A 72,089-nucleotide genomic window follows, 5' to 3' on the forward strand; every position below is an offset into this window, starting at 1 on the left:
ACGAAGCAGCTATAACCAACATCTTTCTCCAGCTTTTTCTATGTTCTTATATAGCAGCCTTTATTCTATATTTGTTGTTTTGATCCAGAATATCCTAACAATTGCTCCAATCACATTTCACCTTTTTTCCTCCCTAAGGTACTTAAAAACGTCTGTCCAAAGTGGCCTCTATTCCAAGGCTTTAGCCAGACCTCCAGATTACTAAGATGGAATCAAAGCTCCAGAGCCGGTATGTTTCTTTTCCTGTGTGAGGTGGAGGGGGAAAGAGGTTAAGTTTGTGCAGGCTTGGTGAGTGCAGTGAGGGGGGTTTTCTCACACAACACGGAGGATGAAGGGACAAAGGTGGCATTCATTGGCCCAGGAATGGAAAACATTTTCTGCTGAAAACAGAGAAGCTACAACCGGCAGAGGTAGCACAGAGGGACCATGGGTTAGCATATACTTCTTTGGAGAACTGATATGGCTGGAAATGCGAAGGAAAAGGCCATTCCTAGCAAGGCCTTGTTTATTTGGTAATAAAGATAATATCTTGTCCCTTTAGTCTACAATTAAAGTGTTACTGCACAGTTTGAAAGCGTGAGAAAGACTGTATTTCAATGATTTGATTGCCTTAATAATAAATAGATAAATATGAATAGATAAAAATAGAAAATATACATATTTTGATGTGATGTCTGCAATTCAGAAGAATCCTCCACTACGATGAGAAATAGTTTTACTAAGGAGTAAAAGTTTTGGTGATACTCTTCAGTGAACATCTCACATAGCAGCTGAGATCAAAGACAGGAAGCCAAGTCCAAAACTCAAAAAATAAGAAGGGATCTTTTTAAAGTGTCTTTGAAGCACCAGGAAACATGCTGAGAAAACCCTCTGGAGAGGAAAGATCTCACTGTGATGTGTACTCATTAAACTACAGAGTTAGAGAGGGGAAACTAACCTGAGTAGAAGGTCCTGGAGTGAGTACGCCACCTAGCGGACAGGACCGTAAGATTTCAGTCGATGAGCGTGGGAAACTCACCAGGTGGTGTCACTATGTCACAACACTAGAAAATACCGTAGCGACAACCTGACTGCAACCTTACAGGAAGTATGCAACAGACAAACACAACACAGTTGGTCATTTACATCAGTCCATATTTTCATGTCATGACTAATAGAAGAACCAGTTGTCCTACTGACGCATTTATAATGAAACATTGCCTATATTCTTCATATAAAATGTGGAAAACGCTGTTATTATTATTATTGTTGTTGTTGTTAAACACTATCATCACCAACATCATTATTAGTAATAATAAAAACAAAAATAACAGTTTAATAGGAGAAATATATGTAAGATTTTGCATAAACAATCAAATATGAATTCAATATTGGGCATTGGATATTGGATGTGTTATTCATGCAGTAAGAAACAAACCATTTTAGATTGTTTTCTTTAAGTTATATATATATATATATATATATATATATATATATATATATATATATATATATATATATATATATATATATATATATATATATGAAAGCAAAGCTTGTTTATGAGCTCATTCCAGGTTTTAACTCAATTTAATCTCAATTGATAAATATTTTTGGATGGTCACTGGAGGGGGAAAATATAAATCCCTGAAAGGTATAGAGAATATAACTTTTTCTCTTTTTTTTCTTTTGTTTAAATGAAAGTGATTTAACTTTGGCCGAAATTACATCAGTTTCATGTCGGTAGGTGCTGGTTGTTGACCCCACCATGCTGTCGGTGTCACAGCCCCGCCCCGGAGCAACAGCCTCTACTTGATCCCGTCTGTAAGACAGCTGCTGCTATTAAAGCTCCGAGGACCAGGGAGCGCAGGTCACAGATATCTCTCAAGATCAGCTACTGGAGGAAAGAAAAAAACTACTTTGAATTATTAAACGCTGAGCCCTACTTATCACAATGCATTGCCTGAAAAGTCTGAGGACAGCTAACCCGGGAATCCTGCAGCTATTTAAAAATGCAGGGATCTCTGCTAGAGTTGGAGCTGACAGCATGGTTTTGTCCAGGACTCAGCAACCTGTTCTTCTCCCCTGCTGGGCAGCAGCATCACCCCACACCCACAGAGCCTATTATCACCAGGAGGGCCCTGATGTGGACCAAGGACACACAAAGTAGGTCACAGAAGACTGTCATCATTAATTAGCCAAAAAAAATCATTCAGTACTTTTATTTTTACTACAGTACTCTCACAACAAGAGTAATAATTCTACTAGCATTAGCTGCTTAAGTTCCCCTCATTATTCAAGCTTGTAGTAACAGGTGGCCACACTAACTAAGTAAGTAAAATTTGTCAGAAAAGTTTCTTATTTTGTGGTAAATGGTCTTACCTTTTATGTAAAGCTGGGAAGATTCACCAATGAAAGCAAACTTTGACAAAACAGTTGTAATACTAACAATATGGCAGTGTGCCAGGTCAAGAAACAATATAACAGCTGCTTCCCACAAAACTACACTGAAGGCTATTTTGAAACTTTTGTCGGTGTGGTTACATAAGGAGAATTTAATGCAGGCTAACCGAGACTGGGGTTCCTATTTGACATGACCCGTGTCAAAATTATACATTTTAAACAATAAAAGCTAAACTGAAATGAGCAAACCCAATACATTTAAAAAAAAAAAATGTAAAAAAAAAATACATATAAAGCTAGGCTACTATAACACATATTGTGTTTAATTAGCAGGCCATCACTCCTTTATTGGCAAAGGAGTACTGCCTGGTCCCCTTTTCCCTCTTTATGCTGTTCACATTTTCACTGTTTCAAATTTTTAAATATGTTGATTTGATGCTTTTCACTTACCTTCAGTGATTTAAGTAAGAAATGTATAGCGAGTAACTAAATATCTCTAATTTGGGCTGCTGGTCAAACAAAACAAGAATCTCTGTGTCTTTGTGTATACAAAAAAGTAATTTGTAGATTTGGTAAGTATTTGCTAGTGATAAAAGTTACTCAATTGAGAAATATGGCATAATTGAGGCAGTCAATTCATATTATTTGATATAACAGCATTTTTTATTTAATTGGCACCGAATTACTTGCCAGACTTAAAGCAGTTAATTTCCTTCTTTATTCTGCTAATTACCTAAACACAGACACATTAAAAGTGCAGTGATTAACACTATATAAAAGTGCATATTCTGTAAATCTCAAGTGATCATTATTATGTATATAATTACAGCAGGAAAGATGCGAAAATTGCTGTAAAAAGGAGAGTGACACCATTATCAATCTTAAAATGACTATGGTGCTGTTACTTTGGGTGCCAGTATTTACACTAGCTTTATGTTGACATAAACTTTGACTCATTGCTCAAGTTCTGACATTGAAGCTTGTCCATATTTAAACATCAAAACCTATTGCGTGTGTGTTTTTTGTTTTTATAGAAACAGGTTGATGTCCAGCATGGAGGACCTGCTTTTCTACACCATCACTGATGGCAAAGAGATGATCCCTCTCTCCCAGTTCATCTCTGTACGTCAGCAGCACATTTACACTTCCTCTGTCACACTGAGCACTGTTTTGGCTTTTCATGGCCCATGTGAACATACACAAACACACTCGACTACACCGTTGACTTTAATCAAATCACCCTTGGCAGTGGCAGGAATCCAGAGCATCTCCACCTGACTGAGGAGTCCGGTTTTAAAAGTGTCTAGGGACTTTCTTATGCAATAGGACTATATATAGTAGCTGTGGCACTAAGGACCAAAGTAATTAGAATCAGAGAGCAATATTAATTGTTCACATTAATTTTTAATTATTATTTTGCCTTTAATTACAACAGGACTTTACAGTTGAGATGTTGTACTGGTAGATTTAATAATATTAGTAGATTAAAGGAATTTAATTTAGGAACCAGCATCTACTATTTCCTTACTTAATCTTAGGAGCATTATGAGGTTCCTGTCAGATACATGAGGTCCCACTGAGCTCACACATTCAAAAAAGTCATGCTTCTATGAACAGATATGAACCTTTTCATATCTTAAAAGTCTCACAAGAGCTCAGGTTACTGAGAAGTAGAACATAGACTTAGAACATAGAACATAAACTCTTTTTCTATTTTCCCCTGTGATGGGACATGTTATACAGACAGCTGGTGACTGTGGTGTCTATGACGACTCAGTCTTTTTAAAACGGAACGTACATTAAGAAGGAGAGACGTGTGTCAACACAGGTGACAGCACAAATGACTTGGTGTGTTTGTAGAGGTTACTGGAGCGGAGATGGAACGGGAAAGTGGTACTCGGTGTCCCTGCAATGGAAATAACAACTGCAGAACACATTGACCCTCAGGGTGTCATAAAACACTGGAAACCTAAAGCAGGTGATCTAAAAAAGGCAGAGTCAGGACTGTGAGTGCAGTCAAATAGTTACATTTGCTTAGAAAGGTTTCTAAGTGAGTAAAGTGACCCAGAAGTATATGCATGGCAGCCATAATTAGAGATGTTTGAAATTTCTAAATACTAAAAAAACTACTTTGGTTCTTCCTTTACTTCCTTCTTTAGCAAAGGATACACTGGGCCATCATTTGTGAATGAAAAGGAGATAATTGTGTGTGATGATGAACAGCTTGTAAAAATTATAAGTGTGTTTTCCACTGACCCAATTTTTTCTTCTTCTTTTTTTTAAGAAAAAAAGAAGAAGTTAAATGTTAAATGTACAACTGAACGTCATGTTGCTGTTAAAAAAACAATCTGCTTCATTTAAAAGCTGTTGCCTTTCGCTAACATATATTTATAAAAACTCTTTATATCAAAAATCAAAAAGTGTTTAGGGTTTGCTGCGTTTCAGTTTAAATGAGTTCTGTCTGTTGTGCTCACAAACCCAACCCTCAAACAGTCAACTGAAGGGCTCAACTCTAAAATAGACTCAGGAACACTACAACAGTCTAATTTCAGCACTTCCTGCAAGAGCATGTTTGGAGCCACGTGCTTGCTTACAGAATCACTTACCAGTCAAAAGGTGTCTCACTGGTCAGGAGGGTTGTACACATGGTGTCCCCAAAATAGACCCACATGGTACATACAGTGGCTGTCACTGTGACTTGCGAGAGGGATTCCAGTGATCTGGTCTATGCCTGTATTTCCGCCTCTCTCCCTTGTGGCAACGCCTGAAGCTTTGCTGCTCTTTCATTGTACATGTCCTTGACACATGTTTAATATTCTTACATAAAAAGCTTTTTCAGTGTGTGAAAGAGTATGTCAGTAGGTCACTCCCTTCTTTTCTCCCTTGTGCTTCTTATTTCCCTTCTCTGCAGGCTTTAAGAAAAACAGGCTTGTTAACATCTGACCCTCGGCTACGCAATTGTGTCCATCAGATGCGAAAATCCACCCGTGACTCCACTGGGATAGTCATAATGGATAAGAAACTTTTCAGAAGGTGAAAAACATTGTGTATGGTGATGTAATAATAATGGTTTGCATTTATATAGTGCTTTTCGAGACCCTCGAAGCACTTTACAATTCCACTATTCATTCACTCACTGGTGGCAAGCTACAGTTGTAGCCACAGCTGCCCTGGGGCAGACTGACCGAAGCGAGGCTGCCATCGGCCCCTCTGGCCGTCACCAGTAGGCGGTAGGTGAAGTGTCTTGCCCAAGGACACAACGACCGAGACTGTCCAAGCTGGGGCTCTAACTGGCAACCTTCTGATTACAAGATGAGCTGCCAACTCTTGCGCAACGATCGCCAAACTGATTTCGTTTGGGGACACAGTTGCTCAATACTTGAAAACTAGTCAGAAGACCTTGAGTGAAATATATTTAATTATAATCTTTCAAATAAAGATTGAGTAAATGGGAGGAAATGATGAAGGTTGGTTGAGTTTTCACATGAGTGTTTGTTAGTGATCTGTGATCAGTGCTATTTGAGTCCAAGGGCCTGACAGAGACGGGCGTTTTATGGCCGACAGCTGCAGCTAACAAAATTCACATGCATGCATGCCAGCCAAAGCAGTGGAGTGTGCTGGAAGACAGGGGGTCTCTGGGGCTGTTAATGAAAGGGCATCATTCTGGTTTGGCTCCAGACTGTGGCAATTACATTAGCAGGCCCAACAGATCCGTAAGTGCTATGCAGGCTGCTGACCAGACATATCATTTCATAACAGACTTGTGTAATTCACTTGCTCTCTTCCTTTGGCCTGGAACAGCACAGGGTTAAATAGTCTGACTATCTCTGTTAAAATGAAGTGGTCATTTCCGATTGTGTGCTTGTTTTCTAAAATTTGTGAGGTCATCTGTTCCTGAAGAACACTCAAGAGCATACTATAAATATGCTACTAGAAACAGAGAGAGCTAGCTTTTATTTTTTTAAAGAGATGACCCGTATGAATAATGGAAGCTCTCTCCACTCTCTTTTCCTGGTGTCCCAAACCTCACGTTAGCATCATCTTGGATTAGTGAGGCCTCTGGGCCCAGATATTTTAGTTCACAGCTGTGACAGAATGTGCATACCTTTCCTTGAGAGCATACTGCATAGGTGAGCAGTTAACACACCCAGCAATGGAAGTCTATAATAACTACTGGATGAGTTGGTATGGGCAGGTTTGTTTACTCTTTTAGCTAAATGTCAGTTAGCCTGAAACAGGTTACTTTGAAGCCTGCGTGTTGAAGATTTCAATTATTGATTGATGTTTTAGTTATATAAACAATTTTTCAGGCACCACCTTTCTCAATAACTTCAGAATTTTCCGCTTGAATCAAAGAAGCTAAAGAAAATGTCTGGACTCCTCTTCTTTGAAAAAAGCCAAAGATTAATCTTGTAAAGCAAAGTGTATCATATTGTGAGTTTTTGAGACTTTTACATCATCAATGAGTTTTCCTTTTCTGCAATAAAACAAAATTGCAAAAAAAGCCAAACGTAACAAATATTATACTCATTTGATGAATTCAAATATATGCAAATTAATGTTATTTAATGTTCAATAAATGCTTTATTTCATTGTTCAGGTTTTTAAGGGTCTAAGCTTGGACACTGATATTACAGAGGCGTGTTTTGACTAATTCTCAAAAACGGTTATGTAGTAATACAATTAGAGCTACATATAACTCAGAGTAAACTACTTAATATAACTTTTAGCTTATCACAAAGGTGCAATCAGCCATTCTGATGTATAAGCCATTCAGTTTATACAGTACTGTGCAAAAGTCTTGAGTCAGTCCAATTGTTAACCTTTTTCAGAGGAATTGTTTCTTTGCCATTTGACTTATGAATCATGCAAGGCTCAAGTAATGAACTAGTGTTGAATCTACACATAACAACCCATAATAAATAAAGATTTTACTGTTACTAGCAGCAAAAGCTAATCGTTTCTTCGTATTTCTTTAGATTAATCCTTGAAAAATGCTAATGATAACAGTTTGATTGGCCTAAGATAGTGTCTTTGCACCAACAAGGTGATTCCCAAAGACTTTTTGTAGAAAATGTAAGCATGTACAGTGCATAGTGTGCTCAGCTTCATAACAACATACACCATCAGTGCAGTAAAAGCATACCTGGATATAAAACACAATAAAATTTCTTCCAGACCTCTCCACAAAGTTCCTCACCAGCTTCCTGCACTCCAACTACTGCTTAATACACGCAAGGTGCTGATCTCAAATATTGGCTTTCAAGCTTATTTAGAATTGCAGAAACTGTTTTTTGCCTTACATGCTGTACCTTGATTTGTTTGAGTTTCAGTAAAATCCTGCACATAGTTTTCCCTTTTTTTCTTTTTCTTTTTTTTTTTTTTTTTAAGCAAAATGCCAAGACATGAGTGAAAGCTCAATACCTTTGCACAGTATTATATGGATCCATTAGAGGACCTGCTAGCTGTACAGCTCTTTGTTTGATTAATCGTCCTGGGAGTCACTCTGAGACAATATCCTAGACCAAGACCGCAGTCATCAAAAACCTCACAAAGCTCCACCTCTCCACCAAATTTCATTAAATTTAACTTAGTACTTTAATCACGTAGCTCTGTCTCGACTTGGCTTAGTGAAGTACCCAAGAGGCACTGTAATTGTTAATTGTTTATGATTGGTGTTTGCTGTTCAGCGTTTTCTGTTGTTTTATGTGTGAAGCTGAGGTGTAGTTGCTTGCCTATCTCACATCACAAAGAATACGTCTGATATTAATTATCCAAGTAAGCCAATATTTCCCACAATTTCTGCTGTAACTTAACACAGCAGAGGCAAAGGGATTTTATTTGTTTATGAAAACATCTCAGTCTCCATTACACTTTATTACATTTATAAAAGTCCTGTTTTATCACACAGGTGTGAATAATAAAATTTATTAAATCCATTTGTCTGGTTCAGTTGTGGGAATTGTACATGCTGCATTTCTGTCACATTGACATGGCTCCCTGGCACAAAACCATCTTTGCATTAATATATATAATGTCTTTTATACTGTAAAGGGTCAAAATGTCTGCCATGAAAACGCTGATCGGTACCTGGATTTACTCACTGAACGGCTTTTATTTGGCTCCTCCTATTGAAGGGTGGTTTTATGGGGAGTGTTTTTGCTACAAAGTAGCTTCAGTGACAGTTAGGAATATAAAAATTTACTAATTAAAGCATGCTTTTTAAGGGTTTCTTGACCTCATTGTAATTGTGTCCTTTCGTAGGTGTGTGGGCAACAACATCATGCTGCTGACGAAGGCTTTCAGAAAAAAATTTATCATCCCAGACTTTGAAAAGTTTGTCCACCAAATTGATACGATGTACGACTGTGCGCATCGACAGGAGGGAGGACAGGTAAGCGCCAGACCAACACGCGTATTGATTTTAGCGTGTGCGTCATCATTTTTTAGCTCACTCACATGTTTCTTGTCTTTATGCAGGTGGCTGACTACATTCCACAGCTGGCTAAGTTCAGCCCTGACCTGTGGGGTGTATCTCTGTGCACAATCGACGGACAGAGGTGCAGTATCAGTTCCACTTGTTCTACATCTTTCCATTCTCTAAACCTCCACCGTGTGTACTGCCTCACTAACACGCCTCCATTTTTATTTTATTTTTTATTTTATTTTATTTTCTCTCCATTACATCCTCATGTCATGCAGACACTCTGTGGGTGACACCAAGGTTCCCTTCTGTCTGCAGTCATGTGTGAAGCCTCTGGAATACGCCATTGCTGTACACGAGTTTGGCAGTGAGCACATTCATCAGTTTGTGGGCAAAGAGCCAAGTGGTCTCAAATTCAACAAACTGTCACTAAATGAGGAAGGCAAGTGATTTGCGTAAAGAACCCCATTTATGCTCCCTGCGGTAATAACATATGAGTCAGAGTTTACAAAAACATCTGTCCCTCCATTTTTCAAATGTCCAGACACTGCTGCACATATTGTTCTGTCCGACCCAGCGATCAGCACGTGCGTGGTCTCTGTGAGGACATTATGTGGATAGGAACAACATTACTACGCAATTTCAGAATTGAAAACAAACAGTTATCTGTGTATTGAGCTGCAGTTAGAGGGTTTGATGGTTATTCCCACCTATTTCCAGTTAAGAACCACAGTTAACCTAATGTCCCAACAGAGTACCCAGAGACAACCCACACAGGCTGTGTATTTTTTTTGTTTTTATTTTGCTTATTATCGTTTTTTTTTCATCATATTAAAGGAATGCCAAAAACATCCTGAAAATATTCTCTGAATGCAGAGAATATTTGCATTTTTAATGTTTCCATGTAATATTATAAATGAACATTTTCAAAGCATTATATTTGGCAAATGGACTGATTCTTATATAGCGCTGTTCTACTCTCCCAGAGTACTCAAAGCACTCTATACAACATGCCTCATTCACCCAATCACACCCATTCTCACAAGCACTTTATCTATACGTAGTGCTTTCTAAGTACATTCACACTCCGATGGATGCATCAGGGAGCAAGTTTGGGTTAGTATCTTGCCCAAGGATACTTGACATGCAGACTGGAGGAGCCAGGGATCGAACCACCAACCTTCCGATCAATAGATGACCAGCTCTACCTCCTGAGCTACAGCCACCTCGTATGTACATTGCAGTCAGAAATGCATTAAACTTCTATCCTAGAAATATTCCTTGAACATCCAATCAGAAACATCATTAGAGCTTGTAGGTATAACATTTACAAATGTTGTATGAAATTTTCCTGCCAGCTGGGTTACAATTAAAGTACCTGCTCATCTCTAAAGCAAATTGGATTTTACTGCATGTCTTCAGTTCATTAGCCGTCGCTGCATCCTAAGCCCCCAAGATGAAATTTATTCTCCAGTCTCAGCAGTCTCAGTTTATTATTCTTGTGGTTAGGGGCAAATCAGTGATAACTTGCTCTCATCTCTTGTGCAGATAAACCACACAACCCCATGGTGAATGCTGGAGCTATTGTCATCAGTTCTTTAATTAAGGTAAAATCTAAGCCCTGAATACATTGATGTGATAATAGATGCTTACTGAATGCACATGTCTGTGTTTAAGAATATGCACATAAAATAACTTTACGTAGTTGTCGGTCATTAAATGAGGTTGTTGGGGAAAAACAGAGTCTCTCAGGAGGCAGCTGGACATAACCAAAAATAGGCTTTCCATTTTTAAACCGAGTCCTTATTAAATGTTTTCCCTTCAATTAGTACAGTGCAGCATAGTGTTCTGTAGCCTCTCCAGAGATTCACATTTCAAAGGGGTAATCAGTTGTTTAAAAGTCTGTACAAAGCAGGAGCGAAATAGGTTTTGCAAAATATGTTTTCTATCATGTAAGGTTTCATTTCGGTTTTAGCTGCTGGCTCAACACGAGCTTGAAGTTGCCAAAAAAATAACTCTCTTTCAAAAAATGTACAAACTCTCTTTTTATTCCTGTAGCCAGTGCATGAGTAGGGACGAGCCCTGTATGGTTTGCAATCTTATAAAAATTGCAGTCATTATGAAACCTGATTGTGCCACAGTTTGCAATCTGTGTGTGACCTAAGCAAGCAAATCCCTTTAGTGGTACTTTGCACGGTAGAATATTCAATATAAAGACAATTGTGAGCTAAATGTTGTGAGCTAGTTTAGAAAATTGCTTTTTCATGGGTATGAAGCGCTAAAGAAATACACAGCTGAAAGCCACAGATTGCTGGTTTCTTAAGGGTCAAACTATTGGTGATGTAATGTTATTTACAATGCAAAGTTCTAGAAAGCAACACTTAGTTGCTTAGTTTACTGAACAAACTCCCTCCTGATGGATAACGTCAGCAACAGCCATGACATCCTCATCTATTGGCTGAGATTATATCCCCCCATAGTGACTTATCTGTGATCTTTGCCTTTACTCCAAAACATACAGTCATATCTGGTCATGGAGGCTTGGCTTGTGTTGGTTTTTGAAGTCTGGCAGCTGACTCTTATCATATGTGGGCGAAGTGCAGCTGCAAGGGAGGGGAATCGGTCTGGGGCTGACAACAGGGCGTGTGCATGCTTGTGGCCAATTATGGCCCCCAGAACTGAAGGTGTGTTAGCCAGCCTCACAGCTCCATGAGTTTAGAGGGGGCAATACTTGTGTCAACATAGTTTATTCAGTGTATTTGCATATAGTTTATATTTACACTGAGGAGATTATATACTTAAAAAGCATTTATTTTAGACACAGAAAAGGAAATTAAAGGCTAAAAGTACAAAGTATATAGAAGATGCAATATTTGTGCACATTTGTGAGTGCATAAATATTGCAAAGGTTTACATATCAAAGTTTAACATATCAAACATTTGTATGTTTTGGTCAAAAAGTAGTTTTCACACCAGAGATGAATTCCCTTGAGAGACATAAAGCCTACTCTTTTAGTGGTCATGAGATTTAGTCCTCAGGTCTTTCCTTGAACTCAGTGATGTCTGCTATCATCCTTAACCTTTTGAGATAAGGCCATTAAATATGAATGTAGCCCCATCCCCTTTTGGTGCCTCTACAACACGGTAATGATCATCTGCTGGTCCATGAAATTCAAGCACAACCATAAGCAGCCCTCACGCCACAGCGAGCACATTGCCACGTGGGCTGACACGCTCAAACACACCATGTGCACGTCAGATATTGACACACACCCAAGATTAAAAGTATGCTTCAGTGTCAAAGCACTCAAACACTGCCATCTGTAGGGACTTACTGACTCTATTGAGCTGGCAACAGAAAGTTATTTTCCCTCTTCTCTTCTTACAGCCTCATTCAAATAAGGCTGAGAGGTTTGACTATGTAAGTAAATGTTTTATTTTTAGAAAATTTTATATCTAGTCCCTTTTTGGTATTTGTTCTTCCTGCTCAATGGTCTCTAAAAGTGATGTTACTGCAGGTGATGGAGTTCTTGAAAAGCATGGCTGGTACAGAGTATGTGGGCTTCAGCAATGCAACGTGAGTGGCCTGCTGCAAGAAATGTAAAAACTATTGTCATTTTGTGCCCTGAATGATGGTTTTCATATCGCTGTGTGCCTGCAGTTTCCAGTCAGAGAGGGAGACTGGTGACAGGAATTTTGCCATTGGGTATTACCTCAAAGAGAAAAAGGTGTGTTTATTATTTTTGGTGTTTTGCATACAATATTAATTACTTCAGGGGTTATTGAATTGAGGTTTTAAATTTAATTGAATAGTATATGCTGACTCTAATGTTATTCCTTGCAGTGCTTTCCTGAAAATGCAGATATGATTGCAGCTCTTGACTTTTACTTTCAGGTGAGATTGTCCTTTAAAGTTGTTGGAATCAATATTTTAGCATGTGTATGGTAGCAGAGCGGCTCCCTGTCAGTTGGTCCAACAGTTTGATCCAGATTAAACACAACTGGATGGCGGCACCAGTCATGATGTCCACATAATGAATCTTTTTACCCCTTGTTCAAGTTTCCAATTGTCCAATAATCTATGACACTTTGCAAGTATTTAAATAAGTATCACTCTCACTAACCTCAGCTTTAATATTAATGTTTAGCTAAGTAAGCAGTGTAATTAGAAATCTCAAGATTATTATAGGTCAATAATTTGCTGGACAGTGAAACTTCTTTTTCTTGGGCAAATCTACACTCTGCTACAGTTCACTGCCTCTGTTCATCACATCACAGTGAATTTTAAATAAAACAATTAATATGTGATTGAAGTACATACTTCCAGCTTTACTTCAAGGGGTTTTACAACACTTTTCCGTTAACTGTTAAGGTACTACAGACATTTATATCAAAGCATGCTCTGTAGCGTTGAGATGATTGACTTGGCTACTGAAGATTATCCCATTTCTGTACGTTAAGAAACGTTTTGCTTGATTATGTAGCATTTTTGGGGGTCATTATTGATTTGCTCTATGTAGTGCTGTCCTGCTGTTTTGCAGCATTTGGCTGAATCAGAGCATAGCCCTCTACGGTTTTGCAGAATTTTGCAGGCTTGAGTGTTTTGGGGTTTGTTTGTTTTTTGGCAAAGTTTAGCCTTCCTGTTCTTGAGTGTCTCTTGGTTATAGACCTTGATTATGATATTCCTACCTCCTGCAAAATGTTTTTCTCCTGGTTAGATATTGTTAAGCTGCTTTTCTATAATTCGGTTAGTTGTCAATGTCATGCTTTGCCTCTCCGAAGCATGAAATGGGCATGCATGCAGAAGTTGCATTACCAGCAGGGGCAGATAATATATTTAAAGCCAAGAAGTCTGTAGTGAACAAAAAACCTATGAAGTACATTTCAGGGTCTGTAATTGTCAGAAACGATTAAGCTAGTTCCTCCTTTCTTCCTTCCTTCTGTCAGATTTTTTTATTTGGCCACTTCTAAAGTTTTTGCCATCTCTGTGATAGGTTTTTTGCTTTTTCAGCCAAATGATGGCCTCCCTCACTTGACAAGTCTGCAGCTCTCATATTTAAAATAACAGTAAAAAGCCATGAAATACCCATTCAACACTCTCAAACTTTTCATTTGTCCTGAAATAACAGGGAAACATACCTCACCCGACCCTGAAACTTGTCAGTGAATTCAAAGGAGCTTGCAAAGAAAAGCGTCTGGACTTCTTTAAGTTACTTGAAGACGTTTCACCTCTCATCCGAGAAGCTTCTTCAGTTCTAAGGTCAAATGATGGAGAGTCCCAGATATAAACCTAGTGGGAGTGTCCCCCCCACAGAGGGACAAAAGGACCCCCTGATGATCCTCTAATCGCCTGAGCTAAGGTGTGGAACTGGGTGTGGGTCCCAATCAGCCAGAGAGGCGGTGGTTTACGACACCAACTCTCTGCCATCTATAATCCAGTTTTGAGATCCCTTCCCAGACGCCTTAACGCCCACTCACACCCTGGGCCATCTGACCTCAGGAATTCGCATGATAAGGTGGGGCCAGGTTTCACAATGAACTCACCCGAAACTCTGGCTGATTGGGACCCACACCCAGTTCCACACCTTAGCTCAGGCGATTAGAGGATCATCAGGGGGTCCTTTTGTCCCTCTGTGGGGGGACACTCCCACTAGGTTTATATCTGGGACTCTCCATCATTTGACCTTAGAACTGAAGAAGCTTCTCGGATGAGAGGTGAAACGTCTTCAAGTAACTTAAAGAAGTCCAGATGCTTTTCTTTGCAAGCTCCTTTGACTACGATGACCTGGATGACTGAGAACCTTCACAGACATCTTGTCAGTGAATTCTTCAATTGCTTTTAAGCTATTGAAAATCAGAGCCTATGTATAAAAAAAAAAAAAAATTGTATTTACTATAGAGTTATTGCAAGATTCTTGTAAAAAGCCTTGAATTAAAGCTGAAGTTTGGTTTAAAATCCACTGTGGTGGTACACAGAGGCAAAACTACAGAAAATTGCATTTTTGACCAACAAATGTTGGTAGATTGGTTATAATAAGATCAAATTTTAATGTGCACCATGAAAAGTCAATCATGGCGACCAGAATTAACACCTGAAATTTACATGATTTAATTGATCTTTTTCTGTTATAGTTTACGGACTCATCTCTTAGCAGTCTTTACACACAATCTTTTCTGCATCAAGAAACTGACATAGTTGGCGACCAGCTGATCAAGAAAGTGAATGGTTAAACACTAAAACTACTATAGAGCAAAATATTTCCCTCACAAGTATCCACGTTGCAAAAAAAATCTGTAATGTCAGAATAATACAGTAAGAACAATATAGTCCAATTCTGTGAGTTTTTAATCTTTTTTTTTTCTTAAACTCCAGCTGTGCTCCATAGAGGTAACCTGCGAGTCAGGAAGCGTCATGGCTGCCACGCTGGCAAATGGGGGTATTTGTCCAATCACAGGCGACCGCGTGCTGAGTGCCGAGGCAGTGCGCAACACCCTAAGTCTCATGCATTCGTGCGGCATGTATGACTTTTCTGGACAGTTTGCCTTCCATGTGAGTCCCTGTACTGGAGGAAGAAAATAGATTTTTTTTTTTTTAAACCATAGAGTACTAATCATGAGATGTTTGCATCGAGATTTCAGATGTTTTGTTGGTTGTCCTTGTCTAGGTGGGCTTGCCAGCTAAATCTGGCGTTTCAGGTGCTGTACTGCTGGTGGTCCCCAATGTCATGGGTATGATGTGTTGGTCCCCACCATTAGATCGTCTTGGAAACAGTGTTCGTGGCATTCACTTCTGTCAGGTATGCTTCTTAAACATAATGACAGTTTTTTTTTAAGTCTTAAATATTTACATTTTGTAACAGAAGCTAAATGTTCATGTCTTTTGTGTTTTTATGATAAAAAGTTAAAGATCAAATACACCACATGTTATGTATGTCATATTAATTTATGTCTTTTATTTGTTGATTCATCAGGATCTCGTGTCTTATTTTAACTTCCACAATTACGACAACCTGAGGCATTTCACTAAGAAACACGACCCGAGGAGACGATTAGATGACGATGATGATCCAGTGAGTTTAGTGCAACAAGTGTAGCCAGTGCTTTCTTTTCAGGTGACTGACTAACTAAGGGCGTTCTCACACTGATAATTTGCTTCCTCTGGTCTGGAGTAAGTGGACGAGTTTGTAAACGTTCCCATTTGGTTACTTCACAAAACTCACAGCGAACAAGCCAAATATGGACTTTCAGTCCTCTTATATTAGCCTAATGTATCTGTGGAAGGCGCAACAAAAGTAAATACAGGAAAGAGCTGACAAAAGTGGTTATCTGACCAAATATAAATAAAGCATCACACATCATCACACATTTGGAAGCAGTCAGTTGCCAACTTCTTAGTTGTTTTGGTCTGCACCATGTTCACATCTGCACAAACAAACCGCAGCAAAGAGAGAGAGAGGGAGAGAGAGAGAGAACCAGAGTTCAATGTAAGCAGTCTAAACAGCAGAGGGCAAGGCAAGTTTATTTATATAGCACAATTCAACAACAAGGTGATTCAAAGTGCTTTACAGAGACATTAAAAAACAAAAACAATAAAAAGCATGATTTAAAATTGATTTAAAAAACAGTAGATAAAATCAGAACAGTAGATAAAATCAGTAGTTAAAATATAAGTTTTGAAATTTAAGCTTAAAAGTGTGGATTTGGTGCTTTATTCAAATGCAGCTGAAAACAGGTGAATCTTCAACCTGGATTTAAATAAACTGAGCATTTCAGTTGATCTGAGGCTTTCTGGGAGTTTGTTCCAGATATATGGAGCATAAAAGCTGAATGCAGCTTCTGTGTCTGGTTCTGACTCTGATAAAAAACACTGATAAAAAAACGGATCCAGATGACCTGAGGGATCGGGAAGGTTCATACTGGGTCAGGAGGTCACTGATGTATTTTGGTCCTAAACCATTCAGAGCTTTATAGACCAGCATCAGAACTTTAAAGTCTATCCTCTGACGGACAGGCAGCCAGTGTAAAGACCTCAGAGCTAGACTGATGTGGTCCACTTTTTTTGGTCTTAGTGAGGACTCGAGCAGCAGAGTTCTGAATGAGCTGTAGATGTCTGACTGATTTTTTTAGGTAGACCTGTAAAGATGCTGTTACAGTAATCAAGCCTACTAAAGATTAATGCATGGACTAGTTTTTCCAGGTCCTGTTGAGACATCAGATCTTTTATCCTTGATATATTCTTAAGGTGATAGTAAGCTGATTTTGTAATTGTCTTAATGTGTTTTTCTAAGTTTAGGTCACTACACCCAAATTTCTCGCCTGGTTTGTGGTTTTTAGATGTATAGATTGAGGTTCTCTGGTGACCTGTAATCGTTTTTCTTTGGCACCAAAGACTATTACTTCAGTTTTGTTTTTGTTTAGCTGGAGAAAATTGTGGCACAACCAGTCATTAATTTCCTCAATGCATTTACCAAGAGCCTGTACAGGGCCTTGGTCTCCTGGTGACATTGTGATATATATTTGTGTCATCTGCATAGCTATGATAGTTTATTTTGTTGTTCTTTATAATCTGTGCCAGTGGGAGCATGTAAATGTTAAACAGAAGGGGTCCCAAGATGGAACCTTGGGGAACTCCACATGTGATACTTGTCTGCTCAGATGTGAAGTTACCTATTGATACAAAGTATTTCCTGTTTTCTAAGTATGTTTTGAACCAGTTTAGTACAGTTCCTGAAAGACCTGCCCAGTTCTCCAGTCGTTTGAGTAATATGTTGTGGTCAACTGTATCAAATACTGCACTGACATCCAGCAAAACTAAGACTGACATTTTTCCACTCTCTGTGTTCAGACGTATGTCATTAAACACTTTGGTCAGAGCGGTTTCAGTGCTGTGGTTCTGTCTAAAACCTGACTGGAAGGCATCATAGCAGTTATTCAGGTCTGACTCCAAAGTCTTTGAGACCTTTTTGAAAAAACTTGTTGGCAGGACATCTAAACAGCAAGAGGAGGAGTTCAGTTGACCTAAGATGTCCTCCAGGTCTTTGCTGTTAATAGGGTGAAACTGTTTGATGGTGTTTAAACAGTTTTTCAGTGGACACAGTACATATCCTGAATCTGCTGTTGATGTACCAATTGCTTGTCTAATCTTTTGGATTTTGTCTGTGAAGAATTTGGCAAAGTCATTACAGGCCATGGTCGAATGAAGTTAAGCTGCCACTGACACAGGAGGGTTTGTTAGCCTGTCAACTGTAGAAAATAAGACCCGAGCATTATGACTGTTTTTGGGGATGATGTCAGAGAAGTAGGAAAACACCCTGAATTACTAACAATATACTGGAGCCCTGTTATGCTCATTATCAAGGTTCATATTTTGTAACCTTGGTCTCAAATAGAGTCCAAGGTTACAAGGATAAGGACATAGTCCTTATTTATCCACTCCATTAAACAAACAGATTTATCTCCCTTACCTGTCTCTTTAAACAAGCTTTCTTCTGATTGGCTGCTCTCAAAAACAGAAGGTTTGGACAGCAGGATCTCTGATTGTTTAAAGCAGGGGTGGGCAACTCCAGGCCTCGAGTGCCGGTGTCCTGGAGGTTTTAGATGTGTCCATGATTCATCACAGCTGATTTAAAGGGCTAAATGACTCCTCAGCATTTCTTGAAGTTCTTCAGAGGCCTGGTAATGAACTAATCATTTGATTCAGGTGTGTTAACCCAGGGTGCGATCTAAAACCTGCAGGACACCGGCACTCGAGGCCTGGAGTTGCCTACCCCTGGTTTAAAGGTTTGATTGTTTAAAGGTGTTTAGAATGTACTTGTTTAACACTGTTAAAGCTGTGAGGTTTCTAACTACAACTCACTGCATGAAATACTAATTTGTGTAAACACTTTATACCACACATAGGATGTGGTATTTGCGTAATCACACTCTTTCTGTATCGCTTCGCATCACCTACAATGGACCGGTTTAAGTATTTAGCTGCCCGAGTTTTTCTCCTGTCTCCATTATTGTTGCAACCTTGTACACTTTTGATGAGTTGCATGATCTTGACTGTGACTGACTGTAACTGTTCTCAACCATCTGTGTTTGAGATGACATAATTAAGGGCTCCCTTTCTTTGAGCCTAAAGGAGACAAAATGCATCTGAAACTAAGATTCTAGAGCATAGGTGTCAAACTCTGGCCCGTGGGCCAAATTTGGCCCACAGCCTAATTACATTTGGCCCGCGAAGCCATACCAAATTACTATTAGAGCTGGCCTACTGGTATCATACAGCTAATATGTATATTGTTTAGTATTAAGCTTTGCTTGTTCCATATTCAGTTTTTCAGCAAAACTTGTTTGAGTCCATAAGAAAAGATTCATTCTTATATCTGGAGGAAGATTTTTTTTTTTTTCAATAAATATTAACGTTAGCCCGCGACTTTGTTCCAGTTTTGAATTTTGGCCCACTGTGTATTTGAGTTTGACACCCCTGTTCTAGAGCGATCTGAAGGCTGAGCTTTAACATTATACAGATTGCCTTAATATGCAATACTTTGGTCATGTTTAGTATGAGCATCCAAAACAAAGCAGATACAACCACTCTCACAGTGTTTGTTGTTCAATCCATTAGAACAAGTCAGTGGTCAACCTGATGTTCGCAGCATACAATGGTGACGTCTCTGCTCTAAGAAGGTAAGTAAAACCTGGATATAATTGTTTTTTAGTTTTTACCAGTAACACATACACAACACAAACTGTTGTATGATGTATTCTTACATGAGCAGATTTTTAGGGTGTCAATGCAAATGCATTTTCCTTATAATGTGGCACCATAAAAAGGAAACAACAGTGTCACATTGTTACAACAAAGAAATAATCACTTTTTGTGCTAAGTTTGCTTGTTGTCATACTAAATAAATACATTTTAACATACTGAATGTTAACAGTCTTTATGTCCAGCTAGCTTGTCTGCTGGCTTTAACAGACCTTTATGAGGCGGTATCAGTCTTCTTACCGAATTCTCCATAAAGAAAGGGAAAAAACATTAAAGAGCATGTTAGCTGCCATATAAATGTGATTTCATCATGTAACTGTTTCTCACATACCATGGTTTCTGACAATTGTCCTTCACTGGAGTTACAATAACCTTTTCGTGTGCGTCTTATCTCCCATCCCGTGTCCTTGTTATCCCCCCAGGTTTGCCCTTTCGGCTGTGAACATGGAGCAGAGGGACTACGACTCTCGCACAGTGCTCCACGTCGCTGCTGCAGAAGGTGACACTTTACATTATTATTTCTTTCATTGTTGGAAAATCCTGGCTTCAACATTCAAAGAAGTCTAAATTGACTACAGCATGTTTGGTCTTCTGTTCTTTGGGCTCTGACGTTGGGCTTGCTGCATTTTGTTTTTCCTCTCTTTTCAGGTCAAGTGGAAGCTATAATCTTTCTAACCGAGATATGTAAAGTGAATCCTCACATGAAGGACAGGTAGGAATTTAAATTGTCCTCTCCTTCATTTGAAAGCGATAACACTAACTTTAAAAAAAACATTCATGTCCATTTTGTGCTCTGTTACCTGTTAGATGGGGGAATACACCTCTAGATGACGCCATGCAGTTTGGCCATGGAGTTGTTGTTTCGCTCCTGCAAGAGTACCAGCGTGTGTACGATGACATCGACTCACTGAGCAACACAGATAAGCAGAAAGCTGCATTTGATACACTGAAGAGCATTGTTTAAATGTACTAGGGATCATGAGAGCTTGCAATGAAAATTAGTCTTTTTTTTATTATGTAGCTGAGAGGAATGAAAGAGAAGTGAGACTGAGAGCAGTGATGAATGAATTAGTTCAACTTAAATGTGGTAGAAATGTTACATGAGCATCATCTCATAGACTGTGAAAAGCTGTATCTCTTTGCAGACAGAAGGTTTGTATCAGAAAAGCACTATACAAACAAGCAATGTCAGGCTTGTGTGGAGAAAAATTACGTTGATTTATTTTGTGATTTGGACTGCGTTGAAACTTTAATGCTTTTTTTATGCTCAGCTTCCGATAGATAAATGAGATGTAAATATCTAAAGCGCTTATTTATTTTTAACACAGTGAGTTGTTGTATCATCTGCCTTATTAGTGAATAATTTAATCATAATAATAGGTTTATGCTTCTACTGAAATGACTGTAAATATGCCTAAAGCTGCTCTAATAATTATTCTACCTTGACAGGATATGATTCATAGTCATGGCAAAAAGAAGGGACATCCTCTTTAAATTATAAGATTTTAATATCTTGTAGATCATTTCTGGAGTAGGACCACACCTCTATACACACCCCTTCTAGTTCTGTCTTTATATGACCCCTACACTAAACTACACTACCTAAACTGTTCTTGATTTTGTCTCCCAGCTTTCCTCTCTTTTTCAGTTCATGCCCTCCTCATTTTTACCTTGGCATCTGCCCTGGTGCCAGTCCCATCTGAGGCCTTACCCAAACCACAGTTTCAATTCATATTCACACCATCTGCCATCATCTACTCGAAATGCTGTAAAACCTAAATGTGATGTAGTTTCAGCTAGTGAAAGGACGTTATAAAAAAAACTAAACAAAAAATCCAAAAGCTATGTGTGGAAAAACTAAGTAGAGCCTCTCTGCATCCATAGGAATTAAGGGGGTAAATAGCAGCCAAGTGCTGCTAAGTGCACTTAATTAACTGATGATCAGCAAGTTTGACCACCTTTGTAAAAGCAGATGTTTACACAGTTTGCAGGTCTGAAGCATTCAGGTGTGTTAACACAGTGCCAAGACTCTACAGGCCTCAGTTAGTACAATTAGAAAATGACAGAAAATGTCTTGGGAAGGTTTCTAGGAGAAAGCCTCTTCTCCCTAAAAAGACCTTGTCAGCACAACTTCAGTTTGCAAAATTTAATCTGAACAACCCACAAATGTCCTTTGAGCACAAGAGTAAAATGGAGATATTCGGTCTATAAGCAAAGAGCTGTGTTTGGCAAAAAACTAAACACAGCATACCAACACAAACCTCACACTAGCGTTTAAGCTGGATAATGTAGGGGTGATGATTTGTTAGTTTTGTAGTCAGAGGATCTGGGCATCCTGCAGTCATTGAGTCGACCATAAACTCCTCTGTATACCAAAGTGTTCCGATTCAAGTGTAAGGCCGTCAGTCTGACTGCTAAATGTCAGCTCACAAAACTGAAACAGAAAAGAATGATGTTACAATGATCCAAAGTCCACAACTTAACACTGGTGTTTCAGCAGTTTCCAGTTCATGGCAGACTTGAATCTTGGTGGTTCCTGCATTCTTCCTGATCATCCTAACTAATTTCTATTTATTTAAATGTGACAGTTTGGTTCTTCTTCCTGACGTGACACGTGATGTGACACATCCAAATAACCTGTACTTGTGTACAGTTTGAACTTATGATCTTAGAAACTGCAGTTGTTTAGAAATGGCTCCAAGATACCTTCCCAGTTTCTGTAAATCTGTATTTCTCCTTCTTACATCTTCACTGGGCTCTTTGGACTTTACCATTGTTCTGAGTATTGGTCAGTTCAATAAGTGCTGTCAAATAGACTGTATATCAATGCCCAATCATGATCACTAAGGAGAAGTTAATAGGCCTTATCAGGTCAAGACACTGTAGTACATTAAGCAGTATATTTGACCCTGTGTGGATTAGAAATAATCCAAAATAACTTCAACTCATGAATCCAGTTTTTGGATTTTAAAGTCATTAAAGATTTGTGCTGTATAATAATTCCACCCTGAAAAAGAACAGTTGGAAGAAATCATTCATGCTCACAATGAGTGTTATGTAAACATCTGACCATAACTGTTCAAAAAAACCTTACAACTGACAGGGGCTGTAATTTCTTTTTACCATGACTGTTGTTAATGAACTGAAACACTAAAAGGACCGTTTCAGTCAGTTTCATATCAGACTCCTGTATGTCCAAATTAGCCTTTTTAGGAAACATGAGTAACCCATTTTTTTCCCCCCTATTTTCCCGTGTACATGATCATGCAGTAATTTCTGATCATCTCTGTGCAGTTGTCTTGATTTCTTTCTCAGCCACAAGATGTTCAGAAAAGGTTTTGACATGCCACACTGTTCAAGTTTCTGCTGAAGTACGTCAAGCGGATTGTCCACGTTTCTCAAAACCAGGATGTTGATTATATGTGAAACATATAAAATGGGTATTAATGCCCATGAGAAACACTCTTCTTTGTCAAGGCTTCAGTTTACTCTGCTGTGATGTGATCTGGTTTTTCTTTTTTGCAGTTCGAAAAACACTTATTGGATATTCTTGTCAAACAAATATCTGAATGTGTCGGGTGCTGGGAACAGTGTACATTTGGGCTGACACAATATGTGAATGTGAATATAAGCTGTGCACATAAATGAACGCAAACTTGCATTTTATCAGTATGCAGACCTGTGACGATTTCACTGCGCTTCATTTGCAACATGAACTGTTTTCACACACATGAAGTCTGGAAAATGTTGGGATGATGTCCAGTTTCCTTTCTCAAATGCAGCATTCAACAGGAGACAGTTCATGTCCTGACAGTTCTCACTTCTGGAAATATTCTGGTTCAAGTGAGGGTGCTTCCTGCACAGTCTCCTCATTCTAAAGAGGGATTGAATGACGAGCGTGACTGTGTTGTTGCTGAAATGTTCATGTGTGAAAACGGCTTTACCTGCAATGAAAAAGCAGTTTCCTGATTTGTATTAAAGCCTTAGGCTCACTGTAAATGACAAACTGTTGTAAATAAAAGAAGGTAGAGGCAGCATCAGTGAAGTTATTTTATTAAATTTGAGTGTGAACATTAGCTTGAAAAATGCTTTGTGTTGACTTAAGTTTGCAAAGGTGGGTAATGCAGCACATTCAATGTAAAAAAAAAAAAAATTAACAAAAACAACTTGGCAGCTGATGTTCCTCTCAGAGGTAGCACATGAGGTACACTTATAATTGCCTGAGGCTTGATGACATACAGAGTACTGGATGGTTAGAAAACATCTGGACCACACACACACACACACACACACACACACACACACACACACACACACACACACACACACACACACACACACACACACAAATGTAATTAAGGTAGACATGATGCATAAAGATATTGCTTTCTTTTCTCCACTTATTAAAGATACTGTTCTCATAAGTACTGCCATGGTAACAAGCCTAGCCTGCTACTTTTCCCGACCTTTACAACGATCACGCCATCCAGCTTCACATCAGGCCTTCGGGCTCCTCCAGACCCGAGTGTGTGAGCAGCTCCCCATCCCAAAGGCCAAACGCCGGGCACAGAGGGGCCTTGAACTGACCCCTAACAGTGTGAATGATCCTGGGCTGCTCCACGTCAACCAGCCCCAGGAAACCCCCTTCATAGTCAAGAAGGATCCCAACACGGTCCGGCTTGCCCACCAGTGTCACGGGAACTATCTTATTGCTGGTCATGGCAAACCACTTCCGCTGAGCATAACCAAACACCCAGGAGGAGCTGTTGGTGCCCACGCAGTCGTCTCTGGACATCGCCGCCTCGGCCACGCCCAGACGAAATTCTTGAGACTTTTTCACCGTCACCTCCCAGTAGTGTCGTCCGCTGCTGATCTTCTTGTCGCCGAACACGACAGCCCAGTCCCGGAAACGCTCGGGGTCATCTTGGACCTGGCTGGGGTCAAGGCCCATCATGCGATAGATGACGCCTGTGTCTTTCTTGAAGAGGTCCAGACTGCTGTGGGCTGTTCGCTCGTCGAGCCTGAACTGCAGACCTAGAGATAAAGACACAACAGGAATGTATCTTTACATGACTCAAGTTTGATATCAGTTTAGTGGAAGAAAAAAATATCTCTTCCATCTGTGATTTGCCTGCCTGTGAAAAAAGAAAGCAAAAGAGCATGGGCTACAAGAAAAGTTCAAACTAAGCAAGAGAGACTTGTATCCTTTAAAAGGTTGACCTTCTTCTCCTTTCATTCATATCAATAAAGAAACTTGGACGCTTTGCATACCAGCTTTTCTAATACTGTTGAATTCGATTCTCAGAAGATGCTGTGATCCGGGCTATTAGTTATCACTTTATTGTGGTTACACTGAGATTTGAAGGGGGGGGGGGGGGCGCAGATGTGCAAGCAGTCCCAACTCATAAATAATATTTAAATCAATTCTGGGACACCGATAGCGCAGGCCAACAGTATTTGAATACTAACACACACACTCCACTGAGAAGTGATTAAATAAGTTGACAGCTTTAAAAATATATGGCCTCAGTTACTAGGTGCTGTTCGTCTCTTTTGCAAATGCATGTGAATCATTGAAGGCAGGCCAGTTCATTACCCGGGATCTTCTATCATAAAGCCATGCTGTTTTAATAGATGCAGAATGTGGCTTAACATTATCTTGCTGAAATATACGAGAGCCTTCTAAGAAGAGACGTCACCGGATTGGAACATACTTGGCTCTAAAAACCTGTATATACCTATGGTGGCATTCCAGCTGTGTAAGTTGTCAGATCCATATACACTTAAAGCAGCTTAATACCATCGGAGTTGCAGGCATTTGAACTGAGCATTGATGAAAAGTCAGACGGTCCCTCTTCTCCTCAGATCAAAGGATGTTGTGTCCATGTTTTCCAAAACGAACTTCAAATTTCAATTCAGGTGATCACAGAACAGTTTACGGAGCCCCGCAGGGGACATGGGAGAAAAAAAAATTAAGACGGACTTTTGCGAAATCTCGCAAAACAAACTCAGGATCTTGCAAAAGTTTTGCGAGATCTCGCAAAAGTTGAATTCCAACAATGCAACAAGCACAACAGCACAACAGCTACTTAGTTGTAATATTACTCTTTCTGGGTCACAAAATACACTTTTAAGATATTTTGAGGCGTGAATGTAGTTGTGTAAATGTCAGATATCTGCTCGGTTTACAAGACATCACATATTTGCAAAATTGCTCCGACGTTTTTCGGAGATGCATGAAACTTTTGCGAGATCCCGAGTTTGTTTTGCGAGATCTCGCAAAAGTCCGTCTTAATTTTCTTTTCTCCCATGTCCCCTGCGGGGCTCCGTAGTTTTCCACTTTGACTCAGTCCATTTTAAAGTAGCTTTCAGAGAAAACATCAGCATTCCTGGCGCACGTTCACATATAGCTTTTTCTTTACAGACCTCTAACCTGAATTTGTGATGGCACAGTAAACTGTGTTCACAGTGATTTTCATGCCTGTTTTTGTTTTTTGTTTTTTTGGCTGCCTTAGAGCCTGAAGATCACAGGCACCCAATACAGAATTTGAGCTTTGTCCCTTGCACACAAAGATTTCACCAGTTTCTTTAAATCTTTTGATATTATACACTGTAGATGATGAGATATTCAAAGTCTTTGCAATTTTATGTCGAATAACATTATCCTGAATTGTTCCACAACGTGTAGATTAATTTGTTTTGCAGACTGGTGAACCTCTACACATTTTTACTCCTGAGAAACTCTGCCCTCTCCAAGATGCCCTTAATGAACACTTACTTTCCTAGTCTTTTCTTATGTGTTCACCTACTCACCCACTGAGCCAAAGTGGCACCCCTTGTGCCAACTTTTTTGAGATACGTTGCTACATTTGATATGTTTTCTCTTTTCTATTAGGAATAAAATACAGGTTTATGAGATTTGCAAATCATGCATTCTGCTTTTAGACAGCTTCTAAACTTGCCAACAATTTTCAAATTATCAGTGCATTACTTGGCAACTCAAAATGTTAAAAACCCTGATTTTTCTCCCAGGTTTAAGCCCATTGGTCTGTTGTACATTACTGTACAATGACTAAACTGACTACAGTAGATCTTAGTATGCAACAGGTGCTCAAGTGTTTTCTGAATGCAATATGAACATTAGAAAAGTAACAAAACTGCTCATTTAAAAGTACATTTACTAAGAAAAACAGGAGCAGCAGCACATTAACACTACACACATTTGAAGGCAGGAGCTTAATGCACCTATTTTCGGACAGTACTTGTTTCGCTGCTTTTTATTTCAGTTTAAACTTCTATTACTTCAACACCGTGCACACATACTATAGTCTATGTTTATGAAAATTTTAGTACCAATGGGCGTGAATTTCAGGGTACAAAGACAGCTACGGCTCCGTGTGAAAACATCAGTCAGGCGTATCCGCACAGCTTTCTTTGTTTCTTGTTTTTGCTTTAAATATGAATTTATTCGGATTTTATGACCACTTACAGCCCTTACTACTGCAGAAAGGGTAGGCCATGACGGAGAATCCAACCACACTAACAAACATAAGCCGTTAGCCGTCAGGTTACGCTTTTTGAGACACTGACCTCTGAGGGGGCGGGCTCAAAAGCTAACCTTTCTTTAACCACTACATTAACTCACTGCTGGCCGTGGATGTGGAGATGAAGCAAGTCCTCACTGGCAGGTTGACAGCCCGCCTGTGTCCGGCTGACAGGGAGGAAACAGTGCGTCCTGCCAGGCGACAGACACGAGCCGCACTCACGGGTATTGCCATGTTTTCGCTGCGGCTGCTGCTGTTCACGTTTTAGCTCCTTTTGCTCATCAAATGTAGCAGCTGCGCGCTCTGCCGCCCCCTGCAGGCCTGGAGAGTAGCACCGACACCCGCGTGGCCAAAACAAACATTGATCAGTACCACGGACAGCAGCCTGCCTATTATCAGTGTTCATCAATTATCCTTATATAATTGATGCATTATATATTATTTATTATATCCATAATAAATAATACATACAGTAATATAAACATCATGCAATAAAGCATTTAACAGAAGGGAGCAACACTTTTGGAATATTTTAGTAATATTAGATTCACAACAATACATTTTCAATATTAATTATTAGTTTAACCTTTAAACAGCCTATTAGGTAATTTATGGCCCTAGCTGTATTTTTCTATGTGCAGTTGTGATATTTTTAAGAGCAAACATGTTTTCTTCCATGCATTTTTCAATCTACTTTTACAGGATTTAGCCCACTGCGTGACATGGATAATACATGTATGTATTTCAGTATTACTGAATTATTATTAGTATTATTGAATGTGCGCATGAATGGTTGTTGGTCACTCTGGGAGTGGCTCAACAACAGCCTAGCTGGGACAGGATACAGCCTTTGCAACGACATGGATGGATGGATGGGTGTTTCTATATACCGACCACAAGGTCTATTAAACCTGACACGACTTCAGTGAAGAGCTAGTACAAAATACATTTTATGCAAACAGTATTACAATACAGCACACAAATTGACACATAGGGACAGTGTGCATCTGATTGTTGGGGTTTCTCTGTATTATTGTAGGGTCTTTACCTTACAATATTAAGTGCCATGAGGCAAATTTGGTTGTGATTTGGTGCTATATAAATGCAACTGAATTTAATTGAATTGCACTAAAAGAGAGGTGAAGCCAGGGTGGAGCAGGTAGAGATGTGTGTCGGGGGTGATTTGTGGCAGAAGGATAGCAACGAGAGGAAAAGGGAAGGTTTACAAGATGGTAGTGAGACCTGCTAGGAATTATGTTTTGGAGACAGTGTCACTAATAAAAAGACAGGAGGTGGATACAGCATAAATAATATGACATTGTATTGTGAAATATAACGTCTCTCAAATGCCAACTTCAGTTTCTGGTGGCAGCTGAATTTGTTTAAAGAATAGTAAATGGAGGAAAAATATCCTCTGTACAACATCAGCTTCAAACCAGGCAGTGAATCATTCAGTACATGAAATATTCAGATCCTTTATGTAAGTAAAAAGACCACTACAAGAGTGTAAACTATGCTACTCAAAAAAATAAAATAAAAATAAGGCAACACTTGACCATCACAGTGTAACACAAGGCCAGATAAACTTCAGGGAAGTATAAAGCACTGTGCATCAATTTCAGCTACATTGCTGCAAATGGAAGTGACAACGGGTGCACTGCAGAGGCAACAAAAGGCAATCCCCCCGAAAGGGAATGCTTTTGAACAGAACATTGGTCTCTTCTTATCCCTCCTGACTGATTTTTCTTTAGCATTGCCTTTTGCTGGTTCCCTTGTCACTTCAGGTTGCATTAGACCTGCAGCTCAGTCAGTTTTCACAGCTCCTCCAGAGTGGCACAATCCATATGTGTTGCTGCAATAAGGTTTGCTGTGTCTCTCAGCACAGTCTCAAGAGTGTGGAGGAGATACCAGAAGACAGGCTGCTACATGAGTGAGTGGAAGAGAGCCATAGAAGGGCTTCAGCCCAGGAGTGGGACCTGTATCTGCTCCACTGCACGAGGAAGAAGAGGGGGAACACTGCCAGAGCAGTAGAATCAGACTCAGTGAGCATGACATGAGAGTCCAATGTCCTTTGATGGGACTTGTGCTCATAAACCAGTGGCATGCAGCTCAGTCAGCAGGTCTGCCACTGGCACTGCACTGTTCTCTTCAGAAATGACAGCAGGTTCACACTGAGCACATGTGACAGAAATGAAAGAGTCTGGAGATGCTGTGGTGAACAATATGCTGCCAACAGCATCATTTTTGTGATATACTGTGTGGAACAACCTTCCTATAGCTATCCGTGCGTCAGACTCCGTTTTATCTTTTAAATCCCATTTAAAAACTCATTTATTCAACATAGCTTTTCCATTTAGTTAGTGTCCCTATTTTATATTTGGTTCAATTTCTTATTTATGTACTTTATCTTTTAGCTATATCTGTTCTTAGTAACTTTGTTCTTATATTCCCTTTTATTGCTGTATAATTAGTGCCCTTAACCTGATGACATATGTGGTACTTTGTTAATAGTCTTTTATTTATTGTCTTAATTTTCCTGTTTTTATTGTAAAGCACTTTGGTGTACCACTGGTCTTTTAAATGTGCTATACAAATAAAGTTGTATTGTATACTGTGACGAGTTCCTTTCATGTTTTTGAGCATTGAGCTTGTTTAGAAGTGAAGGTCCTTCATGACTTTTACTAATGAATTTTTTTAAATGATTTTTTTTTTCAAAATATAGCTATGAGTTGAAAATTTATTCCTTTCTCTTATTTAAATTATTTTCTAAAGCCATCCAGTGGGCCAAATTGAAGCCTTTAGTGGGCCTTTCCTAGCCCCTGGGCCACATGTTTGACACTCCCTGTAGTAGGAAGCTAAGCTAGTTCATCTATAGTTTTATGAGGCACCAGATGAGAGTTTAATTTACAAAAGAGGAGACAAAATTCAGAAGTAACAATCACTAAAGCAAATAAACCTTATAATTAAATATATTTGATTAGAAAAAAATATGGATATAGAGCAGAAAATTGGAAATACTCAAGTACCCATTTAAAGTAAAATACTTGCAGTTCTTATTCAGTACTTGAGTAGTACAGTACAGTCCATGAATAAATCATTCAGCTTCTTTCCACCATATGATTGTACGTAAGAGAGACATCATGCAGTCATGACTGTAAACATGTGGGAAAGGCTTTGCTTGAATGACATAAATATATACACATATATACACACACACATATATATATATATATATATATATATATATATATATATATATATATATATATAGGGCGTACGTGTTGATGGCCCGGATCTTGTTCTTACCGTTCAACTGACACCTCAGGACTTGCCTGACCCTCTGCAGGTACTTGGTGGTTGCAGCTTTTCTAGCGGCCTCTTCATGGTTCCCATTCGCCTGCGGGATCCCCAAGTACTTGTAACTGTCCTCTATGTCTGCAATGTTGCCTTCTGGTAGTTCAATCCCCTCAGTTCTGACTACCTTTCCTCTCTTTGTTACCATCAGACTACACTTCTCCAGCCCGAACGACATTCCAATGTCATTGCTGTATAGCCTGGTAGTGTGGATCAGTGAATCGATGTCTCGTTCACTCTTGGCATACAGCTTGATGTCATCCATGTACAGGAGGTGGCTGACAACTGCTGCGTTCTGTAGTCGGTATCCGTAGCCAGTCTTGTTAATGATCTCACTGAGGGGGTTCAGGCCTATGCAGAACAGCAGTGGGGACAGAGCATCTCCTTGGTAGATCCCACACTTGATGGTGACTTGTGCTATGGGCTTGGAGTTGGCCTCTAGTGTTGTACGCCACATCCCCATTGAGTTCCTGATGAAGGCTCATAGGGTCCCATTGATCTTGTATAATTCTAGGCATTCCAGTATCCAGCTGTGGGGCATTGAGTCATAGGCCTTCTTATAATCAATCCAGGCAGTGCACAGGTTGGTCAGTCTGGTCTTGCAGTCTCGGCTGACTGTTCTGTCTACCAGTAGCTGGTGTTTTGCACCTCTGGTATTCTTGCCAATTCCTTTCTGTGTCCCGCTCATGTATTGACCCATGTGCCTGTTCATCTTAGCCGATATGATGCCTGACAGGAGCTTCCATGTAGTACTGAGGCAGGTTATTGGTCGGTAGTTGGAGGGGACTGGTCCCTTCTTGGGGTCCTTGGGGATCAGTACCATCCGACCTTCGGTTAGCCATTCCGGGTGTCCCTCGTTAACTAGCAGCTGGTTCATTTGTGCTGCCAGACGCTCGTGGAGTGCAGTCAGCTTCTTTAGCCAGTAGGCGTGAACCATGTCGGGCCCTGGTGCTGTCCAACTTTTCATAGTGGAGACCCTTTGTTGGATATCTGCCACTGTGATGGTTACTGGACCCTGTTCAGGGAGGTCGCTATGGAGGGTTTCACCCCAAGTCCAGCACCCTGAGGCTGTACGCTAAGCGGAAGGAAGGGGGCCGGGGACTGGTGAGTGTCAGCACCACAATCCAGGATGAGACAATGAACATCCAAGAATACATCACGAAGATGGCCCCAACTGACAGCGTGCTCAGTGAATACCTCAGGCAGCAGAAACCCAAGAAAGAGGAGGGAGACGAGGAACCATCATGGAAGGACAGGCCCCTGCACGGTATGTACCACCGGCAGATAGAGGAGGTGGCTGATATCCAGAAATCCTACCAGTGGCTGGACAAAGCTGGACTAAAAGACAGCACAGAGGTACTAATCATGGCAGCACAAGAACAAGCTCTGAGTACAAGATCCATAGAGGCTGGGGTCTATCACACCAGGCAAGACCCCAGGTGCAGGCTGTGTAAAGATGCCCCAGAGACAATCCAGCACATAACAGCAGGGTGCAAGATGCTAGCAGGCAAGGCATACATGGAACGCCATAACCAAGTGGTTATGGCGTATATATATATATATATATATATATATATATATATATATATATATATATATATATTTAATTCAATACACATTCTGCAACACATAAAACTGTTTATGTAGCATTTGAGATAAGAACTGCCCCAAGGCACAGTGCTGAATGTCACAGGACATTTAATGTCAGAGATGAGGACTTTTTCTTCTCATGCTGAGGTATTTAGGGAGCGCAATGCATCTTTCATGACATGTGATAAATATTTTGTGATATTAACAAAGCTTGATTCAGCCGTGTTGCACAGCCGGATCTATTTTTCACGCCAACATCCAGCTGAGGATAAAATGTCATTGTTTATTCATGGGTCCAATCTAAACGTGGCACATATCATTATTTTTCCTTCCTGTGTAGCTCATAATGATCCTGTTTTGGGGAGAGTCTCCTTGGGCCAGCTCTGTACCCTTCCACATCTTTAGACTGTCTAATAAAAGATGCTTTTGAGTTTCATCTTAATTTCACCTCTGTTTTGTTTTTATTTTTTAATGTTGCATCTTTGGAGATCACCAGTATTATTATGAAAGTAGAATATTAAATTGCTGGAGTATTTATTTAATGTATTGCACTTTATTGTATTGTTTTGTATGGTCTGTTTAGTTCCAAATACCACTGAAATTGACTTTCTTTATTGCGTTTTTGGCCTCGAAACTCAGCAATCTTTCTAAATCTTTATGTCTGTATTTCAGTCCTTGTAATGTACCCCACTATATCCTTATCCCCTACAGGAATAACAGGCTCTTTTCTCTCTGAGGCTGCAGTCAAACAAAAGAACTGCTCATGTTTTTTATAATTCATATGAGGAGTAATATGACTTTAATCCTGGTGTTGGGATTGTCTGTGTAAGGAATGAACCTGTGGAAAATTTAGTTTTCTCCTTTGGGTGCTGAAATTATTTTCTTTGAATTTGACTTTAAATTACAGAGGGTGAGTGAAGTCATCTGCGATGTGAGAGTCTGTCCTCTTTAAAAATGCAATAACGTACATGGCGTTAACCATCACCTTCTAGGTTGATATTATAAAGGTGGAAATCTGAATATCTTTGCAGATTCAAATCACTTTGTTCCTTTAACTTCAAAGATTCACTGATTATGCAGTTCCCTCCCCTTTTTTCTCCCAAACTTTTTCTTCTTTTAGAGTTCAAAGGAACTTCAGTACACATAAGGAATCTCTTCCCTTAAGCTGGAAGATGTAGCTCCTATAACAAAAAACAGTCAAAGCACCCAAATAGTTTCTGTTTAACAGGAAATAATGTTCTCTGAAAACCTTCTGCCAAATTGGCTTTTCACTATTCTCTCATTCATTTGGATTTTGCCTGACAAATATAGGTCCGGTATTTACTTTCTTTCAGCTCAGCTTGAATACGTAAATGAGTTAGTCTTGCTCTTTTGATCTGACATTTGATTCTAAACAATTACAGTGGGAAGTTTACAACTTTTTCTTTTGACTCCCATTCTGTGGGAAAAGTTAGGTTGTACTGTATTGTGTAGACTCACAGCTTAGAGCAGGGGTGTCAAACTCAAATACACAGTGGGCCAAAATTCAAAACTGGAGCAAAGTTGTGGGCTAACATTAATATTTATTGAAATATATTTATTCCTCCAGATACAAGAATGAAACACGTTTTGCTGAAAAACTGAATATGGAACAAGCAAAGCTTAATACTAAACAATATATACATTAGCTGTATAATACCAGTAGGCCAGCTCTAATAGTAATTTGGTATGGCTTCGCTGGCCAAATGTAATTAGGCTGTGGGCCAAATTTGGCCCACGGGCCAGAGTTTGACACCTATGGCTTAGAGCATCCCTTTTAGCTAGCAGATGATCAGTTCTTAATACAACGCAACTGTCACAAAGCTAGAAGAAAACAAAAAACACAGACAGACAGACAGATGGATGCTGCCATAATATCTCAATAGAATTTTTTTCATCCAAATGACAGAATGAAGACTCATTTTGTCAGTTTTACTATTATACACCTTTCAAGTTTTCCAAATGGGCTTATTGTGTAAGAAGCTAATTATTCCAAATTGTCTTCACCAATCAGGCAAAATGTTACAATCCCTGACAGGTGCTAATAATAACTCTGATTATCTCTCTGCAGTGGCACCTGCCATGGAGAGTCATGTATTTAGTAGCAAGTGAACACTCAGTTCTTGAAGTTAATGCTCTGCAAAAAGGTAAAATGAGCAAATGCAAGAATCTGTGAAGTGCTGACAAACAAGGGACAAACTGTGACAGCTGGATGACTCGGCCAGAGAGTTTCTAAAAAAAAGCATGTTTTGGGGATTTTGAGTGTTCTCGCATGTATGCACCAGTTCGAACCAAAGTCCTTCAAAAAGGACTTTTAATAATGTGTCTGGTGGGAGGCATGCAAGTGGTCCGAGGAGACAGTGAGTGAACCAGTGGCATGGGAGTTTTAATTAGGAGTCATGCCACTCCTGAGTTAGCTTGTTCTAGAAAAAGTGAGAAAATAAGGATTTGTTTTGGTTCTTAGCAAAATAGAGTCATTCGGGTGATACTAGCAGTACAACATAATACTTTTGTTTCAAACACATTCATGGATAGAGCCTGATCAGCGCTCTGTGTATAGCTTATTTAGTGAGTCAATACAGTTGCAGTACACATTTAAAAATTTACAGTTTTACAACTGTTTATTTCGGTCCTGCTATCTTGGATTGCTAACTTGGGGTACTTTGGTCTGCTGCAACTTTCTGATTTGCAAGTCCAAGTTGAGGGGGCGTTCCACATAAAAAGGATTCTGCGTAGAAACTCTGAATTGAATTGACAACTTATTCAGGAAGAAACTATTATTAAATCCCTCATTTATACAGGTAATCTTATGTGAACGAAAAAACATACAAAAATTGAGTCAGCCACATAAACCAACACATATTACAACGCACTTACTGCATCTCCCTTAGATAAAACAAAGGGGGTTGAAAAAAGTTGATTTTTTTCGGTTACTCAAGCTGGTTGTTAAGTATTTAGAAACGTGTTAGTTTAACTCAGCAACGTAAAGTAAAATAAAATTCCTAGACACAAAAACAAGTTTTGTCCGTTACTTTGTTTGTCTAAGAGCCAGGACAAAATAAAAATGAAAACGCACAGTTCTTTTTGGTGACACAGTCACTGACTTAAATATATGCCAAGTAGCTGTTCTTATATGCCCAGTGAATCACCAAAGCCTCATTTAAGCCCCGAGGCAAGTTTGAAAATGTCCGGGGTTGTATATTTTAAGGATGGTGATATCCTTTGATCATTTTAGACCAAAGTTAACAATCTGTATAGATGACTTGCTCAATATTCTATTGAATCCCTGAAATATCGACTGGGTGTAAATCACTGATTAAATTATATTTTTAAATAAATATATCCCAAGATAACAAATCCACTTTAATCTGCACAGTCTCTGAAATCCCACCTCTCGCTCTTCCTCTCTTTTTTTTTTCTTCCTCCCGGCTGCCAGCTTGTGTAGTGCTGATATATAAAAAACAACTGGAGTAACTAACTCGCAGGTGAACAGCAGAGCTTCAGTCCACTGCTGCTTGCAGACAGACATAAACGAGCGCGCGGGGGGAGGAAACCTCACGACTCACCAGAACAACCAACCGTCTGACTCCTAAACAGGTTTTCAGATTCCTGAGTAGTCGAAAAAAAAAAAATAATCTCCGGGTCTGACCTGAAAATCTGCGGACTGACTGTAAGGGGCATGCGTGCAGCGCAGCTAGAGGAACTCTTTATGAACGGGCTGAAGTGCCAAGAAGGATTTCCATTTCTCCCACAGCTCCGGCTTTCTTCTCGCTGTCGCGCAGGAACGACGCGTGCTTCACTGGACTTATAATCGACCAGCGAATTTCCAGGCTGATGAAGCACTTTGTCATCCCTTATATTGTTCTTTGCTTTTCTGCATCCCAGCGAGAAACCTGCAAAACATCATTGTAGCGCAGCGGTGATGGACATTCGCTTTGGCGTCTCGGTTATGCACGCATTGGAATCATTGTGCTTTTTTTTCAAAGGCGCTACTTCTGCACACATCTCTCGCTCGCCTGACTTTCTTTAAAGCTTAAAATGTTTTGTCGGTGTGTATGAGCGATGGCGTCCGAACCGCACCAGGTGACGGAGAGGTTATCTGCACGTTTGGACCTGTTCGCGTGGATAATGAGAATTTATGCCACAGGTGAATGAATATTTTCTGTTTTGAAGCCGCTTTCTGACTCTGGCATACAACTCGAGAGGGCTGCACGGTGAACAATGGATCTCAAAGTGGAAACCGAAGAAATGGAGTCAAATCAACCTCCACCCATAGAAGTTTTTGCGCACAGCTCGACCCTACACGGAATCTCTCACATCTTCACGTACGAGCGGTTCTGCGTCAAACGCTGCCTGTGGCTCGTGTTTTTCTTGGGCTCTCTGACCTTCTTGCTGTACGTGTGCGTGGACCGGATCCACTTCTACCTCGAGTACCCTCACGTCACCAAACTGGATGAGGTCACGACCCCGATCATGACGTTCCCCGCCGTCACTTTCTGCAACCTGAACGCTTTCCGCTTCAGCCGCGTGACGCGCAACGACCTGTACCACGCAGGGGAGCTGCTGGCCCTTCTCAACCAAAGGTAGCTGTTAAAGAAAAGTTAATAGAGAGTGCTCCGAATTTAATTTCCAACTCCGCCTCCGCTACAGGAGAATTACTGCATTTAATATTGCCCTTTTAGCTGGGCATTTAAAACGCCCCATATTTTTACACAGGTGCAGTGATTAGCACTGATGCCTCATAAAAAGAAATTCCTGGGTTCGAACTCTGGAAGGGTGGAGTTTGGGTACTTTGACTTCCTCCCACACAAACGGGTACAAATGTGCAAAAACATGCACGCTAGGTTAATTGTGTGACTATGAGCTGTGCTACCTAGTGGCCTGTCCAGGGTGTATGACACTATTCCCCATGACAGCTGGGATAGGCACCAACCACCCACCAGGCGTACCTGCTTTTCACCTTATGATAGTAAAGTAATTCACACTTTCAAAGTTTAGATAAAACATTTAATGTTTTCATCAAACGTTGTTCCAGACTAATTAGCAAATTCTCTTTCAATATTATGTTTTTCGTCCATTTAGACACATTTTTAGAATAAATCATACATACTTCTAGGTGATATTTTCAATACAGGAATGTAATAGAGTGGTTGTATTTTGCAGCATTGTTACTAAAAGCTGGCAGAAGTCTAAGAAAGGAGAAAAATAAATTCCCTCCCACCTGATGAGCATGGCATATGCACTAAAATAGGGTTACGCTGACTTTTGGCTTCACTTGGGATTCCAAACCTGCTTTCCTGTGGAAAGAACTCTACTTAACCCACTATCCCACTATGTCTTACCACTTTCTACTACTCTATGACCTCTGTGGCCAAATTCTTGCATTACAGACTAGAGAAGGTGCAGTAGTCTAGTTACTTCTTAGATCACTTAAACTACAATGTGCTGAAAGGTTAATCTGGATTTTCTTTTAAAGTCCAGTGGCCCCACCTTCAAAGCATACCCCAGTTTTAAGCATAGGATTGAGTTCTTCATCCCCCACTGGCAGTTTGCACTCCTTTATCCAGCAAGCTCTAATAGTTCATACCTTGTTGAGTGATTCAGGGCTTGGAGAGAGCATGCTTGGTAGGCTTGAATTAATTAAGGCGTACTAATCAGAAAACTCCAGCCGCCTTGTTGGTGCAGCTGAAGGCTCTGGGTAATGGAGCTGGAAGCAGCGTCGTACTGTACAGGATGCACAGGAGGAAAAGATGTGGAAAGTCTGCTTCCTTTGATTGCAAGTGAAATGACAGACGCTGTGGGTATTTATTTATTTATTTATTTATTTTTTTGTCGTTCACATACTCACATCCTTCATGTCAGTGAAACCTCACCAAAAATTCTCCTCCTGCACATTAAATCTACTCAGTATATTTTAATGTTATATTACATGGAGGTGTTCAGAATGAATGCTGATTATCATCACGCACAGGGCTGTTGAAGAGGCAGGGAAGAACAAGAGGCTGTGTTAATCCTTGCTTAAGACGCTGTTTGATTGCTCTCCCTGTGGTGTTGTAATATTTTTTTTCTTCCAAATGTCAACAGAGGTAGCAATAATGCAACAATTAGCAAGATTTTGACATTCACTACAATCAGGGCTCAAGAGCATTTCAGGAGAGTTTGGACCGTTGTTTCACCCGAGTCATCAAAAACACAAGTGTCCTCCGATTATGTCAGGCTTGAACATGTTATCTGTTAAAGAGATCAAGGAGAAGACTCAGCATCTGGTGGATTTACTTTAACATGGAGATGAAGACAATTTCTATTCTAAATCTTTAACAGAAATCCCAGATTGAAGACTAAAATTAGCTTTGTTTTCCTGTGAGGCTGGTGTGGCTGATAATTAACACTTGCCATCTGGATTTTTCTACATCAATTCATCTCCTAATCCCACATTTCAAGGCAGTAGTTCACAAAGAATTTTTTGTCAAAGTTGGCCACCAAACCAGAAAGGGGTTGAATTTCCTTCTAAGTTTCTTTCCTTGTGTACTTATCTCAACTCTTACACTCTGAAGTAGGTTTAGTGCTCATTATCCTGCCTCCCTTGGCAAGGTAGAGAGGCGATGCAACAGCACACTTAGCTGTTATACCTCAGCCAGAAATGAAAGTGCTCGTGGCATGAAATCCATTTAAGATTGTTCTCCACCTACTTCCCATGTTTGGAGTCACTGGTCTGGGAAATGTCTTGTGGCATGATATTTAAGCTGTGCACATACTGAAGTGTCAGTCTCTGCTGATCCTGTCGGCTTGTACTTCTGGGATTTTATCTCATAAGTGCCTTCTTGGCAGGTCTGTCCACAATACAAACAGCAGGGAGTCAATGGCTCTCCTCAATTAAGTTCACTTTCAATCAAACAAAAGCGCTCCCTGCCCCATCTTAATAAGGTTAGGCTCTTCTTAATGTCTAAAATCTGTGAACTGATTTTTAAAGCAGAATGAGGCTAGTTGTTATTGATCTGTTGTTTTGATGATTTCACTTGGTTGGATCCCCTTTTGCCTTCTGCAAAATGGGAAAAAAAAAAAAGCATTTACTGCACCCTATGTTTTTATAAGAAATTTTAATAGCTTGACATAATTGCACATTACCGACTCCATTCTTAAAGTAAGCAGCCACTGGATCTCATTCTTATTCATGTTGCACATAAAACACGTGGTGTGTATTAATTGTATTTGCCACAATAAAAGACCATATTCACAGTACATTCATATGAGAAATTTCTAAAAAAAAATCCTTTCATTTGAAGCAGCGTTTGAGGTGGGGTGAGATGGGGGGCTGGAGTAGTCTGCTCTTTGGTGAGTCCATTAAAATGGTGACATTTTTAATAATAGCTCAGTGGGAGATCACAGCAAGGCTGGAGAGCGGCTGCATTTACAGCTATTCTGCTCACTTTTAATACAAGGCAGCGTGGTCAGATTTTTGTGAGCTCCATTAAATGAAAGTAAATTTCCCAGTGCTACCGATAATGCTGCGTATGATGTGGGTTGTCTGGCTCCCCACTATGTTACACATAGGCCTTTATAGTTAAGAGTCTGTCAGGAGAAACAGACGAAACCAACAGAAATGTAACTGAATGCCAAGCTATCAGTGAGGCAGAGCTATGTTAAACATCATACATGATATTACAGCTGAGAAACTCTCATTAATATGGGTATTAAATGCTAAAACACAGACATAATTAAGCTTTTTGATTTTTTTTTTCTGTTTAATATACTATCTTCTGCTTTTAATGTTCCCAGTGTCTCCTGTTTCCCCGTCTTTGCCTCTCTCTTTCTTGTTTCTATGCTCGTACCTTAGTTTATCATTTATTTATTTATCACTTCCTTGCCTGCATCTTCGCTTTCTGCCTTCTCACTGATTCCTTGATTGTTTCAGCATGTGTCTTGTCTTCTGCTGTCTGATTTCCTTCCCCTGTGACTGTCTGTCCTGCTTTGATCGTTTCCTCATGTGCGTACTTGTTTAAGCAGCTTTTTGTGCATATGTAGTCTTATCTTTACCTTTTGTTCATTGTCAGATTGTTTTTATGGGAAAAGAGTTAGCTTTTTATTATTTACTGTACTTTTCCTTAGCATCCTGTGAAGGTCCCCACCATTAGCAACTATACAGATATCAATTGTGGCCACTCTAGGGTCAGTTAGTGGATGCTACTTTATTAATATTCCAAGATGGCTACAATAACTATGCAAACTTTTTGATGTTAAGCTTGTTAGCTAGCTGACATTTGATAACTTAACTAAAATGCGTATTTGATAATTGAACGAAGCGCACAGACAAAGATTCAGAAGGTAAACGGACAATCTGATAAAAGGACAAAACTATGCACTTACTGGCTAAGTACCTGCTAAAGCGAGCAAGAAAAGTGAGTTAAAAGTTCAAAAGTGGCGTTTGTTGGTGGTGCCACACAAGCTAGTCTGGGTTTTTGAGAAGCTGTTGATCTGCTGTTTTTTTTTTTTTTTCCCCAACAGAAGCATCTTCAGGTTTTACAGAGAATGGTCCCCTCCCAAAAAAGTATAAAATATCCATTGAATGGGAGTGCTTTGGGAGAAAATGAATTCCTAATGCCAGAGATTAGTGGAGACTAGTCAAAATGTTTCCAGCTGTTAGGAAAGCAACAGTAACTCAAATAACCACTATTCAGAAGAGTATCTCTGCGAGTACATTAAGTCAAACCTTGAAAGATATGGGCTACAGTAGCAGCAGATTACACTGGGTGTTACTAATGTCAGATAGAAACAGGAAATGGAGGCGACAGCTCACCTGTGCTCTGTTGTGGTCTGATGAGTCTCGAGTTCTGCTGGAACTCAGATGGTAGAGTCAGCATGAAAGCATGGATCCATCCTGCCTTGTACCAGTGGTGCTTGGTGGTGTGCCCCTTAGTGGCAGTTGATCATTGTTCAAATGCTTCAGCCTACAGCCACGGTTGCTGCTGACCATGTCCGTTCCACTACGACCACAGTGTACACATCTTCTTGATGGCTGCTTCCAACAGGATAACGCACCAGAACTCAGATCACATCAAATGTTGTCCACAGTCACCAAAATCAAGAGTGTCTTTGGGATGTGGGTAGAACGGGTGATTTGCATCATGAATGTGCAGCCAGCAAATCTGCAGCAACTGTGTGATGCCATCTTGTCAACATGGATCAAAATCTCAGAATTTTTCCTGCACCTTGCTGAATCTGTGCCATAATAATTTAAGGCACTTTTTAAGACAAGAAAGAGTGCACCCTGGTACCAGCAAGGTGTAGCTAATGAATTGTCTGGTGTGTATGTGTGTATGCACACTTAGAGGGCTGATTTCAGAAACAGAGACACAATTAAGGTGGACCAGAGGGCTCAGGAGCAAAAGCATGAAGATACACAGAACGAGACTTCAAAGTAAAACCGGAAATAACAAATAGCTTACACTGATGGGGAAGCACAGAAGGAAGGAGAAAATTCAGCAAAAGGACCAGAAACCAGCACATATAACAGGGACCATGACTGTATTTGAGTATGTTCATGAACTGCTAGCTGGAGAATGCTCTCTGGGATGTGGGTGCACATGTTTCTTTGCTAATGTCCATAATCTAAGTAACAAAACTAAGTTTTGTTGATTGATGAAACAAAAATGAGCTTCTGTCAAAATGATAGAAAGAGCACCATGTGAAGCAAAAAGCCATCACGTCTCCCACCATAATGTCTCATCTTTCAAACACGGTGGTAATTCTGTTATGGCTTCCTCTACCAGCTGAACTGTGACCCAGAAACATATTAATGATTCCATTGTTCTGAAAAATTCCCTTTTTTCACCATACCTCTGCCATGGATTTAAAAGATTTAGTTACTCTTACTTCTGAAGGAGACAGCTTAAAAATGCACATGAAAGTTTAACCAAATGTTCTGACAGGCAAAATAATCCAGTCAACATAAGGTTGGTTCAAATTGAAATACCATGCAGCCTGGAACTGTTGCAGTGAAGGGACTACTGGATTAATGGTCTTGTACAGCTCCTGTCTCAACTTTATATAAAATAAAGCTTTACACTTTGGTAGTCCTTGTCATCTGAGAGGTGGAAAATGCCACAGAAAAACCATCTTGTACATTTTTATTGTCTGGTTTTCGCACCTTATGATTCATTGTGCAGTATTATTTTTAGGTTGAGGAGAGTTCACTGGTATAGACGCTCATAAATTTTCTTGGAAGTGTACAAAAAAAACCCCTACAAAGTCTATGATAAGGGAGCGATTGTTAACTGCTGGGATGTGCTGCTCAAGCAAGCGCCTGAGTCCATACCAAACTACGAGACATGAAATGTGCAATTGCTGAAACATTTCTATGAACTCTCCTTCTCTATCTGATTTCAAAGGTATGAGATCAGAGACATGCACCTGGTGGAGGAGAGCGTTCTGGAGAGTCTCAAGGTCAAAGCCGACTTCCACAACTTTAAACCGCGACCCTTCAACATGCGGGAATTCTATGACCGCACCGGCCACGATATCAGTGACATGCTGCTCTCCTGCCACTTCCACGGCACCGAGTGCAGAGCAGAGGACTTCAAAGTGGTAAGTCATTGCTCCAGAAGATTTGATCAGAAGATTATTAAAGGATTACGCTCAAGTCACATTGTTTCTATAATTGCTAGTGTGCAACAACCGAGCTGTAATTATAGCTGGGAATTTTTCTGAAACCTCTCATATATCTGACAGAAGAACTGTCTGCAGAGCCGTGAACAAACATTGACGTTTCATGTCAGCCCAGGCTTTTTCGAAGCTGAAATTTAATTGATAGAGTGCTTTGTTAAACAGGCTGTGACAAAACAGAGATAAAAATTACTGTGTTAAACTTTAAAAAAAAAAAATCCTGAGTACATTTTGATGGGCATGCCTGCTGACCCAAGTGGTTCCCATACTGAGTCATCAGCAGTTCTGCACACTCATCCATACATGCATATTACAGTATGCAGTGCACTACACTCAGTGTCAACAAATTTCACAACTTTAAATGGTAACTGTGCATGGGATGATCACTCACGTTTGCACTTCTTTATATTTTGTCAGGAAAATGTGAAATGAAACATGTGCAAGCATGCAAAGAGTTTGTACAATTCTAACAAGCTTAGAAGGCTTTCGTTGGTATGAACACCTTTACTTTTCAACACAGCCTGAAGTCTTTTAGGCAAGCTTTCATGTAATTTCTTTAAGTAGCCTTCAGGAATATTCTCTAGGCTTCTTGAAGGACATTTAAAGCCTTTCTTTGGATGTTGGCTGCCTTTTCTTTTGTTTTCTGTCAAGATGATAATGCTGAGGTCTGAGCTCGGAAGAGGCCAGTCCATGACTGATGGTGTGTGTTTGTGCTTTATTTCTATCCAGGTATGCCTTTACTGCATTGGTAGTGTGTTTGGTATTAAAGCTGTAAGTGTTACCTGAAGTGCTGGTATAGCTCAGCAGGGGTCCGGATGTGATTTCACCCTGGGCTGTTTCCTCTCTGTTGTTTCCCACACTCTCTTCCTCCTTTCGTGTCTACTCTACTCTGCTACTGAAAAATAATAAAGGAAAAAAAACACTTAAAATTGGTTGATACATTAAAAAAGAAGGAGGAGGAGAAGCTGTTGCCAATCAGATGTTTTCCAGATTGTATTGCATGGTGGATCAAAATTGGCTGGTACTTTCTTCTGTTCCCAATTCCATCAATTTGGAAAAAAATTCCCAACACTCCTTGCTGAAATGCAACGGCAAACCATAACAGAGCCTCCACCGTGTTTTATAGATGGCTGCAGACACTCACTGTTGTACCTCACTCCTGAACAACTACTCTTCCTCTTTGCTATCTTTGCCTTTATTTTATTTTTTTTGGACAGTCAACTAAACAAATGGGAACAAATGGTGTTTTCTGCAACAAGCTGCAACACTGGCTCATCCCTTGAGTTATGTGCTTTTTTGGGATTGAATGATTTATACTGTTTTGACAGAGCCCCTATTTTGTTTATCCTATATTAAAGTACAGAGGATGCGGTGTCAAGCATTAGCTGTCTTTCTTTTATGGCTCCAGTTGTTATGTTGGCAAATAACCAGACTGATAAAAGTCACCAACCAGGGACTGAGATCATGACGCGGAGTTGTGTTAGCTGCGCTCGAATCCCAGATGGGAATGAGCAACAGCTGAAGTCAGCACCTCGGGTAGTTAATTACTGTGTAGCCAATGAAACTAATGAAATTGCAAACCATTAATCATATCTGCACACACAGATACTGAACCAATCAAATGCAACACTGACAGTCAGAACAAACACCTTGTGGTGTAAAGCCATCATTACAGAGATCAACATGAAAATAAAGCTTTTGATAAAATAACCAGCTTTATACTGTAAGATTTAGATCAATTCTAAAATATATATATTTTAAAGCACATTAAAGACAACACACAGTTGTAACACTCATAGTATTGTCTGGTTGAAAGAGTGATGAACACCACCAATCAAAGAATGAGCAAACATGGAAGCGAGCTGAAAGGAAGCACGTGTGGTTTTCTGACCAGAGGAGACCTGCTGCGTTTGCTCTGTGGGTGCTGCTGGTTTGAACTGAAACCTCCTCTGGTGAAAATTTCCCACAGTACGTGTTGTTGTATGGGCATGTACGCCATTTCTTTTAATCCCAAGTGCACGTAGATGTTTAAAACCCCATTTTCACTTCTGTGAGTCTTCCGTGTCTTCCAACAAGTTCTTGTTAAAGTAAATGATCAAACATTGTTTTGAGCTTTTTAGTTATTTCGCTTGAATCCCTTCAGCTTTTAAAATAAATGTTCGCGTCTACCTTTTTAAAATAAAAATTGTTTTTAGTGTTTTTAATTTTATCCTTTAAACAAGGAAAGGGAGGCATTATTTGGAAATGTGTTGTATATTTTTACCCCAGGAAGACTAGATGTGCTTTGTGTTTATAGCTAAAGGGGATCCTAATAAATAAAAGAAACCAGTAAACAATGTGCACAGATGTCCTTGTGGAGAATGGATGTGAAATAATGCACTGGAGCTGGCAAAATTTGTTTAAGCAGTCCACTGACATTATATATGTCTGCCTGACTGACTGGAAAAGTAAGTTTCCCCTGCAGCACAGGAGCAGAGCTGCCCGACTGTAATGTCTCTGCTATAAAACCTTCTGCTGAGGCCGGCCCACCCAAACGCTGTAGCCAGAAGTCACTGGCAGCAGACATGGTTTTTAATTTGGAGCTGAACATTGATCATTCGAAACGGCGAGCTCGCTGAGTAGATTGGATTAAGTTCAGTTGTAGTTGTTTTCCTAACAAGATTTACGTTTACTTTCTGTGAGCATCTCTGTTACTATCTGGCAGATATTATTCACGGGAGCACGAGTCGTCAAAGAGTTTTTACCTCGATCTAACCAGCAGATTTGAGGAAGAACAAGCGTGCATGTGCAGTCCGAAGAGATTAAAGGAGGAATATAATGACACATGCATTCATCCACAATGACACCAGAGAGGAGCTCTTAAAGCTGCCGCTTAGTGTAGCAGCTGCACTGGAGTAGCTTTGAAGTGATATTTCTGCTTATGGGCAATTTAGCCATTTTTCCTGCTAAACCAATAAAAGCAAAGCAACTGGGTGCCTTTTTTTCTCCACATGTAGTTGGAAGCAGCGCTACTAGAGTGTCTTTTTTAAAAAACAGACATGCCTGGTAGCAAGTCGCAGCAGCTCTGATCTATTTTCATCTCCCCTCTTTTCTTTCTACCATCTACCATCTTCAAATTTAAAAAAAACAAAACCTCTTAGATCTCTGCATGGTCAGAGCAGTCACAGCTCTCCTTACTTGCACTAGAGTAGTTAGTAGATCTTCTAAAGCAAGCTTCTGGGTTGTTTCTCACTCCAGACTTAAAACAAAAAGAGCCTGTACCTTTAAGATTGTGGCTGCTAAACCTCTGATTTCATATTTCATTTTCCACACCCACACTATTTGTATTGTGCATCAAGTCTAGTTTATCGATATAGCCCAAATGACAAATTGCCTTAATTAAAGGACTTTACATGCAGCATATGACAACTGATATTTTAGCCCCTCACTTTGGTGTCTGTTTCTTTTTTATTGAGACACTTTGAGTAGTGTCCTCCCTATTTCAATAAATTTTATTGCTTTGGGGTTTGTTTGTTTTTTGTTTGGTTGTTGTTGTTTTTTTTTTACCTTTTTATAGTGGTGAGATTTAAAGGGACAGGTGTGTTAAGGAAATAAGAAGTCTCTTTGTCATGCTGTGCAATCAAGCTTGGAATTAAATGTGGATTAATTATACTGGTATTATAAATAGTTGTTCAAAGAGGTCACACTTAAAGGCACACTCACAATAGTCCTTTCACACTTTTCTACAATAGGGGTCAAATAAATGATTTTATGAATATGTATTGGTTTGTGGTGAGTGCTCCCCACTCATAGGTGAGAGGTTCTGGATTTAGATCTGAGGTGTGTGGAGTGTGCGTTATTCTCCCTACACATGTGTGGGTTTGCTCCAGTTTACAGTCCAAAGACCTGTCTGTTAGGTCAACTAGTGACTGGCAATGGGCCGTGGGCGTGCATGATTGTCTCTCTGCGTTAGCTCGCTGATGGTCTGGTGACTTGACCAGTGTGTAGACCAACTCTTGCTCAAAACAGCCTTTTGCAGCCCTTTGCAAGCCTAGCTTGATAAGCAACAAATGGAAAATGGATGTTTAATACTGTCAAAGGAGCTTGCAAAGAAAAGCGTCTGGACTTCTTTAAGTTGCCTGAAGACGTTTCACCTCTCATCCGAGAAGCTTCTTCAGTTCTAAGGTCAAATGGTGGGGAGTCCCAGATTTAAACCTAGTGGGAGTATCCCCCCAAAGAGGGACAAAGGGACCCCCTGATGATCCTCTAATCGCCTGAGCCAAGGTGTGAAAATGGGTGTGGGTCCCAATCAGCCAGGGTTTCGGGTGAGCTCATTGTGAAACCTGGCCCCACCAGGTGGGGACTCCCCACCATTTGACCTTAGAACTGAAGACGCTTCTCGGATGAGAGGTGAAACGTCTTCAAGCAACTTAAAGAAGTCCAGACGCTTTTCTTTGCAAGCTCCTTTGACTATGATGACCTGGATGACTGAGAACCTTCACAGACAATGTTTAATACTCTTGTAATGAGGAGTCGCATATTTGTAGCTTAATCGCTGCTACTTATGCTAAGACACACAGTTGTATGCTAGATGACAAAAATGTGATTAATGAGGAACTTCACTGAACATCATTCAATTCATTAAATTGTAGGGCTGAGTTGTTAGTGGGAAATGTTTCTCCTCAATCCAACACAATAAATTGTGTGAAGAGAGAGAAATTCTCTTTGAATACCTAAAGAGATGAGCTATTTGACCTTACAGGTACAGCCTTAAGTTAACTTGCATGAAAAAACTCTAAACTATAATATATATATGTGTTCCTAGGGCATTCAAATCAGGACTATGAAATAACAGCTGTGGGGCAGCACACTAATGCAGCCAGAGTTTTAAAAAAAACATTAAGAGGGTGAAATTACTTAGTTTATTATTTTATTATAATGCCCATTTCCTCTGTATTAGGTCCATCAGTCCAACAACAGTTACATTCTCCACACTGCTGCTGTTCTCCATTTAACATAAATTATATTTTCATATTCTTAGTCCCCTGATTTAAAGCTTCTATTGTTTTTTCCACATTAAAAGGAAGCCTGCAAGACTGTTAATGTGAAACTTTCCTTGATGGAAACTGGCATTATACCGAATTTAATGAGACAACAATGACTTTATATTAACTGGAGAACTGAGAAAATGAAGACTTAAGGTCTTTTTCTCTTTCAAATGAAAACCTGACTTCTACCTCATTATTACTGCAGAGCACTAATTATTTCTGCACATATGCAGAATATTTAAATAGCAATTTAGATGCTACACAAATTGTATTAGTATTTTGATGTGCTATATCCTTTCTAAAGCCAGTGCTTCATTTCCTTAATCTTTTATCTCTGTTGTATTCTGTTATTTTAATTAATTCTTTATCTGTTTCCTGGACTCTTTAGACTGTTTCTTTTGCTCTGCGTGACAGTAATTTCCTGTCTAAACAGTGATTTCTCTCTCCTTTAAAAATGCTTTAAGGGGGATGTCATTTTGGGCTCTGTATTTTTATTCTTGAGCCCTGACAGAGAAGCTTTGCATGGTTCTCAGTTCAAAATGATCTTTAATGTCAGATCTTGTTCATAGGCATAAGTTTGTGCTGAACATTGGGGTTGTCAAGATCTCTGTCTAAATAAATAAATGAATAAATCTGGGTAAATTCCCAGATGATTAAACATGCAACTATTTTGCTGGTAATAACTGAAATGAGTAAAGAAAATCAACAGCCTGTTTATGCAAGATAATTCATAATTTTATTGGGGGGTTATATTGGCTAGGTCTGATTATTGGGTTTTATTATTATATTCCTGTAAATTACGCCCCTGATCTTTGTACATACCCTCAGTTCATACTCTTTTCTGGCTCTCCTTTCCCCTTTTTAAGCAGAAGAATGTAACTTTCGTGGTCACAGCAAGATTCAGAGATGATTTTATTAGGTATAGTCCCTCCCTATGACAACATACAGAGTGACCAGTAAGGGGGGGGGGGGACATTTCATACAGTAGTCTGTAACCTGACGTCATTGATGATAAGGTTTATTTGCTTGCATTATTATGTCAGACTTTGGCAGTATTTAATCTGAACATCTACTGTTATAATATTGTGTGCAAAGTGCTTATATTAACTATCTAAAATATTTCCTGTCTTGTTTTTATGGCATCTGTAAAAAACTTGTTTCTGTATGCACATTTTTATACTTCTACTATATTTTTATAATTTGAGCCGGCACACAAGACTTCACTGAGAAATCAAAAGTTAATCAAGCACAACATTCAACCACTAAAACATTTTTTTTTTTGCTTTTCAATAATGCAAGTAAATAACTAATTTGGCATTTTAATTAAAAATACTAATGTTACTAATGTGCTGAATTATGAATGATTTTGGTAATTACCAGTACTGTTAGGGCATCTATGGCATAAACATTACATTGAGTGCTGGTCTAATAATGTATGAATGGCAAACAACAAACAAAAACAGGACAAGAATAAGAAGTTCCCTTTGGCATTAATGTACATATGTGTGTGAAACCTGTTGACTTTTTATAGGTTTAGGTTGAGGCCACCTGGAAACAAATCTTCATATATAGTTGAAAAAATAGTTGAAAATTATTGAAAAAATAAACTTATTTGAATTTTGAGGGTTTTTTTATTTTATTATTATTTTTTATTATCAGGCCATTATTAAAAAGTCATTTGATCCTTGCCATGTCTTTAACTTAGGTAAATACAATCTTAAATGTCATATGTCATATCATTAATTGTTTAAGAAAAACAAAATGCAAAATCCTGTGAAAAACATAAGAATAACTTCACTGCTTCCATAGGAATTAAGGGGGTAAGTAACGCCTAAGTGCTGCTAATCAAATGCATTGGATTAATCGATCACCTCTATAAAAGAAGACGTTTTGATGGTCTGGCACATTCAGCTGTATGTTAACATGATGCCAATGTGGAAGGCCATCAGCAGTGCAATTCTGGCTGCCCACTGATCTGGGAAGGATTACGAGGTCATTTCCAAACAATTTGAAGTCCATCACTCTTTGGTGATTTTTTTTTTTAACAAATGGAAAACATTCAGTCTTCCTGGGAGTGGCTGTCCCAGCAAATTCAACTCAAGGCCAGATCAGGTAATGCTTAGGAAAACTGCAAAACAAACAAACAAACAACAAAACAAAAATAAACAGCTACTTCTCAGACATTACAGGCCTCAGTTAGCATTTAAAATTTTAAAGTTCATGTCATTATAATTAGAACAGTTTTGGTTTGTTTGGAGGGTTTGCCAAGTGAAAGCTTTTTCTTGGATGGCCACAAAGGACATTCTTTACAAAAAAAAAAAAATCAGTAATTAACTTCAGAACAAGGGTTAAACCTCCTAAAGAGAAAAATGAGCAGATTTGGGTTTTTTTAATATTCTGCTATAAGACAAGTTTCCCCACTTTTTCTCCCATTTGGTCAAAGAGCAAACAAAGCATATCAGCACATAACATCTGTTCATATACCTGCTGAGCACGATGAGCACGAGGGGTGATGATTTACCTGTACACACTGCAGTCACTGAGTCAATCCAGAGTTAAAAGTGGGGCCATCTGACCAACAAGTAAAGTTTGGTTAAAATGAGGTCATGCAGCAGGATAACGATCCAAGGCACAGCAGCAAATCTACAAAAGAATGGCTGAAAAAGAAAAGAATCAAGATGCCACAATGACCCAGTCAAAGTCCAGACTTCAACCTGACTGAGCTGCTGTGGCAGGACATTAACAGAGCTGTGTATAGATGAAAGCTTGCAAACTTCAATGAAGTAAAACAACATTGTAAAGAGTCAAACCTCCACAACAGTGATGTGCAAGAGTGATAACGTCATACAAAAAACAATTATTGTAAGTTATTGCTGCTAAAGGTCCTGAATCATGACATTTACTTCTGTATTTTGGCAACATTTATCTACAGTAGTCTTCAAAAGTCTTGAGCTTCCCCTCATTTCTTTATCTTTTGCAAGAAAAATGGTTTCAACACTCTTAAATTATGTAACCATACCAGAAAATGCTGCACAATAGGCAACAACATAAACACAGCACAGTATATGTCATGTATTGTTGTTGTTCTTAGGTCAAATTTAAATAATTTTAGACTCTGCTAAGGACCAGATGATTTTTTTATATGATGTCCTGTTAAGTAATAATCTTTACCCCTTGAGAGCCTGCTAGGAGTAACCCTTGAAGCTCTTTTCTGAACTGAATGATTTCTGTCATATTTCAGACCTGCTTATAGAGCAAAATAACTGGGTGTGCATCAGGAGTTTGTGAGTGTGGTCTCTTGGAAAAACTCTGAAACTATTCTGATGGTCATCAAACGACATCTTCGTTGATATTTACCGAGGTGTCAAAACTCGCCGTTGTCAAACATTGACTTTATGGGGGAAAGAGTGTGTGCTTCCTGAACTTTTTCTACTATATATGGTGGCTAAAGAAGTTTCGTCACACTGTAATTTCAAAGTGTATTCTGGCTGTTTCAAGGTAGTAATTGTCACACATTACACGAGGAAAGAAAGAGCTGTAAATAATCATTTTTATGGCTCAGTTCTATCTAGGTGTGTCATTTTCAGGGTCTAGCTGATTTACTGGACACTTGAAAAGAAACGAGTCACACTTCTTGTTAGTAGAACCTACGCTTGATTTTTTTATTTTCACAAGTAGAAATACTCATTCAGACGACGTTCTGTTAAGATTACATGGTCTGAGATCACCTTTCAACCTACCTTCAAGTTGCACACAGAAACAGGTTGGTAATGAGTTTTTTCTCTCCACAATAGGACATATTTATTCCACCCAACCAAGCAGCCCCTTGAACTGAAAGGTGAAGATAGCAGTTGTGTTGTGGTGCTTTAATGACACAGCTGATGTTGGCCGAGCTGCTTGCCCTTCTCTTTAACCCAAACATTGAATTGAATCATGATTTTCTTTTTCTTTTTTTTTTTCCTTCGTAGAATTCAAAACTGCCTACTGGTTGCGAGCACATGCTCCCAAACATTTGATTAGTTCTGCCTCAACAATTCATTTCAGCACTGGAATATGAAATGTGCGCACATGAATCATGTAAATAGTTGTTTCGTGTCACCCCGTTCCTGGGTCTGTAGTTCTGAGTCTAATACACGTTCAGACATCTTATTGACCTTTATGTGTTTTTCTTCTAATTTGTGGGGGATGGATAATTTATGTAGTAGTTAATATCTGCTGCACATGTGCCTAAGACTGTTACTCAGACAGCCCCCACATCCTCTCTACTGTGTCTACTGTGATAGGGCAATTTCTCCTCTCTTTGAAGAGCAGAACGCTGCTCAGGAAATTACATCTGGCCAGAACATAGTGGCAGCAGAGAGGTGTTTCCCCTGGAGAGGTTTAAGGCCTTTATTTCTCTCCTCTCCACTTCCTTTTGTTATCTACATCACCGCGTAGCTCCAGAAAACTGGAAAATACACTTCCTTTGAAGACTGTCTTTGATGCATTGCGTTGTTAATCTTTTCATTGTTTCATTGCAACATACTTGATGAATAAGGAAAGAGATATATCCCAACAGACTGTTCTTTGTAAAAAGATCAAACACAGAAAAGAGGCTGATAAACTATTCCAAGCTGTTTGTGACACGAATACAGACTGAAAACTCGACTGAACTGACAGGATCACTTCTTTCTCTTTTTTTAAAGAAATATTTTTATTCCATATAATGTGGAAAATGAAAGAACTATTCTGCACTTGTAAGATACCTCAAGGGTAGATTTTTCCAAATGATGGTGCATGCAGAGAGCTGACAATACGTTATCGTCTTCTGTTGAGTCGTGCCAGCTTATTTCTCCATATTTTTGCAGAAGATATTTCCTCTGCTGTTGAGTTTCAGTGTATTAAAGAGAAGCTCCCAAAAGAGAATTATGTTTGAAATGTTCTCATAAAAAATCTTAAACGTGTTTGTATTGGCTTGAAAATAAGACTCAGTTTGACAGAAGACTTTTGAGTTTAATTAAAAGTTGATGTCCGAGTCTTTATTCTACCTATCAAAGTGTCAAAGAAAAAGCAAATGCACTTATTTGTTGTTTTGTAAGCATTTGCATGAGAAGCTGATGTGTCTTAGCAACTACTGCTTACTGTCCTTAGATGGTTCAGGTCTTAGCACATTTTAAATTTGTAATTACATGCAATCTGTTGGTGATGATACATCGATTAAATGTGATAAGCTGTAGAAAATTGTAAATCTGTTGCCATCTACATACAAAATTCACATTAAACAGAAAGTTAGTAACTTCTTACTTTCAGAATCCAGACAGAACCTCAAAGATTTGAGACAGAAATTAAGAAAATTTACCACAAATGGTAACATAGTTGCTGCAGGATGGTGACTGACCTGCAAAATTGCATATGCACTCAGCAACCTTTCATATAGGAATATAACCAGAATACAACCGGTTGAGGTGATTCCATGATTGTACCACTGGAGTAAAATAAAATTATTATTTTATTTTATTTTATTTTATTTATTTATTTATTTTGCTCTGGTGTGAATGCGGGCCATTCACCATCTCACCAAATGACTTCAGTTCTATTGATTTACTGTATTATGTTTGTGTGTTGAAAAAGTGGACAGCTGGAGCAACAAAATTTCTCTTAATTAAATGGAAACAAGGCTGTGAGACTCTCCTGTCTGCAAACAAAAATGCACCGATGCAAATTAGTTCCTACCTAGAATCAAGGGCACTAAAAATTTCAACCAGTGTGATAAATCCTGGTGTAAGTATGTATGAGGGCCTGGTTTTACCCAACATATTAAGGCTGTAACTAAATCAGCCTTTTGGTATTTTAGAAATTTAGAGTGAGTGAGAGTGTCAGAGCAAACCGCAGAGAAACGTATTCATCCTTTCATCTCCTGTAGAGTTGACTAACTACAGCGCTCTTCTACAGTGTAGACGCTACATTTCATTCCGAATGGTGCAGCTGGGATTTTAAGAAAAACTGGCTAAAGGGAAAACATCGTTCCAATTCTCTGCTCCCTGCACTGGTTTCCTGTAAGATATAGAATTTACTTCAAATGAATACTTATTGTCTATAAGTTACAAAATGGTTTGGCAGTAAATATTTCTCTGACATGTTTAATGAACATAAACATGACAGGTCTTTGTGATCTGCAGGAAGTGGTCAGCTGGTGGTATTCTGAAGCTGAACAGGGTGAAATGGCATTTAGCTGGTATGCTGCACACTGTTTAAAGCAATGACCTGTGATGGTGCTGCTTGAAAACGAGAGATTGTGTTGGTTAGTGAGCTTTGGAGGTACTTGATGGCAGATTTTATTTTTTTTATTATTATTTTTGTGCTAAGCTAACAGCCCACTGGCTGTAGCCGTATAAGACAAGTGTCCTTTCAAATGTTCAAAATCCCCAAAATGTCAGACATTTGCCTAAAGACATTTAACTGATTGCGGCTTTAAAGCAAGAAAAGCATAATGGATGACATTTTTCCTGTAATGTCGTGCTTTGCCTTTGTAGTTGCATGATATTCTTCATTAACAAATATGTTTATTACAGAGTGAAGGAAGAGCAGTCAGACTCTCGGAAAGTTATTGTGCTCCCTCACTCAGAGCAAAACTCACGCTAGTATTTATTGCAACGTTATCGAAAGCACCCAGCGCTCCCCCTCTGCTCCTTAACAGTTGAAGAGAATGATCACTGCTAATTGGACTCTGAGGTATTTCTATAGTAGCGAGCAAACTGGGCTTATTTAAGAACCCACTCAGCAGTGAGCGCCAGTAAAGGAGAACAGAGTGAGTCTCACTCTGATGAGCGTTTCCCTTGGCCTGATGCTTGGCCCTTTTTTGTTTGTCAAAGTCAGGCTTTGACAGCTCTACCCGGGGAATAGATGTGTGTTTGCAAGCTCCCAGCACACTGCTATCATGACAGTTGTGTTATAATTTCAGTACTCTGATCGCTGCTGTCATGTCTCAAGAAGGCAACATGCATTTGTAGATTTCGCTGACAAAATGTAAGACAAGCTGTGCCTCGGAGAAGAGAAGCGAGAGCCTGGTGGTATGAGAATAACAGTGTTTTATATATTTCATCGTTTGCAAGCTGCGCAGCTGTAGATGTCATGACAAAGCCTGTTTAAGAAGAAGTCATATACAAGTCTAAGGTCTGTGCATGCTTTAGTATGCTTGCTATAAATTCTGCATATCCTAATTAAATATCCCAAAGCATTGTGGTTTTAGAGCTGTCACTTCACACATCTGCAGAATATGTAAAATAACTTCGGTCAAAATAAATACCTAGAGAACCTAAACCAGTAACTGTTTGGAAGGGCGATGTAAAATAACTGGAATACTTTGGGGGGAAAAGCTGTTAAATAAAGCCTCTGCGGAGGTTTCAATTCTGCACTGTTTTCCTCTGTGTATTCATTGGTCTGCAGGGTTGCAGTTGAACACACATTTGTTGTGTTTTCACATCTTATTTCTCTTTTGACTGCTGTAAAACCTGTGGTGATGGTCTTAAGCCCCAGGATGAACTCTCCAAAAGCAACCCTCAGGGTGACAATGAGCTCAGATTTCTCTGACAACTGCAGCCGTGCTGGGAGCTGGAAAAGAACCAGACTCTGGAATGGGGGCAGCCAATCTTTCCCTTGGCAGGAATATACTTAGGCTTGCATTTCCTCAGGGTTTGTGGCCCGAAGCGACAGATGTGGAGCACAGCCACCACCCACACCACCCAGCAGCTTGTGGGTCAGCACAGCTGCTCTCCGCAGCCTGACTCGTGAACCTGCCACATGCTCTGGTGCTGAGTTTGCAAAGTTATGTCATATCTCAGTCACAGTGTTTACCCCCTCCCCCCTTCACTTCTTAGAGTTTTCTGCATTCCTCCTTCATCTCAACCCTTCACATTACACTCCATGGGGTTTGATGTGCATTCCTCACATCAAACCTCATGGGCATGACGGTGTTCATTATGTTTTCATGACATGTTCTCGCCTCTTCTTACCATCTCCCTTTGCCTGCCTCACTCTTGTGCCCCTATCCTTTGTTCTCTTTGCTCCCATGACATTCCCCTTTGACTCCTCAATCTCTCTAGTGGTGAATTGGAAAAAAAACAACAACAACAAAAAATCATCTGAACACACTTACTGAGGATTAAATTAATATTTGCAGCACATTGCTGAACGAGGGCTATTTAGTGCTGACCAGGTCCAAAGAGTGATTGAGGCCCAGCGTAACCACATTATCCAGATTGGCAGGTAAATGCTCAGGGCTCATAATGGGGAGTAATCCTGTACACAAAAGCCATCTGTCAGCAGTGAAAGTGCCCAACACAGCAGGAGAGCTCAAGTGCAGCTTTATTACACACTTTAAAACGCAAATTTAATAAACATTCATCTTCCATGCATCCCTGCAGATTACCTTCATATATGACAAGGCATACAACTTAAAGCCAAGTGTCATCCTGCTTGCACCACTTAAATTATAATGTTGGATCTCAAATATGGTGAAAAACTCATTAGTCTTTTTTCCCCCCAAAAGAATACTTTTGTGTGAATATTAGGACCTAATACATGGATAACAGCTGGTGGTACTAATTCACCAGTTGGCTGCACCACTGCTGTAATATTTTGGCAACATGAGATATAATTATGAGCTCCAGTCAGACCTCAAACAGGGGAAAAACTAATGGAAATCTTGCATTTACGTTTTAATTTTTTTCCACTTTTGAGATTTTGTTCCACCCAGTGCTGCAATCTGATGTTTTAGTATCCCACAGTTGTCTCTCTAAGGCAGGTGACATTTAAGCCATTTCCACTGTACTCTCTATTTTGTTTTTAGCAATATTTTTTTCCTGCAGTAGTCTTTTTTTCCTGCCCATTTCTATCTAATAATTGGTTTATTTTTTTTTTTTTTTCTGCAGAAAAATCTTTTTTGTTTCATGCCATCTGAGAATCAATCCTCCCGAAACAAGTTGAGGCTGGTGTTTTTGTAGGACAAGTAAGGAGGGAGTGTGAAGGAAGTCCAGGTAAAATGAGATGTAAGAATAGAAGGAGGCGTGCAGTTTGGTGACAAGGGAATGAGCATAACAAATGAGTTTTTGCTGCACAGAAAAATTTATAATCGGGGATCACCGAGCTTTAGATATCCCAGTCATTCTTTACAATGTCTTGCTTTAACTGTAACAGTCCAATTAAGGATCAGTAATCTTACATTTTTATTTTAAAACCATATCTTTTCCTGTGTTGTTATAGTGAAAGGTTGACACGTCTCAACGACTCCGGCTTGTTTTGAGATGGATCAGTAATGCTGCCTAAGCACGCTCTATTTATCTGAGACTGAGAGGGGGAAATGCTTTTTATGAAGACATTTTGGACTGAGGAAGAAGGCGGTAAAGAAAAGAAGAAGGGGGGGAAAAAGAGCACAGTGGGGCTGAAAATAGCCCAGGTTGGCGGCTACCCTGCTCTGCACATGGTTTATTTATCTTGTGGGTTAGTGCAGGTGACTTAAGGGCCAAGCTGTGTGTGGGCAGGAGGCAAGCTGGCAAAGGGCTAGCAGTGACTCAGGCTGCTGGATGGAGTTTAGGAGACTGAGAAGGAATGCCAGAGTTCGGGTTGCTCTCTCGACTGACCCCATATTACGCTAATTGTCTCTTCAGCGGCTTCTTTTAGATGTGACAGACCGGCTTGGTAGCCAAGAGTAAAAGGTATCCAAGTACATGTATTTAGTTACTTAAGTATCACTCTTCTTTTCCAGTCATAGTTCTTCCCAGAAAGGAATATTTCTGACAGTTACTTTCAGTTAAGGAGAAACTTGAAATTGAGAGCAAAGTTGTTGCATGTCAAACCAGTTGTTCCAAACCGGGGGTTTTGGGTTGTGACACCTACAAAAATGTAGCGTCTAGTTTGGGATGCTTGTCACATTTCATATGTTCCTGAGTAGTTCCACCAAAGAGACATCTTCCCTCTAAACATCTCACCTCAAATTCTGTTATTTAGAAGAGAGGGAGGTTTTTTGTTTCACAAAAAGCTTTAACAAATTCTCAAAAATAAATGTGCTTTTGCATTCTAAAATATGGCTTTTACTTTTCTCTCTGATTAGTCATATAACAAATTAAATCTATAGTAATGCTTGAAAAATGTTTGGACGGTGACGCACTTTTTGGCTTTGTTCTTAGCCACAATAGATATGAAATAAAAGAATCAAGATTCAATTGAAAGTGTATGCTTTTAGCTTAAATTCAAAAGGTTGAAGAAAAATACACAAACCTTTAAAGAATTAGAGCCATTTACAGTGGGGCAAAAAAGTATTTAGTCAGCCACCGATTGTGCAAGTTCCCCCACTTAAAATGATGACAGAGGTCAGTAATTTGCACCAGAGGTACACTTCAACTGTGAGAGACAGAATGTGAAAAAAAAATCCATGAATTCACATGGTAGGATTTGTAAAGAATTTATTCGTAAATCAGGGTGGAAAATAAGTATTTGGTCACCTCAAACAAGGAAAATCCCTGGCTCTCACAGACCTGTAACGTCTTCTGTAAGAAGCTTTTCTGTCCCCCACTCGTTACCTGTATGAATGGCACCTGTTTGACCTCATCATCTGTATAAAAGACACCTGTCCACAGCCTCAACCAGTCAGACTCCAAACTCCGCCATGGCCAAGACCAAAGAGCTTTCGAAGGACACCAGGAAAAGAATTGTAGACCTGCACCAGACTGGGAAGAGTGAATCTACAATAGGCAAGCAGCTTGGTGTGAAAAAATCAACTGTGGGAGCAATCATCAGAAAATGGAAGACATACAAGACCACTGATAATCTCCCTCGATCTGGGGCTCCACGCAAGATCTCATCCCGTGGGGTCAAAATGATCATGAGAACGGTGAGCAAAGATCCCAGAACCACACGGGGGGACCTGGTGAATGACCTGCAGAGAGCTGGGACCAAAGTAACAAAGGTCACCATCAGTAACACACTACAACGGCAGGGAATCAAATCCCGCAGTGCCAGACGTGTTCCGCTGCTGAAGCCAGTGCATGTCCAGGCCCGTCTGAAGTTTGCCAGAGAGCACATGGATGATACAGCAGAGGATTGGGAGAATGTCATGTGGTCAGATGAAACCAAAGTAGAACTTTTTGGTATAAACTCAACTCGTCGTGTTTGGAGGAAGAAGAATACTGAGTTGCATCCCAAGAACACCATACCTACTGTGAAGCATGGGGGTGGAAACATCATGCTATGGGGCTGTTTTTCTGCCAAGGGGACAGGACGACTGATCCGTGTTAAGGACAGAATGAATGGGGCCAAGTATCGTGAGATTTTGAGCCAAAACCTCCTTCCATCAGTGAGAACTTTGAAGATGAAACGAGGCTGGGTCTTCCAACATGACAATGATCCAAAACACACCGCCCGGGCAACAAAGGAGTGGCTCCGTAAGAAGCATTTGAAAGTCCTGGAGTGGCCTAGCCAGTCTCCAGACCTCAACCCCATAGAAAATCTGTGGCGGGAGTTGAAAGTCCGTGTTGCTCGGCGACAGCCCCAAAACATCACTGCTCTTGAGAAGATCTGCATGGAGGAATGGGCCAAAATACCAGCTACTGTGTGTGCAAACCTGGTAAAGACCTATAGTAAACGTTTGACCTCTGTTATTGCCAACAAAGGTTATGTTACAAAGTATTGAGTTGTATTTTTGTTATTGACCAAATACTTATTTTCCACCCTGATTTACGAATAAATTCTTTACAAATCCTACCATGTGAATTCATGGATTTTTTTTTCACATTCTGTCTCTCACAGTTGAAGTGTACCTCTGGTGCAAATTACTGACCTCTGTCATCATTTTAAGTGGGGGAACGTGCACAATCGGTGGCTGACTAAATACTTTTTTGCCCCACTGTATATGCACATACCTCTTTCTTTGCTTTTGTTTTTAAAGAAGTTTGAGAGTAATTCAGTAATTGGACAGTTCACTCAGAAAGCTGCTGTGATGGCAGGTCTGTGTGGCCACATATAGAAGGTCTTACATTTAGTTTACTTCCTTTGCCTGAGTAGTCCCTACACCGGTGTGAATAGTACACATAGACTGTAAATAGACGATGGGCATCATGACATCACCTATTAGTTTTTGAACTTATAATTTTGAGGCCTCAACATTTTTGTTTTTGTCAATCACCAAAAAGAAAACACAAACTTCTTGGACACTCTGTATCACACAGTGAGCCATATTAATGATGAGGTAATTCTATTAAAAATGCCCAGAAAGGCACCAACACTGCAAACATCAAGTGCTGGAGTTCAATAATCTGCATTAAATGTGGTGAAGCTTTGCTAACTGTTAGGACGTCGTCCTGTCTTTCAAAACAAGGGAAGAAAATCTTCAATTCAATTAATTTTTTTTAATATAGCACAAAATCACAAAAACAGTTGCCTCAAGGCACTTTATATTGTAAGGTAAAGACCTGACAATAATATGAAGAAGACATTTGTAGCTGAGAAAAAAACCCCAACAATCATATCATCCCTTATGGGCAACCGTTTTGGTGATAGTGAAGGGAAAACCTCCCTTCTAACAGAACCAGGTTCAGGAAGAGGTGGCTATCTGCCGTGACCAGTTAGGGCTGAGGGGAGGAAGACACAACAAAGAAAGATAATGGCAATAAAAACCAAATATTTAATTTCCTTACAGAAGATGGGCATTTTTAGTGGGCAAATTTAGAGATCGGCCTGCTGTTGAGACAAGGTTGCAATAGGAATTAGTGGAACTGTAGTTTTGGCACTTCTTTGTTAGCTCAATTTTAGACCTTGGTAGTAGGTTGGTAGGGGGTTGAAATTGTCTAAAATCAGTAATAGGACCATTATGATGTGCAGGCAGTTAATTTTATCCCCACTGAAGTTTTGGTAAAATTAAGAGAAAGTTGCAAAGCCAGACTGAATCACAATCAAGAGATGTTTTCATTTGATCTAACGATGTAGCCATGAAAACATGACATATTCGTTTCTAATATTTCACTCTGCTTGAATGTCATATTGCTTCAATGAAGCGCAGTAACAAGCAGTATATTTGACACATTGCCCAGCGGAGTGGATAAAATGAAGCCACGTAACAGGAGCATGGGGGGAAAACTGAACATTTTTTTAGTTAAAGTAGGTTATCCAGTCAGATGCACAAGCACACACACAAACAGCAATTCCCAATAATCCTTCATTGTCAGGCAACATGCACCGTAAACACAGCAGATTGATTGCAGACAAGCTCTAAACCTGTAAACAATCAAATAATCCCTCCACAGTACAAACAGACCTGACAGAGACACAAACACACAGTGAGGAGAAGAGAGGCACAAGCTGTGTTTTCAACTCGCCTCAAATTGTCTTTTAGAAGAGCCTCCTTTTAAGTTGTGTGTATGTGTGAACTTAAATATTGCCTGTTTCTGAGTTCACGTGCAAAATTTGTGTGCAAACAGACTGCGTCACTGTGTGTAACAAGGTCAGAGAAATGGATTCAGGGCAGGACAAAGTGAGAAAAGACAGATGGGAGCAGTTGTAGTGACAGGTGAGGATGTAGACTGTAGTCACTGTAGGTGTGATCCATGGCACACAAACAAACTCTCTCTGAACAAGGCAAGGACAAATGGATGAAAGAAAGGGGAGTGAAGAAAAAAAAGCCCGAGGCATGTTACGCAGAACAAAAATGAGGTTTATAATGAGGAGATTTTGAACAACGAAGGCTCTCTTTGCATGTCTTACACTGACGCCGCTGTAATGAGTCATTTATTCTGACATGCAGAAAGATCCTGCCCAGGTTTACAGCCCCCATATTAAAGGTTTTTTATTCCTGCAAGTAAAGAAGGAGATATTAATTACTAGCCAGTAAGCTCAAGGTGCAAATATGTAGCACAAACATACACAAATACAAAAACCTACACTTAGATAACGTGCTGTTGCTGGAGGCAGTGGCATTACCAACAGCAGCAAGGACTGGAAGAGCAGCCTCCTGCGAGAACAGCCGAGAGACTGATTAGTATTTCCTGGATGTGCCTTTGCACTTTTATATCAGTCTTAGAGTGGCATTTCCACTGCAATTACTGAGCTAATCAGTTAACCAGTGATGGCTCTGTCTTGGCCTGCAGCCCGAGTTTAGGCAACATTTCTTTCTGTTTTGTTTTTTTTCTTTTTTATTGCGTCCGTGGAAAATTGGGGCATGTATGTGGAAATAAGTTCATTAGCTGGCATGATGTGTGTGTTTGTGTGCTGCAGTGAAGCTGGTGTGTTTGTGGTGTGGATTGTTGATTTGTTGAGACCTTGGCACCTCTTTCTTGAAAGATTATCATTATGACATTTTGTGTCTGCCGCACAGAATACAATGCAGACTGACAGCAGAGTGGGGAGATGGATAGAAAGGCATTTACAGGGTGATGGGGAGGAGGAAAAGAGAAAAGAGAGAGGACAGAATGGCTGGGCAGAGTGCCCAATGAAGATAAATAACTTCTGAAATTCGTTTATTAGCTCATTCTTTTAATTTATATTAAAGGTGAATTAATTCTCTTTTTCTGTAAGTGCAGCAAGATCCAAAGTGTAAATGGTAAAAATGTAGGGAAAAATCTTACTGACTTTTACTAACTGTTCATTTGTTTCAGTTAAAATAATTCCTTTCCTCCATGAATTACTACCTTATTGTGGTGGAGGGGTTTGTGTGTCCCAGGGATCCCAAGGGCTATGTTGTCAAGCCCCTGGTAGGATCTCCCATGGCAAACTGGTCCTGGGTGAGGGACCAGACAAAAAGCAATGAATGTGAAATTTAGAGAACAGCTCAACACACCAGGGATAGTGTTTCTGTGGCACTGCCCTGGAGTTAGTCCTGGGGAGGTTGCCCGGGGAGGGTGCCCAAGGGCAAGTGTTTGGTGGCCGGGCCTTATTCCATGGGGTCTGCCCGGGCACAGCCCAAAGAGCGGACATGGGCCCACCATCCTGTAAGCCCACCACCCGCAGGAGGTGTCGTAGGGGTCGGCGAATGCGATGAAAAAGGAGTGGTGCTGCAGCTGCAGTGATGCAGACGCTGTACCAGTCCATCGTAGTAAAGAGAGGTGATCCTAAAAGTGATTGACGTCCCTACCTTCACCTATGGTCACGGGCTTTGGGTAGTGACCAAAAGAAGATTTCGGATACAAGTGGCAGAAATTATATAGAGATTATATCTCTAGGCTGGCCTGGGAACACCTTGGTCTTACTGGGACAAGCTGGAGGAAGTGGCCAGGGAGAGAAAAGTGTGGGCTTCTCTTTTCTAGCCCTCAATAAGTAGAAGAAAATGGATGGATGGATAGCCAGCAAACATAAAATGTAGAACTATGATGAGTAATGGCAACATTTACTAATAAGTCATGCATTATTCGAATTAAATACATTTCTCAGTAATGTGCACTTTTTATGTTTTTATAATGTTACAGTAACACTATGGGAAACAGTGGTTGGTTGTTGTTTTCAAACCTGTTTGCGTTGCGGAGGAGACAGGGGGACAGATAATGATTTATTTATTTAATGCCTTATTCAGACACAAAAAGGAGACTAATCAGATTGCCTGAGTTGGGGAGGGCAGTGTTGTTCACTAGATTTCAAACATATCTGGACATTTTTCACCTGCCTCCCACACACAGTCAGCAAATATGATCCTGAATTGTTCGCTTTATATAATGAAATTAAATTAAACCTATCAGTCATGCTGCTATGCACTGACGTTGGGTAAACCCGGCATCACCGCTTAGTGAGTGATGTTCAGACAATGAGCCTGGATTGGGGATATCAGTCACTGCAGTGTGTGGCAACATTCAGGAGTGAAAGGTATATCTCAAAAAGTAAATAGACTCATTCGTTGTTTACTCTCCGCTGGTCATTGTTTGTCTGTGCTCTGATAAGTAGAGCCGAGCTGAAGTGGAAGCTGTGGCTGAGTTGTCAGGCGCGCTGTCTCCCGCTTTCCCCGTGTCCTCCAATTGACAGGGACACACCTGGTAAAGTAGGAGCAGCAACTTAATATGCTCCTCCAGTCGTCTGTGTCCGCTGCCTGCAGATGCTGCTGTCTGTGCCTGAGCCCCCCGCTGGTCCAGCTTCTCTCCCAACTCTCCACCTCAATTATACTTCTGGGCTCAATTAAAGCAATAAAGTGTGTGTACAGTCGGGACAGCAGAAAACGAGATTGATGGAACAGCCTGTCTCACTGCTTCACCACCTCAGGTCATAATTCTCGATCTGACGTCTCACATGACTCAGAGTTTCCGCCCTTAAATCTTGAGATTTATTTTTTTTAACTTCCCAGCCCAGTGATGAAGAGTTTGTCTTCAGAAGCATGCAGCTAATGAGTTTACTCTTTCCAAAGTGACCTAAAATTAGTCTGTAGAGAGATGACATCATGTCTGTGCCGTTGCATAAGATTCAGCGCTGTGCAGAAATGTTCCTGGACTCTTATTCTAAGACCTGTCATCATCCAGTACAGCAGTTATTATCAGATACTGAAACTGTTTGTTGTTTCAATTTGGTGCATTCATATGTTTAGATGTATTTTCAGTATTATATGCAAAAATAACAGATGCTGGCCTGACAATCTGCAGCAAATCAGGGTTAAGCGTCTCACCCGAGGGCAAGCAAGCGCTTTCAAGTAATTGAGCTGGGGATTGAGTGAAAAAAGTAGCACACTTATAGGTATTAATCTCTTCCTTTTGCGATTTAAAAGTTTTTTTTTCATAGCTGTAAACTCTGGGGTCAAATGCTGTTAAACCCTATTTTGCAAAGGGGATGCTTGGTAACAATAAGGAAGAAAAAGCGGAACTGTTGAACTACTGAAGGCCCAGTATATAATAAAAAAAAATTAATGTGAATCTTGCGAATTATGCAAAGCTGAATTGGTCAAAGTGTAAAAATATGGAAATTAGCATAATTTGAATGAGGTTTGGAATGGGGAACAGAAACTGTAAAATCTGATTTGAGTCCTCTACAGGTGCAGCAGAATTAAATGAGCTACTGGCTATTTTTTTTCCCTTTTGGCAGCAGAAACAAACACTACAGACTGACACACTGTTGAACTTGTTAGCAGACGCATTCCAGCAGATAAAGAGCAACATCATCATTCATTTGGACTTGTTGTGTTGTGCTTCTGGCCACTTGATAGATGTGCTTAATGCAATGTCTGACTTGTTAGCTGCTGAATGCTTCACTTTTGCTTTGTTATTGAGTGCTGGGCTTGGGGTTTTTCAAAGTTTTGTTTTGGTTTTTTGGGGTTTTTTTAAGCGGCCATAACTCTGTGAAAGAATGAGAGTAAACTGAAGCAGTAAAGTTGAGAGGTGAAAGCGGTCAAGGGAAACTGCAAAAGTTCAAGTAAGAACTTCAAGTACTGTAATTGTTAATTCAAAATTATTTTAAAAATTAGCTATAAAGCAAAGCATTTCTTAGAGAAATGATGTGTTGAGTTTGTAAAAAAAAAAAGGTTAATTAAAACAGTAAATAACTAAAGGCAATAACCTACTTATGGAACGCCACTGAGCAATCAGAGCTTTTGTCTTTATACTTGGAAATTAGTTTTGGCCTGATGGTCCTACTCATTATAAGTCTATTGTTGCTTGGCACCGCAGAAGTGATTGGGTGCATGCATGTGTATGTGTGTGTCTTTAAAGAGTTATCAGCGCCCTGCGTTATCACCTCTGACACCTTATTAAGGACAGTGTTGTTTTAATTATACGCTGATATAGGCGAGGGGAGATAATTTTGAGTGGCACTCATTATGTGTTCTATTAGCATTTGAAGACAGACAAATGAGTTCCACTTTGTGGAAGTGGGCTGCGCAGGTTCAGATACGGAAAAGGGAGGAAGAATGCATAATGAATAGCTGAGGGTGACTGAGAATCACATAGACCAAGAGAAGAAAGACGAAGAGAGAGGAAGCCGGTGTAAAATCCCACCTTGAGATTATGTTTGTATAATTAAAACGCCAATTTGTCACTTGCTACCTTAGCACAGCGATGCACTTGGAGGTCAGCAGGCTTTTTCTTGACGGTTCCAGCTTACTGTCACACTCACATACCTTAATAGGTACAATATGCTTTTCTTCAATCCAGAGTATTTCCTGTGATGCAAAAAACATGTTCTATTAGTTTTCTTCATAAAAAGTCTCCCGCAGGAGCTGCCTCAGTATATCATGTCTTCTCATACTTAAAACCACTGTTCCAATTCAGGTCTCAAGGCTGTCTTACTCTTATACTCCTCGGGTAAATACTGAACTTGGGAAGCCTTCCTTTAAAACTTTGTTAATGAAATCAAATGCAGACAGTTTTTAAAACCTTATTATCTCAGCCCACTGGCTCATCTTCTAGCTTGAGAGATTTGTTTTGTAGATGCTTATTTTGGTTTGATTACACGCGTGGGCCCACGAGGCAAAGGTCTGAATTTCTTCAAATGAGGTTTATGTGATGTTAGGAGCCTGCTTTGGCTAACATCTTACCCTCAATGTCTGCAACCTGAGCCCATGTTTTAAACTTTTAAGCCTGACCTGTTTCAAGTAAAAGAGAGGGGGTCAGTTTGCACAAACGAATCAATCACATCTTAATATTCCACGTGGAAAGGGAGAAAAATTCAGTCTGGTTGTACCTTCATGTTTGTGAGTCTAACAGCTAGATCAAAGTTAAGAGGCTGCTGAGTGAAATGTCAGCCGAAAGGTCTCTGCACTTTCACACAGTCCTGAAAGGATGCAAAATCGCATGTTTAGCTTTCTCATAGATGTGTTCACCAATGCCTGCAAATCCATGTAAGCCCATGCAAGAGAATGGAATTATTTTGGATAATCAGGCTTCTTAAGATTGCTGTGTAGGTGTATGCAGAGTCTGTTTGACATTTCTTTCACTTCACTGTTAGCATTGTTATGCCTTTTGGGGTGGAACAAATCACAGCTTTGAGCCCATAAGGTCTGAAATTTTACGTGCAAATGTGCAGGCACACTGGATCTTGCTCTTATTTTACATTTCTAAGGTGAGAAATGTGGTCCCTGTTACTAGCTGAACCACTTTACTCAGAGCTGAATTTAACTGAACTTGATATTCAGCCGGTTTGAATGAAGGGGGGTCTGACATCTTATTCAGGAATTATTGATTGTTTAGCCTGTTTTATAGAGCTTTTTAATGGCAATCAAATGGCTCATTTACATCTTTGGTTAGCTATGACACAGAGTTTATGTCTACAGTCCTGCCCATGCTATTTCTGTCACCTTTGCTTATTGCCATATCATGTAAATCAGTTGTGCCCTGACTGCACCTTTTGAGTGCTGTGATCTGTCTTGTGTTTGCATAATTGGCTGACTTTCTTGTTAGCTGCTTTGCACCTTTGTGTTTGGGTGGCACAAATTACACCGTTATCCACTGTCTGAGCTCCGTTTTGCCACACCAGAGTGCCGTTACGCAGTAGCAGGGACGGTAGATGAAAGAAGTAGATGTGATGAAAAACCTCTGACAGTTAGACAGCAGCAGGTGGTGGAGAGTCAGGATAAACTTAACTGGCAGTGAAAGCTATGTATAAATATGTTTTCCTTCATGCGGTGGGTGGTGCTTGAGCGCAATTGCCATGTGAACAAGTGAACACCTGTGTGGGTGACTGGGATCTGTGACTGAGGAAAAACACAAAAGATTTAAATTAAGGTCCAGCAGTCCACTTTCTATATCAGCTTATTCTTATTCAGGGTCGCAGAAGGGACAGGACCTATATCCCAGCATGCACTTGGACCTGCTGTGGAGAAACACTGAGCCACCAGAACATTAATGTATTACTGAGGGCATATACCGTCAAAGAAACATCCAGCAGTAGTTGAAAAATTGAACACAAGATATGCACTTATTTTTTTAACTGATGTCCTCCTTGTCCTGAAAACCACCAGACAGACCTGCTCAGAGTTCAGCTGTACCCATACACCAAAGATGCAGTGCACTGCTGCTCTCAGACACTCAGAGAATGTCAATGTGTTAAAAGTGAAAAGCAGTTTAGGAAATGCAGTATGTATGACTCAGAAAACCAGCCGTGGCTATGCTGAGGGGAATAGTTTATAGGCAGCCAGGGCTATAAAACTACTGATGGACATCAAGTTATACGTTTCTGAAATCTCCTCCTCCTTTAGCCTCAAGTGCACTCATCCCATTCTCAGCAGGCTGAGTTAGTGCCACACCGGCTGGGTGAAAGTAATCAGGGTGAATCAGGGTGTGTGTGGTACAACAAAACTCAGGGTTTTCTGTTCCAGAGAAAGAGATGAATTTAACTATGAGTCAGTTACCGAGGTAACAGGCTTTATGAATGTAACCAGCTAGCTGGCAGGTTTTGTTGCACAAATTCAAAGTTACTCTCGGACTCATCTCCTCGAATGCTTTTATAATTAATCAGTCATTAATGTAAGGACTGAGACAGCAATCATGGATTTATTATCTGCTTAGAAGAAAATATATAGGCCACATCTTTCTAATGCTGTGGCTCTGGATAGTAATGCAGCTGTCAGGATGTCAGCCAGTTCCCTGCACTGAAACATTTACCATATGTTACTGTGGTAATCGCTCTTTAAATAAAATGAATCACCGTGACGCCTTAGAGACATAGAACACTGATCAGTAATCAGTCATTTGTCATACTGTAATCTGTTGCATTAATGGAAAATATTTGTCAGGCGCAATAATAACTTCCACACTACTGTCAAGGTGAGTGAAAAAGGTTCATGGAGAAGAATATTTTATTTTTGTTTCTATATTTTCTTTATGGGAGTGAATTAGGGCTGTTCGATATAACGATATATATCGGATAACGATATAAAAACGTCTATCGTTTCATTTTACGCTATCGTTTGTTTTGTGGTGTCGTAAAATAAACTGTTTACGGCAATATTTTTTCACCGTTTTGATGGACACTGTAGTGGCTATATTCATTTCTTAATTGATAATTTAATTTAATTAATAATTTAATATAACCACACTATGGATGGACAAGCGTCTGTTTATATGCGTTATGGTTAGCAACAACGACAGTAACACCATCGCGTTTCCGCTTGTTTATGTTCCACATAATCCTTTCACAATAAAGCTCAAGATCCTGTTGAGACTTTTCAAAATAAACTGAATCACGTGAAAGAGCAGATTATTTACGGATGAGAAGTAAAAAAGAGCCGCCAGGTGCTAAAAAAAATAAACCTTAGATTCAAACGTTAGAACAGGCAGCACGCCGTGTAATAAATACTCACAAAGAAAACGGCGGCTGTTACAACTTATGTCTAAAAATGTATCGTTTCATGCATCGGTTAAAACACTCGACTCCAGCTACATGACGCGCAGCTGGAAACACTTCACGCAAGTCAAGCTGCCCGAGATTCACAGAATTTACAGAAAATGTTACATTTTTGTGATTTATATCGTTATTGGGACGATAGAATTCTTATATCGAGATATGAGATTTTGGTCATATCGCACAGCCCTAGAGTGAATAGCAATAAGGTAATTTAAAATAGCAGAATGTCTTATGCATACATGCAGATCTACCTACGCCTGTCAATACACAACCAAATAAATATACAGATGATTGCATATTTCATACATGTGCTCAAAACAAAAGAATGACAACTTTGAACTGAGCCACTGAACTGGCCATTTTTTGTGAATCACAAAAGATACAGCTCATCGTGTTCATGGTGCAATGTAAAGATCTGTCTTAATGGTTCCATAGTTTCACTGCATAATTAGAAACCTTTTTTTAGTCGTCAGCTAATGTTACCAGTAGTAACTTAAGTGTGAAGTTTTCTCCTGTGCTCAGCAGAATTGTTACTAATAGCAGACGACTTCAGTACATCAGCAGGTAATGTTCCATGTACTGCTTTAAACATCATTAATAAAAATTTCAAGTCAACTAGATTGTGAAGTCTCACTGAGAATTTAGAAACAATTTGTTGGTGTTTTCTCTTCAAACCATCTTGTGAATTATCCTAAACACCAAGCAGTTTACTTTCAAGCATTTCAATCTGTATATCTTTACACCTCTTTCCAAAAAATAATACATTTTGTTTCATCTGCATTTTTTTTTTATTTCACAATTTAATTAGTAAAAAAGCCCAACAATGTATCATTAGAAGTGGTATTATCAGCAAAGAGTAATACCACTTTTTGTCAGGTAAAACTACCTGACAAAAAGTTGGGGTCTAGTATTGATCCCTGTGGAACCCCAACCAATACACCCAGAAGCTGTAACTTATAATAATGGAGCTTTACACATTCTGCTCTGTTACCTAAAGAAATTTGCAACAAATTATACGCTATACCATGGAAAAATTGTTGTGTAATGTCTTTTTTTATGCTGCAGATTTACCATAGATTTTCTATAAAATCTATAATGACCATTTTCTTAAATCTGTTCTTTCTAAAGCTGTGTTAATAAAATAGCTCTATTCTGTTCAAAAATGCTTTCCAGTACTTTTAAAAGTTGAGAAAGCAGTAATAAAGGTCTGCTGGTAGTACAATTATAAACATTAAACACTGTTTTAATCACTTTTGAAAAGCCAGTGTGAAGAGTTTCATTAACATTTTGTTTGAGATGACGTGAATATTTGAGGGAAAATAAAGTGAGTTTACGAGGCTACAGTCTGAATGTGTTCTGACAGCTAATCTCCAAAAATCAGCATTACTGGATTTGCTGAATGTCACTGTTTTGTTTTGACTTGTTATCACCTACATCATTTTATCCATCCATCCATTAATTTCCCCCTGCTTACCAATGGATTCTTTCACATTTCTGAGAGTACTGTATTAAAAAAGACATTCAGCTCTTTATGTACTCCTTGGCATAGTGAATACTGGTCTTGACACTGACAATGCTCTACACTTCAAACATGCCTGTCTGTAACTGGAGCCTCATAGGCAGTTGGAAAATATTAATATGTACTGTAGTTGCTGCAGCAGAAATAGTGCTGCGTGATTCTGTGTTTGGTTTGCTCTGTGATTTGTGCAACAGTGAGGCGCTCATCAAGTCATCATTTGATTACATTGTGTATTTTGATTAAAAAAAAGACGCCATCGCCTTAAGCGATGCCTTTCATTAGCTGTGGCTGAGACCTACGCTCTTACTCTAGACAGCAAAGATGACTGCAGTATTTGTTTTTCTTGTGGGTTTTTTTTTTTGTCCTTGAACTTGTAAACATCTTAACTCACAGAAAATGAACATGTAAAGACACACAGGCACTCCCACAGGTCTGTGGAAGCAGGAGGCACCTGTGTTTAAGACTACAGTGAGTCTCTGTCTAAACGAGCTGTTAGCCTCCTGCTAGCCCCTTTTTAGGTCACCATGGAAACCCCGGGCTGTTAAGAGGTGTTGCAGGCCTGACCCTCAACTTTCACTGACACTATTCACTTGATGTAAGCTCACTGGGATTTCTAAAATAAACCAGCTTGTAGAGGGGCAAAAAAGAAAAAGGACAAGCAGTGCAGCTTCTAACTGATAAGAAGAGACTAAAATCCATAAGAGAAAAAATGTGGGGAAATAATTTATAAGAGCCAATCATTTACAGATGGAAATCATTTTCACACCCATTTGTCACAGATTGGTGTGACTTTTTGTAATTGCTCTCTTCTATCATTTTCTGATAGTGTTAAACATTATTTAAAATGCTTTTCCTCATTATTAACAGCTTCTAATTAGTTCTAAATGTTTTTCCAAATGGATTCTGATAACTACTAATTCATTTCCACGTGTGACATTGACATTGGGGTGTTTTCCAGCTTCTTGTCAACCGTCGTCACAACTTTTAGACTTATGATTGATTTAACAGTGCAGATGGGATTGTTGGCTCCAAAGCATGGCCTTCTGTACATGCATATGAAACTGGTTGTATATATTTGTTGGTGGTGGGGTTTTTTTGTTTTGTTTTTTTAATTCAATGACACATGTAGTGCTCCTTTTGATGACAAAAAAAATCCTAAACTGAAAAATAGAAATTCATATTTTACATATTTTAAGCAATAACATTTGTAGGTCTATCATCTTCAGAGCAAAATAAAATCTTTACATAAAGCAAGGTGCCAGCGCTAAACCCCATGCTACCCACGCTTTCACCTTGAACCGGAGCACCCGAGCCACTGACTCTTAACAACAGTCGACATTTGTTTTTCTGCTGAAGTCTGCTTAGTTTCTAACTTGCAAACAGAGACGCATCTTTCCCCACACCGTTTGTGCAACAAGCAGTCAACCAAGCGAACGATCAGCCGGGAAAAAAAATTCACGGCTTATGTCGAGTTGCAAGCTTGATAGTTAATTAGCTGCTCAGCTGCAGCACAATTAAACAGCATATTTGCTTTAAGCAGCCC

General features: G+C 39.7%; 3 protein-coding genes across 4 annotated transcripts in view; 2 read left to right on the forward strand and 1 right to left on the reverse strand.

The window, feature by feature from the left end:
* The first annotated feature begins 1,806 nt into the window (after positions 1 to 1,806).
* Positions 1,807 to 23,596, forward strand: LOC146494484 (glutaminase kidney isoform, mitochondrial-like). The gene is made up of 18 exons (XM_085145433.1): positions 1,807 to 2,145; positions 3,417 to 3,504; positions 5,294 to 5,415; positions 8,647 to 8,776; positions 8,863 to 8,942; positions 9,085 to 9,248; positions 10,355 to 10,413; positions 12,195 to 12,227; positions 12,325 to 12,383; positions 12,468 to 12,534; positions 12,651 to 12,701; positions 15,180 to 15,356; positions 15,472 to 15,603; positions 15,778 to 15,876; positions 19,419 to 19,480; positions 19,985 to 20,061; positions 20,211 to 20,274; positions 20,370 to 23,596. Exons 1-18 carry the CDS (start codon positions 1,934 to 1,936, stop codon positions 20,524 to 20,526), a joined length of 1,833 nt encoding a protein of 610 aa, XP_085001559.1. The 5' UTR covers positions 1,807 to 1,933; the 3' UTR covers positions 20,527 to 23,596.
* On the reverse strand, positions 22,850 to 27,389 carry spryd4 (SPRY domain containing 4). The gene is made up of 2 exons (XM_085145435.1): positions 27,208 to 27,389; positions 22,850 to 24,596 (listed from the first exon to the last, which is right to left on the reverse strand). Exons 1-2 carry the CDS (start codon positions 27,338 to 27,340, stop codon positions 24,055 to 24,057), a joined length of 675 nt encoding a protein of 224 aa, XP_085001561.1. The 5' UTR covers positions 27,341 to 27,389; the 3' UTR covers positions 22,850 to 24,054.
* Positions 27,390 to 32,132: 4,743 nt separating this feature from the next.
* LOC146494486 (acid-sensing ion channel 1-like) overlaps positions 32,133 to 72,089 on the forward strand; it is a 70,475-nt gene continuing 30,518 nt past the window's right edge. The window contains exons 1-2 of one of the 2 annotated variants that reach the window (XM_085145266.1): positions 32,133 to 36,651; positions 42,454 to 42,649. In XM_085145266.1, the coding sequence (XP_085001392.1) occupies positions 36,290 to 36,651; positions 42,454 to 42,649 (558 nt within the window). In that variant the 5' untranslated portion in view covers positions 32,133 to 36,289. The remainder of the gene's footprint in view (positions 36,652 to 42,453; positions 42,650 to 72,089) is intronic. The other variant, XM_085145267.1, reaches the window with a different exon arrangement.

The sequence above is a fragment of the Neolamprologus multifasciatus genome, chromosome 20 (assembly GCF_963576455.1).
Source record: "Neolamprologus multifasciatus chromosome 20, fNeoMul1.2, whole genome shotgun sequence".
Classification (NCBI taxonomy): Eukaryota; Metazoa; Chordata; class Actinopteri; order Cichliformes; family Cichlidae; genus Neolamprologus; species Neolamprologus multifasciatus.

Coding starts and splice junctions, on each gene's coding strand:
- spryd4 (XM_085145435.1), bottom strand. CDS start 27,340: ATGGCAATACCCGTGAGTGCGGCTCGTGTCTGTCGCCTGGCAGGACGC. Junction 24,597..27,207: donor CTCCACATCCACGGCCAGCA/GTGAGTTAATGT, acceptor CTTTATCTCTAG/GTCTGCAGTTCAGGCTCGAC.
- LOC146494484 (XM_085145433.1), top strand. CDS start 1,934: ATGCATTGCCTGAAAAGTCTGAGGACAGCTAACCCGGGAATCCTGCAG. Junction 10,414..12,194: donor TCATCAGTTCTTTAATTAAG/GTAAAATCTAAG, acceptor CTCTTCTTACAG/CCTCATTCAAATAAGGCTGA. Junction 15,877..19,418: donor TAGATGACGATGATGATCCA/GTGAGTTTAGTG, acceptor TCAATCCATTAG/AACAAGTCAGTGGTCAACCT.